Raw genomic sequence first — 52461 nt, forward strand, 5'->3', positions numbered from 1 at the left:
TTCCTGTCCGGACACCTGGGCCCCTAAGTGCCCGGATGCCTGGGCCCCTTCCCCACCCGGACACCTGGGCCCCTAAGTGCCCGGACGCCTGGGCCCCTTCCCATCTGGACCCCTGGATCCCTCCACGCCGGGACACCTGGGTCCCTTCCCACCCGGATGCCTGGGCCCCTTCCCCACCCAGACACTTGGGTTCCTCCACACCCGGACGCCTGGGCCCCTTCCCATCTGGACCCCTGGATCCCTTCCCATCCGGACACCTGGGCCCCTAAGTGCCTGGACGCCTGGGCCCCTTCCCCACCTGGACGCCTGGGCCCCTAAGTGCCCGGACGCCTGGGCCCCTTCCCCACCTGGACACCTGGGCCCCTAAATGCCTGGACATTTGGGTCCTTTCCCACTCGGATGCCTGGGCCCCTTCCCCACCGGACGCCTGGGCCCTTTCCCACCCGGACACCTGAGCCTCTTCCCACTCGGACGCCTGGGCCCTCTCCCACCCGGACGCCTGGGCCCCTCGGTCCCCGGACACCTGTGTCCCTTCCCGCCTGTAGCAGGAGGCACGAAGCCGCCCGGACGCCTGGGCCCCAGCAGCGCTGCGGGTAGCACAAGGCTGCCCGGACGCCTGGGCCCCGTGCCGCGGCGGGGTGGCACGAGGCCGCCCGGACGCCTGGGCCCGTCGCCAGTCCCCCCCCCCCCCCCCCCGCCCCCAGCATTGGCGTTTTGGAGGTCACCGAGCGCCGCGGGGCAGGACGCCCTGGCGAGGGGCCCAGGCGTCCGGGCACCCCCCCCAACAAGGGGGCCCAGGCGTCCGCCCCCCCCCACCGCCCACACACTTCCGCAGGGGGCCCAGGCGTCCGAGAACTGGGGGGGCCCAGGCGTCCGAGGGGCCCCAGGCGTCCGGAGGGACCCAGGCGTCCGGGAGGGGCCCAGGCATCCGGGGGGAGGGGGCCCAGGCGTCCGGACACACCTCCCCCCCACCACCCCCCACTTCGGAGTGGGCCCAGGCGTCCGGGTCTCCCCTGCAGAGCGGGCCCAGGCGTCCGAGCCCACCCCCCACAGCGGAGGGGCCCAGGCGTCCGGGTCCTACCCCTCCTCCCACCCACCCCTCCCCCAACAGAGGGGCCCAGGCGTCCGGGCCCCGCCGCCGCCCCACTCACCAGGCCGCGGGCCCAGGCGTCCGAGCCGCCCCCCCCAACCCAACCCCCCCCCCCCCGCATCGCGGCTCCCCCCCCCGCCCCGCTCAATGGTTCCGCCCGGGCCCCGCCCCCCCGGGGGGGGGGTGACGATGGCCCCGCCCCCGGCGCGAACCACTGTTGGGGGGAGGGGGGCGGGGCCCTGAGCCGCGCGGGGGCTGCCGGGAACGGGGGGCAGGGGGCGGGGCCGGACGCCTGGGCCCCTCCCCACAAATGTTGGGGGAGGAGTTATGGGGGGTGTCCCGGACGCCTGGGCCCCTCGTTGAGGGGGGGGGTTATGGAGTGTCCCGGACGCCTGGGCCCCTCGTTGTGGGGGGGCTATAGGGTCTCCCGGACGCCTGGGACCCCCCAGCTCGCGCGTTGTCCCTGGGTTTGGGGGGTGGCGGGGGGGGGGGGTGGCGCCCGGACGCCTGGGCCCCGGCCCGGACGCCTGGGCCCCCTGGGCTGCTGGGGGCGGCGCAGACGCGGCCCCCGGGGGCTCCCAGCCCCACAGATGGGGGTCCCGGGGGCTCCCAGCCCCCCACACGTGGGTCCCGGGGGCTCCCAGCCCCACGGATGGGGGTCCTGGGGGCTCCCAGCCCCCCACACGTGGGTCCCGGGGGCTCCCAGCCCCACAGATGGGGGTCCCGGGGGCTCCCAGCCCCCCACACGTGGGTCCCGGGGGCTCCCAGCCCCACAGATGGGGGTCCCGGGGGCTCCCAGCCCCCCACACGTGGGTCCCGAGGGCTCCCAGCCCCACAGATGGGGGTCCCGGGGCTCCCAGCCCCCCACACGTGGGTCCTGGGGGCTCCCAGCCCCACAGATGGGGGTCCCGGGGGCTCCCAGCCCCCCACACGTGGGTCCCGAGGGCTCCCAGCCCCACAGATGGGGGTCCCGGGGGCTCCCAGCCCCCCACACGTGGGTCCTGGGGGCTCCCAGCCCCACAGATGGGGGTCCCGGGGGCTCCCAGCCCCCCACACGTGGGTCCCGAGGGCTCCCAGCCCCACAGATGGGGGTCCGGGGGCTCCCAGCCCCCCACACGTGGGTCCCGAGGGCTCCCAGCCCCACAGATGGGGGTCCCGGGGCTCCCAGCCCCCCACACGTGGGTCCTGAGGGACCCAACCGCCCCCACGAGAGCAGCACCACAGCCTCTAGGCCACGCCCCCTCCCCGGCCACGCCCCTCCCTCGTGTCCACGCCCCCTTGCTCATAGGCCACGCCCCCTCCCTCCCAGGCTCCGCCTCCTCCCCCCCTGCCCTTTGCTGCGGGGGGGCTCGGACGCCTGGGACCCTTCGGGGTGGGGGGGGGGTGGAGGTGGGGGGGGGTGCCAACCCGGACGCCTGGGCCCTTCCCTGGCGTGGGGGGGGGGGGGAGTAACAGTTCCCCCCCCGGGTCTGCCCCTCCCCCCCCCTCCTTCCCAGGGGGGGCCCAGGCGTCCGGGCACCCACCCCCTCCCCCCACGCGGGCCCAGCTGGGGGAGGGCCCAGGCGTCCGGGTCACTCCAGGTGGGGGGGGGGGCAACTATATCCCGGCCCCCCTTCCCCCCCCCACCAAGGGGCCCAGGCGTCCGGGCCCCAGATTCCCCCCTTCCCCCTCCCCCCACCAAGGGGCCCAGGCGTCCGGGCGGGGCAGCTCCTCCCCCCCGTTCCCCCCCCCCCGGGGGCAACTGCGGGGGGGGGGTAAAAGCCGGAGCCGCCGGACGGACGGACGGACGCGGACGGACAGACGGACGCGGACGGACACGGACAGACAGACGGACGATGCGCCGCAGCGTCGCCCTCCTGCTCCTGCTGCTGGCCCGTGAGCACCGCGGGGGGGCCCAGGCGTCCGGGCGTCGCCCAGGGGGCCCAGGCGTCCGGGCAGCTCCCGGGGGAGGGGGGGGGCAGGAGTCCGGGTGGTTCCCCAGGGGGCCCAGGCGTCCGGGAGGCTCCTGAGGGACCCAGGTGTCCGGGTGCTTCCCCAGAGGGGCCCAGGCGTCCGGGCGGCTCTCTGGGGGCCCAGGCGTCCGGGTGCTTCCCCAGAGGGGCCCAGGCGTCCGGGCGGCTCTCTGGGGGCCCAGGCGTCCGGGTGCTTCCCCAGAGGGGCCCAGGCGTCCGGGCGGCTCTCTGGGGGCCCAGGTGTCCGGGTGCTTCCCCAGAGGGGCCCAGGCATCCGGGCGGCTCTCTGGGGGCCCAGGCGTCCGGGTGCTTCCCCAGAGGGGCCCAGGCGTCCGGGCGGCTCTCTGGGGGCCCAGGCGTCCGGGTGCTTCCCCAGAGGGGCCCAGGCGTCCGGGCGGCTCTCTGGGGGCCCAGGCGTCCGGGTGCTTCCCCAAAGGGGCCCAGGCGTCCGGGTGCTTCCCCAGAGGGGCCCAGGCATCCGGGTGGCTCTCTGGGGGCCCAGGCATCCGGGTGCTTCCCCGAGGGGCCCAGAAGTCCGGGTGCTTCCCCAGAGGGGCCCAGGCGTCCGGGCGGCTCTCTGGGGGCCCAGGCATCCGGGTGCTTCCTCAGAGGGGCCCAGGCGTCCGGGTGCTTCCCCAGAGGGGCCCAGGAGTCCGGGTGCTTCCCCAGAGGGGCCCAGGCGTCCGGCCGCATCTCCGCGGGGCCCAGGCATCCGGGCGGCTCCCACCTGACCGGTCGTACTGGAAACGCCGACGATGCTGAGACGTTTCCCCTCCCTCCCCCCCCCGCCCGGACGCCTGGGCCCCTCTGGATGCTGCCGGGGCGGAGCTCGGGGGCAGGAAGAGGATTTGGGGGGGGGGGGACACGCCCGGACGCCTGGGCCCCCCCGGCTCTGACCCCCGTTTCCGCCCCACAGACGCTGATCCGGGGGGGGCCGGAGCCACCCGGGAGCCGGCGGCAGGTGAGATTTATGCAAATGAGCCAGCGCATATTCATGAGGGCCGCCCCACCCTCCCATTGGCTGCTCCCCCTCCCGGCCCTGCCCACAGCCCCGCCCACAGCCCAGGCGTCCCTCGGGGGGCCCAGGCGTCCGGGCACCCCCCCCCCAGGGGCCCAGGTATCCGGGCACCTCCCCCCCCCCCACACCCGACATGGGCCCAGGCGTCCGAGCACACCCCCTCCCCCGCCCTGCTCGGGGGCCCAGGCATCCGGGCACCCGCAACCCTCATGGGGCCCAGGCGTCCGGGCACCCACATCCGTCATGGGGCCCAGGCATCCGGGCACCTCCACTCACCCAGGGGGCCCAGGCGTCCGGGCACCCGCACCCCCCACACACCCCCAGGGGCCCAGGCGTCCGGGCACCTCCCCCCGCCCCGGGGGCCCAGGCATCTGGGCACCCACATCCCTCATGGGGCCCAGGCGTCCGAGCACCCGCACCCCACCCCCACCCCCCAGGGGCCCAGGCGTCCGGGCCCCCACTTCCCCCCCCCCCGGGCGCTGATGAAACGTTTCCTGCCCGGTGGCGCAAGACCCTGAGGTGGGGCAGGGTGGGGGGGGGAGGGAAAGGGCCCAGGCGTCCGGGCATCCCCCCACACCCCGAGCTGTGGGCCCAGGCGTCCGGGCGCCCTGCCCTTGCCGACCCATGGGCCCAGGCGTCCGGGCGCCCCCCTCCCCCCCAGCCAAGCCACGGGCCCAGGCGTCCAGGTCCCTCCCCCCCTCGGCCATGGGCCCAGGCGTCCGAGTCCCCCCAAAGCCATGGGCCCAGGCGTCCGGGTGTCGCCCCCCCCCAGTTGACCCATGGGCCCAGGTGTCCAGCTCCCCCCCCCCCCCCCGCCCCAAGCCATGGGCCCAGGCGTCCGGGCGCCCCCCTCCTCCCCCCCAGCCGAGCCGTGGGCCCAGGCGTCCGGCGCCCCCCGCAGGGCCGGCCTGCGGGCTGCAGCGGGAGCGGGGCCGCGTGGTGGGGGGCTCGGCCGCCCGCCCCGGCGAGTGGCCCTGGCAGGTGAGTCTGCAGCACCGCGGCGCCCACGTCTGCGGCGGCACCTTGCTCGCCCCGCGCTGGGTCCTCTCCGCCGCCCACTGCTTCCGCGGGTGAGTCCGAGGGCACCTAGGCCCTCCCTTGGGGCACCTGGACCCTCCCTTGGGGCACCTAGACCTACCTTGGGGCACCTGGACCCTCCCTTGGGGCACCTGGACCTACCTTGGGGCACCTGGACCCACCTTGGGGCACCTAGACCCCACCTTGGGGCACCTAAACTTCATTTTGGGGCATCTAGACCCTCCCTTGGGGCACCTAGATCCTCCCTTGGGGCACCTGGACCTACCTTGGGGCACCTAGACCCTCCCTTGGGGCACCTGGACCCACCTTGGGGCACCTAAACTCCACTTTGGGGCACCTGGATCATCCCTTGGGGCACCTGGATCGTCCCTTGGGGCATCTAGATCCACCTTGGGGCACCTAGAACCCTGTAGGGGCACCCACCACCTCTCGGGGCACCTAGAACCCTGTAGGAGCACCCAACATTCCCTGGGGCACCTAGAACTCCATAGGGCACCTGCCACCCCTTGGGGCACCTAGAACCCCCTTGGGGCACCGACCACCCCTTGGGACACCTGGAACTCCATTGGGCCACCCCCATCCCCTTGGGGCACCTAGAACCCCCTTGAGGCACCTAGAACCCCATTAGGGCACCCAATGCTCCTTGGTGCACCCAACTTGTTTTGGGGCACCTAGAACTCCATTGGGGCACCCACCACCCCTTGGGGCACCTAGAACCCCTTGGGGCACCTAGAAACCCCTTGGGACACCCGCCACCCCTTGGGGCAGCTAGAACCCTCTTAGGGCACCCACCACTCCAAGGGGCACCTAGAACCCTGTAGGGGCACCCAAGACCCCTTGGGGCACCTAGAACCCCTGGGGGCAACTAGAAGCCCTTGGGGCAGCTAGACCCCGGTTAGGGCACCCCTCCACCCCATGGGCCACCTAGAACCCTGTAGGGGCACCCAAGACCCCTTGGGGCACCTAGAACCCCCTTGTGCCCCCCTCCGAACCTCTCGGGGCGCCCCGACCCCCTCCCCCGCTCCCCCCCGCAGGGCCAACGGGAGCCGGGCGACGCCGTCGGAGTGGGTGGCGGTGCTGGGCCGGCTGCGGCTGCGGGAGGCCGGCGGGCAGGAGCGGCCCGTGGAGGCCCTGGTGGTCCACGAGGGCTACCGGGGGGTGGAGGGGGGCCACGACCTGGCGCTGGTGCGCCTGGCCGCCCCCGCCGCCGTGGGGCCCGCCGTGGGGCCCGTCTGCCTGCCCCGGCCCCGCCACCCCTTCGCCTTCGGCACCACGTGCTGGGTCACCGGATGGGGCTACGTCGCGGAGAACGGTGGGTCCCGGACGCCTGGGCCCTGCCGGGGGGGGGTGGGGAGGGGTGGGGAGGGGGCGGTCCTCCTGCATCCCCATGGAGACCCCACCCGCGGAGGTGTGTCCCTGTGGGGCAGCTTCTGGGCTCCCGGGTTCTCCTGGAGGTGGGTCTCCATGGGGCAGCTCCTGGGCACCCAGGTCCCCATGGAGGTGGGTCTCCATGGGGGGGGCGCCTCATGGAGATGGGTGCTTGTGGGGTGGGGCCCTCTCACCTGGGTCCTCCATGGAGCTAGGTCCCACGGGGTGGTTCCTGGCCACCCAGGTCCCCATGGAGGTGGGTCCCAATGGAGGTGGCTCCAGGACCTGTGGGTCCCCATGGAGGTGGGTCCCATGGAGGAGGCTCCAGGTCCTGTGGGTCTCCATGGAGGTGGGTCCCATGGAGGAGGCTCCAGGACCTGTGGGTCCCCATGGAGGTGGGTCCCATGGAGGAGGCTCCAGGACCTGTGGGTCCCCATGGAGGTGGGTCCCCATGGAGGTGGCTCCAGGTCCTGTGGGTCCCCATGGAGGCGGGTCCCATGGAGGTGGCTCCAGGTCCTGTGGGTCCCCATGGAGGTGGGTCCCCATGGAGGAGGCTCCAGGACCTGTGAGTCCCCATGGAGGTGGGTCCCCATGGAGGAGGCTCCAGGACCTGTGGGTCCCCATGGAGGTGGGTCCCATGGAGGTGGCTCCAGGTCCTGTGGGTCCCCATGGAAGTGGGTCTCCATGGGGTGGTTCCTGGCCACCCAAGTCCCCATGGAGGTGGGTCCCCATGGAGGTGGCTCCAGGACCTGTGGGTCCCCATGGAGGTGGGTCCCCATGGAGGAGGCTCCAGGACCTGTGGGTCCCCATGGAGGTGGGTCCCAATGGAGGAGGCTCCAGGACCTGTGGGTCTCCATGGAAGTGGGTCTCCATGGGGCGGTTCCTGGCCACCCAAGTCCCCATGGAGGAGGCTCCAGGACCTGTGGGTCCCCACGGGGGTACCACCCCGGGGGGGGGGGGCGCGGCCGCCACGGGGGTGACGCCCGGACGCCTGGGCCCGCAGTGTCGCTGCCGGAGGGGGCCCCGCTGCAGAAGGCCCCCGTGGACCTGCTGAGCCCGGACACCTGCAACTGCCTCTACGGGACGCTGCGGCGGCGGGAGCTGGCGCGGCCGGCCAGGGCCACCATGGTGTGCGGCGGGGCGCCGGGGGGCGGCCGCGGCGCCTGCCAGGTGCGGGGCGCCGGGGGGCATGGGGGGCATGGGGGGACATGGGGACGTGGAGGCCTGGAGGGTCCCGGCGGGTCACGGTGGGGCGTGGGGGAGATGGGGACGTGGGACGTGGAGGGTCGTGGTGGGTCACGAAAGCTCGGGGTGGGTCATGATGGGTCATGGAGGGTCACGAAGGGTCTTGAAAGGTCATGGCGGGTCATGGAAGGTCGTGATGGGTCATGGAGGATCATGGCGGGTCGTGGTGGGACCTGGGGGAGATGGGGACATGGGACGTGGAGGGTCATGGTGGGTCATGGAGGATCATGATGGGTCATGAAGGATCATGGTGGGTCGTGGTGGGACCTGGGGGAGATGGGGACATGGGACGTGGAGGGTCATGGTGGGTCATGGAGGATCATGATGGGTCATGAAGGATCATGGTGGGTTGTGGTGGGACCTGGGGGAGATGGGGACATGGGACGTGGAGGGTCATGGTGGGTCATGGAGGGTCGTGGAGGCTCAGCGGGTCACGGAGGGTTCTGGTGGGTCTTGGCGGATCACAGTGGGTCACGGTGGGTCACGGTGGGTCATGGAAGCTCTTGGAGGCTCGTGGTGGATCATGGAGGGTTTTGGTGGGTCACGGTCGGTCATGGTGGGTCATGGAAGCTCTTGGTGGGTTCTGGTGGCTCTCGGTGGATCACGGAGGGTTCTGGTGGGTCTTGGTGGGTCATGGAAGCTCGTGGTGGGTCACGGAGGGTTCTGGTGGGTCTTGGTGGATCACGGAGGGTTCTGGTGGGTCTTGGTGGGTCATGGAAGCTCATGGTGGGTCACGGAGGGTTCTGGTGGGTCTTGGTGGGTCATGGAAGCTCATGGTGGGTCACGGAGGGTTCTGGTGGGTCTTGGTGGATCACGGAGGGTTCTGGTGGGTCATGGTGGGTCATGGAAGCTCGTGGTGGGTTCTGGTTGGTCTCGGTGGGTCACGGAGGGTTCTGGTGGGTCATGGAGGGTCGCGGAAGCTCGTGGTGGGTTCTGGTGGGTCTCGGTGGGTCACGGAGGGTTCTGGTTGGTCATGGAGGGTCGTGGAAGCTCGTGGTGGGTCCTGGTGGGTCTCGGAGGGTCACGGAGGGTTCTGGTGGGTCATGGAGGGTCGTGGAAGCTCGTGGTGGGTCCTGGTGGGTCTCGGAGGGTTTTGGCGGGTCGCGGAGGCGCGGGGCGGGCCCTGAGGCGTGCGCCGTGGGGCAGGCGGACTCGGGGGGCCCCATCGTGTGCGCCCAGGGCGGGCGCTGGGTGCAGGCCGGGGTGCTGAGCTTCGCCGTGGGCTGCGGCCGCCCCGGGGCGCCGGTGCTGGCCACGGCGCCGGGCGCCCACGCGGCCTGGCTGCGCCGCCACGTGCCCCACGCCGCCTGGGCCCCCCGGCCGCCGCCGCCGCCCCCCGGCCTCGAGGACGGCAAGTGCCTCGGTGCGTGTCTGTGCCCCCCCCTCTCCCCCCCACACCCCACGGCGCGGTCAGAGGGGCCCAGGCGTCCGGGAGGGGCCAGGTGTCCGGGAGGGACATAGGAGGCCAAGGGGGCCCAGGAGTCCGGGGGGGGCCAGGCATCTGGGAGGGGCCCAGGCGTCCGGGAGGGGCCCAGGCTGCTGGGAGGGGCCCAGGAGCCCGGGGGGGGCCCAGGTGTCCAGGAGGGACCCAAGAGGCCGAAGGGGCCCAGGCGTCCGGGGGGGGCCCAGGAATCTGGGGGGGGGACAGGTGTCCGGGGAGGGCCCAGGCACTCAGGGAGGGGCCCAGGTGTCCGGGAAAGGGGCCCAGGCGTCCGGGGGGGACCCAGGAGTCTGGGAGGGGCCCAGGAGTCCGGGAGGGGACCCAGGCGTCCGGGAGGGGCCCAGGTGTCCGGGGGGGACCCAGGAGTCTGGGAGGGGCCCAGGCGTCCGGGAGGGGGCCCAGGCGTCCAGGCAGGGCCCAGGCGTCCGGGAGGGGGCCCAGGCGTCCGGGAGGGGCCCAGGAGTCCGGGAGGGACCCAGGAGTCCAGGCAGGGCCCAGGCGTCCGGGAGGGGGCCCAGGTGTCCGGGGAGGGGCCCCGGCGTCCGGGGGGCCCCGGCGTCCGGGCGCTGACGGCCGTCGCAGGCTGCGGGATGCAGGGGGGGCCCCGGCTGCGGCCCGGCCCGGCCCGGCCCTGGCCCTGGTACGTGAGTCTGCGCTTCGGGGGCCGCCACGTCTGCGGGGGGGCCCTGGTGGCCGAGGGGCTGGTGCTCAGCGCCGCCCACTGCTTCATCGGGTGAGCCGGGGCCCAGGCGTCCGGGGGGGCCCAGGTGTCCGGGGGGGGGGGCCCAGGCATCCGGGGAGGCCCAGGCGTCCGGGAGGGGCCCAGGCGTCCGGGTGGGTCCCATGCGTCCGGGGTGGGTCCCATGCGTCCGGGAGGGGCCCAGGAGTCCGGGAGGGGCCCAGGCGTCCAGGTGGGTCCCATGTGTCCGGGCAGGGCCCATGCGTCTGGGAGGGGCCCAGGTGTCCGGGTGGGTCCCATGTGTCCGGGGCAGGGCCCAGGCGTCCGGGTGGGTCCCATGCGTCCGGAGCGGGTCCCAGGCGTCCGGGAGGGGCCCAGGCGTCCGGGCGGGGCCCATGTGTCCGGGGCGGGTCCCAGGCGTCCGGGAGGGGCCCAGGCGTCCGGGCGGGTCCCAGGCGTCCGGGGCGGGTCCCAGGCGTCCGGGAGGGGCCCAGGCGTCCGGGCGGGTCCCAGGCGTCCGGGCGGGGCCCAGGCGTCCGGGAGGGGCCCAGGAGTCTGGGCGGGTCCCATGTGTCCGGGGCGGGTCCCAGGCGTCCGGGGCGGGTCCCAGGCGTCCGGGCGGGGCCCAGGCGTCCGGGAGGGGCCCAGGCGTCCGGGAGGGGCCCATGTGTCCGGGGCGGGTCCCAGGCGTCCGGGCGGGGCCCAGGCGTCCGGGAGGGGCCCAGGCGTCCGGGAGGGGCCCATGTGTCCGGGGCGGGTCCCAGGCGTCCGGGGAGGGGCCCAGGCGTCCGGGCGGGTCCCAGGCGTCCGGGAGGGGCCCAGGCGTCCAGGCGGGTCCCAGGCGTCCGGGGCGGGTCCCAGGCGTCCGGGCGGGGCCCAGGCGTCCAGGGCGGGTCCCAGGCGTCCGGGAGGGGCCCAGGCGTCCGGGCGGGTCCCAGGCGTCCGGGGCGGGTCCCAGGCGTCCGGGCGGGTCCCAGGCGTCCGGGAGGGGCCCAGGCGTCCGGGGCGGGTCCCAGGCGTCCGGGCGGGGCCCAGGCGTCCGGGGCGGGTCCCAGGCGTCCGGGCGGGGCCCAGGCGTCCGGGCGGGTCCCAGGCGTCCGGGCGGGGCCCAGGCGTCCGGGGCGGGTCCCAGGCGTCCGGGAGGGGCCCAGGCGTCCGGGGCGGGCGCCCTGACGGCGGGCCGGCGCGGCAGGCGGCAGACGCCCGAGTCCTGGAGCGCGGTGGGGGCCGGGGGCGCCCGGGCGGGCGGCGTCCGCCTCGACCTCCACGGCGCCTACGTGGGGCCGGGCCGCGGCCCCGACCTGGCGCTGCTGCGGCTGGCGCCGGAGCTGCCGCTGGCGCCGGCGCTGCGGCCCCTCTGCCTGCCCTACGCCCAGCACCGCTTCGCCCCCGGCGCCCGCTGCTGGGCCCCCTTCGCCCGCCACGGTGCGCGCGCCCGGCCCCGGCCCCGGTGGCCCCGTCCCGGGTGGCCCCGTCCCTGGTGTCCCGTCCCTGGTGGCCCCGTCCCTGGTGGCTCCATCCCTGGTGGCCCCGTCCCTGGTGGCTCCATCCCTGGTGTTCCCGTCCCTGGTGTCCCCATCCCTGGTGGCTCCATCCCTGGTGTCCCCATCCCTGGTGGCCCCATCCCTGGTGGCCCCGTCCCTGGTGTCCCCATCCCTGGTGGCTCCATCCCTGGTGGCCCCGTCCCTGGTGTCCCCATCCCTGGGGGCTCCATCCCTGGTGGCCCCGTCCCTGGTGGCTCCATCCCTGGTGTTCCCGTCCCTGGTGTCCCCATCCCTGGTGGCTCCGTCCCTGGTGTTCCCGTCCCTGGTGTCCCCATCCCTGGTGGCTCCGTCCCTGGTGGCCCCGTCCCTGGTGGCCCCATCCCTGGTGGCTCCATCCCTGGTGGCCCCGTCCCTGGTGGCTCCGTCCCTGGTGGCCCCGTCCCTGGTGGCCCCATCCCTGGTGGCTCCATCCCTGGTGTCCCCATCCCTGGTGGCCCCATCCCTGGTGGCCCCGTCCCTGGTGTCCCCATCCCTGGTGGCTCCATCCCTGGTGGCCCCGTCCCTGGTGTCCCCATCCCTGGGGGCTCCATCCCTGGTGGCCCCGTCCCTGGTGGCTCCATCCCTGGTGGCCCCGTCCCTGGTGGCTCCATCCCTGGTGTTCCCGTCCCTGGTGTCCCCATCCCTGGTGGCTCCGTCCCTGGTGTTCCCGTCCCTGGTGTCCCCATCCCTGGTGGCTCCGTCCCTGGTGGCCCCGTCCCTGGTGTCCCCATCCCTGGTGGCTCCATCCCTGGTGGCCCCGTCCCTGGTGGCCCCATCCCTGGTGGCTCCATCCCTGGTGGCCCCATCCCTGGTGGCTCCATCCCTGGTGGCCCCGTCCCTGGTGGCCCCATCCCTGGTGGCTCCGTCCCTGGTGGCCCCGTCCCTGGTGGCTCCATCCCTGGTGTTCCCGTCCCTGGTGGCCCCGTCCCTGGTGGCTCCATCCCCGGTGGCTCCGTCCCTGGTGGCCCTGTCCCTGGTGTCCCCGTCCCTGGTGGCCCCATCCCTGGTGGCTCCATCCCTGGTGGCCCCATCCCTGGTGGCCCCGTCCCTGGTGGCCCCATCCCGGGTGGCCCCGTCCCTGGTGGCCCCGTCCCTGGTGGCTCCATCCCTGGTGGCTCCATCCCCGGTGGCTCCGTCCCTGGTGGCCCATCCCCGGTGTCCCCGTCCCCGGTGGCTCCGTCCCTGGTGGCCCCGTCCCTGGTGTCCCCGTCCCTGGTGGCCCCGTCCCTGGTGGCTCCATCCCCGGTGGCCCCGTCCCCGGTGGCCCCGTCCCTGGTGGCTCCATCCCTGGTGGCCCCATCCCTGGTGTCCCCGTCCCTGGTGGCTCCATCCCTGGTGTCCCCGTCCCTGGTGGCCCCATCCCTGGTGGCTCCATCCCTGGTGGCCCCGTCCCTGGTGTCCCCGTCCCTGGTGGCTCCATCCCTGGTGTCCCCATCCCTGGTGTCCCCGTCCCTGGTGTCCCCGTCCCTGGTGGCCCCGGCCCTGGTAGCTCCATCCCCGGTGGCCCCGTCCCTGGTGGCCCCGTCCCTGCTGGCCCCGTCCCTGGTGGCTCCATCCCCGGTGGCCCCATCCCTGGTGTCCCCGTCCCTGGTGGCTCCATCCCCGGTGGCCCCGTCCCTGGTGTCCCCGTCCCTGGTGGCCCCGTCCCTGGTGGCTCCGTCCCTGGTGTCCCCGTCCCTGGTGGCTCCATCCCTGGTGGCTCCGTCCCTGGTGGCCCCATCCCTGGTGGCCCCGTCCCTGGTGGCTCCATCCCCGGTGGCCCCGTCCCTGGTGGCCCCGTCCCTGCTGGCCCCGTCCCTGGTGGCTCCATCCCTGGTGGCCCCATCCCTGGTGTCCCCGTCCCTGGTGGCTCCATCCCTGGTGGCTCCGTCCCTGGTGGCCCCATCCCTGGTGGCCCCGTCCCTGGTGGCTCCATCCCTGGTGGCTCCGTCCCTGGTGTCCCCGTCCCTGGTGGCCCCGTCCCTGGTGGCTCCATCCCCGGTGGCCCCGTCCCCGGTGGCCCCATCCCCGGTGTCCCCGTCCCTGCTGGCCCCGTCCCTGGTGGCTCCATCCCTGGTGGCCCCATCCCTGGTGTCCCCGTCCCTGGTGGCTCCGTCCCTGGTGGCTCCATCCCTGGTGGCTCCATCCCTGGTGGCCCCGTCCCTGGTGGCTCCATCCCCGGTGGCCCCGTCCCCGGTGGCCCCGTCCCTGGTGGCTCCATCCCCGGTGGCCCCGTCCCTGGTGGCTCCATCCCTGGTGGCCCCATCCCTGGTGTCCCCGTCCCTGGTGGCTCCATCCCTGGTGGCCCCGTCCCTGGTGGCTCCATCCCCGGTGGCCCCGTCCCCGGTGGCCCCGTCCCTGGTGGCTCCATCCCCGGTGGCCCCGTCCCTGGTGTCCCCGTCCCCGGTGGCCCCGTCCCCGGTGGCCCCGTCCCTGGTGGCTCCATCCCTGGTGGCCCCGTCCCTGGTGGCTCCATCCCCGGTGGCCCCGTCCCCGGTGGCCCCGTCCCTGGTGTCCCCATCCCTGGTGTCCCCGTCCCTGGTGGCTCCATCCCCGGTGGCCCCGTCCCCGGTGGCCCCGTCCCTGGTGGCTCCATCCCCGGTGGCCCCGTCCCTGGTGGCCCCATCCCTGGTGGCCCCGTCCCTGGTGGCCCCATCCCGGGTGGCCCCGTCCCTGGTGGCCCCGTCCCTGCTGGCCCCGTCCCTGGTGGCTCCATCCCTGGTGGCCCCGTCCCTGGTGGCCCCATCCCTGGTGTCCCCGTCCCTGGTTGGCTCCATCCCTGGTGTCCCCATCCCTGGTGTCCCCATCCCTGGTGGCCCCGTCCCTGGTGGCTCCGTCCCTGGAGGCTCCATCCCTGGTGTCCCCATCCCTGGTGGCCCCATCCCTGGTGTCCCCGTCCCTGGTGGCCCCGTCCCTGGTGGCTCCATCCCTGGTGTCCCCATCCCTGGTATCCCCATCCCTGGTAGCTCCATCCCTGGTGGCTCCATCCCTGGTGGCCCCGTCCCCAGTGTCCCCAGCCGTCCCCACCCCCTGGTTGTCCCCATCCCACCGTGTCCCCCCCCCACGCCAGCCCCACGGCCCCCTGCCGCCCCCCAGGCTCGTCCGTCCCGGGGGACCTGGTCAACGTGGAGGTGACGCTGGAGGGTCCCTGCGGCGGCGGCGGCGGCTCCCGTCGCGACACCCTCTGCGTCACCCTCCCCGAGAACGTCACCGTGGGGCCGGTCAGTGGGGCAGGGCGGCCGGGGGCCCCCGCGTCCCCTCCCCCCCCCCCCCCGCCGGGGTCCCTCTGGTGTCCCGAGGGTCGTTTGGGGGCTCCTTCGGGGCGGTTGGGGGGCACCTTGGCGGGCGCCTGGTGGGGCCTTGGGGCGCCCTGGGGCGGCCTTGGGGGGCCCGGGGGGTCCCCTGGGGCGCTTGGGGGGCTCCTCTGGGGCGGTCTGGGCCCCCCGGGGACACTCTGGGGGGCTCCGGGGGAGGTTGTGGGGGCTCCTGGGGGGCAGTTGAGGGTCCCCGGGTGACCCGATCCCCGGGTGGCCCCACCCCTGGTGACCTCATCCTGGTGACCCCATCTGTGGTGGCTTCATCCCTCATCCTGGTGACCCCATCTGTGGTGGCTTCATCCTTGGTGACCCCGCCCCCGGTGACCCCACCCCCAGTGACCCCATCCGTGGTGACCCCACCCTGCTGTCCCCATCCTTGGTGTCCCCATCTGTGGTGGCTTCATCCTTGGTGGCCCCACCCCTGGTGACCTCATCTTGCTGTCCCCATCCTTGGTGTCTCCATCCTTGGTGACGCCACCCTTGGTGACCCCACCCCCGGTGACCCCATCCGTGGTGACCCCGCCCCTGGTGACCCCATCCTGGTGACTCCACCCCTGGTGTCCTCATCTGTGGTGGCTTCATCCTTGGTGGCCCCGCCCCTGGTGACCTCATCCTGCTGTCCCCATCCTTGGTGTCCCCATCCCTGGTGTCTCCATCCCTGGTGTCTCCATCCTTGGTGACCCCACCCCCAGTGACCCCACCCCCGGTGACCCCATCCTTGGTGACCCCGCCCCTCGTGACCCCATCGTTGGTGTCTCCATCCCTGGTGTCTCCATCCTTGGTGACCCCACCCCCAGTGACCCCATCCGTGGTGACCCCGCCCCTGGTGACCCCATCGTTGGTGTCTCCATCCCTGGTGTCTCCATCCTTGGTGACCCCGCCCCCGGTGACCCCGCCCCCGGTGACCTCATCCTGGTGACCCCATCTGTGGTGGCTTCATCCTTGGTGACCCCACCCCTGCTGTCTCCATCCTTGGTGGCCCCGCCCCCTGGTGGCCCCGCCCCGTGGTGGCCCCACCCCCCTGGTGACCCCACCCCCCGGTGGCCCCGCCCCCGCTGACCCCCCCGCTGACCCCGTCCCCCCCCCCCCCCCCAGGTGGACCCGGGGGGCGCCGCTGGCCTGCGCCGAGGGCGACACCTGGTTCCTGGCGGGGACGGCGGCCGGGGGGGCGGGGCCTGGCGAGGGGGCGGGGCCCGGGGGGCGGGGCCGGAGCCCGGGGGGCGGGGCCTTCACGGCCGCCCCGCCCCACGCCCGCTGGGTGGCCCACGGCGCCCGCGACGCCTTCTTCGCCGAGCCGCCGCCGCCGCCCCACGGCGCCGCCGACGACGCCGACCCCCACGCCTTCGACGCCGCCCTCGACGGCCGCCCCACGGCGGGGCCGCGCCGCCCCACGGAGGGGACGGGCCGACCCACGGAGGGGACCGGGCGCCCCACGGAGGGGCCACGACGCCCCCACGGCGGGGCCGGGCCGACCCACGGAGGGGACCGGGCGCCCCACGGAGGGGACCGGGCGCCCCATGGAGGGGCCGCGCCGACCCACGGAGGGGACCGGGCGCCCCACGGAGGGGCCACGACGCCCCACGGAGGGGCCGGGCCGACCCACGGAGGGGACCGGGCACCCCACGGAGGGGCCACGACGCCCCACGGCGGGGCCGCGCCGCCCCACGGAGGGGACGGGCCGCCCCACGGAGGGGCCGGGCCGACCCACGGAGGGGACCGGGCGCCCCACGGAGGGGCCACGACGCCCCACGGCGGGGCCGGGCCGACCCACGGAGGGGACTGGGCGCCCCACGGAGGGGCCACGACACCCCACGGAGGGGACGGGCCGACCCACGGAGGGGACCGGGCACCCCACGGAGGGGCCACGACGCCCCACGGAGGGGCCGGGCCGCCCCACGGAGGGACCGGGCGCCCCACGGAGGGGCCACGACGCCCCACGGAGGGGACGGGCCGACCCACGGAGGGGACCGGGCGCCCCCACGGCGGGGCCACGACACCCCACGGAGGGGACGGGCCGCCCCACGGAGGGGACCGGGCGCCCCACGGCGGGGCCGCGCCGCCCCACGGAGGGGCCGGGCCGACCCACGGAGGGGACCGGGCACCCCACGGAGGGGCCACGACGCCCCACGGAGGGGCCGGGCCGCCCCACGGAGGGGACCGGGCGCCCCACGGAGGGGCCACGACGCCCCACGGAGGGGACGGGCCGACCCACGGAGGGGACGGGCCGACCCACGGAGGGGCCACGACGCCCCACGGCGGGGCTGCGCCGCCCCACGGAGGGGACGGGCCGACCCACGGAGGGGGTGGGCCGCCCCACGGAGGGGCCGCACCGCCCCACGGGGGACCTGGGCCGCCCCACGGAGGGTCCTGGGAGCCCCACAGGGGACCTGGGCCGCCCCACGGAGGGTCCTGGGGGCCCCACGGGGGGCCCAGGCGTCCTGGCAGAGGGCCTGGGCGTCCCCACCGAGGGCTCCGGTGACGCCTGACCCCGCTCCGGAGCGGGGCGGACCCCAATGTGGGGGGCGGACCCCGATCCAGGGGGCGGGTCCTGATCCGGGGGGCGGAGCCCAATCCGGGGGGGGGCGGGGACTCGGGAGCATCCGGATGCAGCTGGAAATAAAGCAGTGACGGTTCGGCAGAGGGTCCCGGCCCCATAGCGGCGCCCACGGGGGGTCCCCGGCCCCCACCGGGGGGTCCCGGCCCCATAGCGGCGCCCACGGGGGTCCCCACGCCCCCACCGGGGGGGGTCCCGGCCCCATAGCGGCGCCCACGGGGGTCCCCGGCCCCCACCGGGGGGGTCCCGGCCCCATAGCGGCGCCCACGGGGGTCCCCACGCCCCCCACCGGGGGGTCCCGGCCCCATAGCGGCGCCCACGGGGGTCCCCCCGCCCCCACCGGGGGGGTCCCGGCCCCATAGCGGCGCCCACGGGGGTCCCCGGCCCCCCACCGGGGGGTCCCGGCCCCATAGCGGCGCCCACGGGGGTCCCCACGCCCCCACCGGGGGGGTCCCGGCCCCATAGCGGCGCCCACGGGGGTCCCCGGCCCCCACCGGGGGGGTCCCGGCCCCATAGCGGCGCCCACGGGGGTCCCCACGCCCCCACCGGGGGGGGTCCCGGCCCCATAGCGGCGCCCACGGGGGTCCCCACGCCCCCACCGGGGGGGTCCCGGCCCCATAGCGGCGCCCACGGGGGTCCCCGGCCCCCACCGGGGGGGTCCCGGCCCCATAGCGGCGCCCACGGGGGTCCCCACGCCCCCACCGGGGGGTCCCGGCCCCATAGCGGCGCCCACGGGGGTCCCCGGCCCCCACCGGGGGGGTCCCGGCCCCATAGCGGCGCCCACGGGGGTCCCCGGCCCCACCGGGGGGGGGCCCGGCCCCATAGCGGCGCCCACGGGGGTCCCCACGTCCCCACCGGGGGGGTCCCGGCCCCATAGCGGCGCCCACGGGGGTCCCCACGCCCCCCACCGGGGGGGTCCCGGCCCCATAGCGGCGCCCACGGGGGTCCCCACGTCCCCACCGAGGGGGTCCCGGCCCCATAGCGGCGCCCACGGGGGTCCCCACGCCCCCACCGGGGGGGTCCCGGCCCCATAGCGGCGCCCACGGGGGTCCCTGGCCCCCACCGGGGGGGTCCCGGCCCCATAGCGGCACCCACGGGGGTCCCCGGCCCCCACCCGGGGGGGGTCCCGGCCCCACAGCGGCGCCCACGGGGGTCCCCACGCCCCCACCGGGGGTGTCCCGGCCCCCATAGCGCCCCCCCCCGGGGAAGCCCCGCCCCCTCGTGGCCCCGCCCCCTCCCGCAGGCCGCTCTCCGCCCCACCAGACCGGAAGTTCCCCCCCTTCGTCCCGCCTCTTCCGCTTCCCCCCCCCCCCCCGGCCTCCCGGCGCCGCGCTGCCGCCAACCGGAAGCGCCCCGGCCGGAAGCGCCCCGACCGGAAGTGCCCCGCCCGCGCGCTTCCGGCCGGCGCCCCGCCCGCTTCCTCCCCGGTCCTAGCGCCCGCCGCCGCCGCCGCCGCCAGCTCCGGCCCCCCCGCAGGTACCGCCGCGCCCCCCCCGCCCCCCCCGGCTCCCCCGGGTCCTAGCGCCCCCCCCCCCCCCCGCACCGCGCCCGGCCCTTCCCGGCCTGCACCGCGGCCGCCCCGCCCCCGGCGCCCCCCCCACCGCTCCGCCGAGCCTCCCCCCGCCGCCGGGCCACGCCCCCCGCGCCTAGCCACGCCCCCCGCGTCAGGCCACGCCCCCCCGCGTCAGGCCACGCCCCCCCGGTGGCATCGCCCCCCCCCGCGGTGCCTCCCCTCCCCCCGGCCACGCCCCTCTAGCCCCGCCCCCCTGGCCCCTCCCCCTGGCCCCGCCCTTCCGTCGGCCATGGCCATCTTGTGCCCACCCCAGTGCCCGGGTCCCTCCCCCGCCCCCCAAAAACCCCACCCTGGGGGCAATGGGGGTGGGGGGGGGGCTGGGCCGCGGCTGGGGGCCCAGGCGTCCGGGCTTGGGGGGGCGGGGGTGGGGGGTGGGGGGGGTCGCCGGCCTTTGCCCTCCTCCTCCTCCTCCTCCTCATCCCCTCGTTCCCCCCTTCCCCGCCCCACAGCTCTAGGTCGCCGCCCCGGAGGGGAACATGGCCGCCGCCGTGGGGCCGCCGGCCCGGGGCGACGCCGGCGGGGACGAGGATGGGGGTGGCGGCGCGAGGAAGAGGACGGGCGACGCCGAGAGCGAGGAAGGACCGGCGGCGGCGCGAGGAAGAGGACGGGTGACGCCGAGAGCGAGGAAGGACCCGGCGGCGGGAGGAAGAGGATGGGCGATGCCGCGGGCGAGGAAGGACCCGGCGGCGGCGCGAGGAAGAGGACGGGCGACACCGCGGGTGAGGAAGGGACCCGGCGGTGGGAGGAAGAGGACGGGCGACGCCGAGAGCGAGGAAGGACCCGGCGGCGGCGCGAGGAAGAGGACGGGCGACACCCGCGGGCGAGGAAGGACCCGGCGGCGGGAGGAAGAGGACGGGCGACGCCGCGGGCGAGGAAGGACCGGCGGCGGCGCGAGGAAGAGGAAGGGCGACGCCGAGAGCGAGGAGACGCCGGGCAGCAGCACGAGGAAGAGGAAGGGCAACGCTGCGAGCGAGGAAGCACCCGGCAGGGGCGCGAGGAAGAGGACGGGCGACGCCGGCGGCGCGAGGAAGAGGACGGGCGACGCCGAGAGCGAGGAGGCGCCCGGCGGCGGCGGCGGCGCGAGGAAGAGGACGGGCGAGGCCGGCGGCGGGAGGAAGGACGACGCCGAGAGCGAGGAGACGCCGTACGTGCGCGCCGGGCGCCGGTACAAGTGCCGGGCGTGCGCCAAGACGTTCCCGAACGCGCCGCGGGCGCTGCGGCACCACGCCGGCAGCCACGACGGCGGCGCCGGCACCGGCACCGGCACCGGCACCGGCACCGCGCCGGCGGCGTCCCCCGGCGCGCCGTTCGCCTGCGGCGCCTGCCCCAAGGCGTACGGCTCGCGGGCGAAGCTGCGCGTGCACCAGCGGGCGCACACGGGCGAGCGGCCCTTCGCCTGCCCCGAGTGCGCCAAGGCCTTCGCCGACCCGGCCGTGTACCGCAAGCACCGGCGCGGCCACGCGGGGCTCCGGCCCCACCGCTGCGCCGCCTGCCCCCAAGGCCTACGCCGAGCTCAAGGACCTGCGCAACCACCAGCGCGTGCACACGGGCGAGCGGCCCTTCCTGTGCGCCGAGTGCGGCAAGGCCTTCGGCCGCTCCTCCTCGCTCGCCTGCCACCAGCGCATCCACGCCGCCCGCAAGCCCTACGCCTGCGCCCGCTGCCCCAAGGCCTTCACGCAGCTCTCCTCCTTCCAGAGCCACCAGCGCGTGCACACCGGCGAGCGGCCCTTCCTGTGCCCGCAGTGCGGCCGCACCTTCGCCGACCCCTCCAGCTACCGCCGGCACCAGCGCGCCCACCAGGGCCTCAAGCCCCACGGCTGCGGCGAGTGCGGCAAGGCCTTCCGGCAGCCCGCCGACCTGGCCGTGCACCGGCGCGGTGCACACGGGCGAGCGGCCCCACCGCTGCCCGCAGTGCGACAAGGCCTTCGTCGCCTCCTGGGACCTCAAGCGGCACCGGCTCGTGCACTCGGGCGAGCGGCCCCTGGCGCTGCGGCGAGTGCGGCAAGGCCTTCGCCGAGCGCGCCGGCCTCACCAAGCACCGGCGCGTCCACTCGGGCGAGCGGCCCTTCGCCTGCGCCCGCTGCGGCAAGGCCTTCGTCGTCTCCTCCAGCCTCCGCAAGCACGAGCGCACCCACGGCCGCGGGCGCGACGCCGACGGCGCCGCCGCCGCCGCCGCCGCGTCCTGCGCGGGGCCCAACATGGCCGCCCCCGGCGGAGGGCTGGTGGGGCGCGGGCCCCAACATGGCCGCCCCCGGAGCAGCTTTGTGCACGGGGCCCCAACATGGCCGCCCCCGGCGGGAGGGCTGGTGGGGTGCGGGCCCCCAACATGGCCGCCCCCGGAGCAGCTTTGTGCGCGGGCCCCAATATGGCCGCCCCCGGCGCAGGACTGGTGAGCGTGGGCCCCAACATGGCCGCCCTCGGCGGAAACCCTGGCGTGTGGAGGCCCCAACATGGCCGCCGCTGGAGGACCTTTGTGCGGAGGCCCCAAGATGGCCGCCCTGGGTGAAGGGCCGGCAGGTGCGGGCCCCAACATGGCCGCCCCAGGAGCAATCCCATCGTACGGAGGCCCTGGCATGGCCGCGCCCGGAGCAACTTCGTGCGCAGGCCCCAACATGGCCGCCCCGGGAGGAGGGTTGGTGGGCGCGGGCCCCCAACATGGCCGCCCCCGGGGGCACTCCGTCCTGTGTAGCATCCAACATGGCCGCCCCCAGCGGAGAGCTGGCGGCTGCAGGCCCCAATATGGCCGCCCCCGGCGGGACTTTGTGCGCGGGCCCCGACATGGCCGCCCCCAGCGGTGCCCTGTCCTGTGTAGGCCCCAATATGGCCGCCCCCAGTGGTGCCCTGTCCTGTGTAGGCCCCAATATGGCCGCCCCCAGTGGAGCTCCATCTTCTGTAGGCCCCAATATGGCCGCCCCCAGCGGTGCCCTGTCCTGTGTAGGCCCCAATATGGCCGCCCCCAGTGGAGCTCCATCTTCTGTAGGCCCCAACATGGCCGCCCCCAGCGGGGAGCTGGCAGCTGTAGGCCCAATATGGCCGCCCCCAGTGGAGCTCCGCCATGTGCAGGCCCCAACATGGCCGCCCCCAGCGGGGAGCCGGCGGCCGAGGGCCCCAACATGGCGGCGGGGGCGGGCCCCGGCGGGGGCGGGGCCTCCCCGGGGCCCCGCCCCTTCGCCTGCCCCCGCTGCCCCAAGCGCTTCGGGGCCCCCGCGGGGCTGCGCAAGCACCAGCGCCGCCACGGCCCCGCCCCCCCGGGCCCCGAGGCCACGCCCCCCGCCCAGGGGGCGGGGCTCCGCCCTGGCCACGCCCCCCCGCAGGCCCCATAGAGGCTCCGCCTGCCCCGGCGGGACTGGGGGGGGTGGGGGAGGAGGGGGGCGTGGCTCCGGACCCCCCTTCCCCTCAGCTCCGCCCCCTTCCCCTTAGGCTCCGCCCTCTCTCCTTAGGCTCCGCCCTCCCTCCTTAGGCTCCGCCCCCTCCCCTTAGGCGCCGCCCCCCCTCTCCCCGCGGGAGTCGCCACGGCGGCAAATAAAAGGCCAATCGGACGCTCTGTCTCCGCCCCCTCTATGGCCACGCCCACCGCCGTCATCAGGGGGGTGGGGCCCAGGCGTCCAGGAGGGGCCCAGGCGTCCGGGAGGGGCCCAGGCGTCCGGGGGGGCCCAGGCGTCCGGGGAGGGGCCCAGGCGTCCGGGAGGGGCCCAGGCGTCCGGGGAGGGGCCCAGGCGTCCGGGAGGGGCCCAGGCGTCCGGGGGGGGCCCAGGCGTCCAGGAGGGGCCCAGGCGTCCGGGGAGGGGCCCAGGCGTCCGGGGGGGCCCAGGCGTCCGGGAGGGGCCCAGGCGTCCGGGGAGGGGCCCAGGCGTCCCGGGTCTCCGGCTCCCCCCTCCAGACCTCCCGGAGCAGCGAGACGGCGCCGTCGGCTGCCCAGAGCGGCGCCGGGCGGGAGGAAGTGGCACCGGGGGGGGGGGGGGAACCCGCCGCCGGCCCTTGTGACGTCACTTCCTGTAACGGCCAAACACCCCCCCCCCCCCCCCGCGCTCCTCTGCCCGGATCCCCCCCAGGGTCCCGTCAGCGAGGCCCCGCCCCCTCCCGGCGGAAGCCCCGCCCCCGCCGCGCCCGCGGGAGGGCGGGCGCCGATTGGCCGGCGGCGCCGAGGGGGCGGGGCCCCCGCGCGGCCGCTTCCGGGCGGCGGCGGCGGCGGGAGCGGCGGCGGCGGGAGGTGAGCGCGGCCCCCCCGCACCCCCCCGAGTCTCCATGGCAACCGGGAACAACCGCCCCCCCCCCCCCCCCGCTCGGGTCTCCATGGCAACCGGGAACAACCGCCCCCCCCCCGCTCGGTTTCCATGGCAACCGCCCCCCCCCCCCCCCCCCCGCGCGTGCGCTTCTCGGGGGGGGGGGGGAGAAGCGGTCGCCATGGTGACGGCGGTCCCGCCCCGGACGCCTGGGCCCCTCCTCCCGGTCGCCTGGGCCCATCCCGGACGCCTGGGCCCCGCCCGGACTCCTGGGCCCCTCCCGGACTCCTGGGCCCCGTTCCCGGACGCCTGGGCCCCTCCCGGATGCCTGGGCCCCTCCCGGACGCCTGGGTCCCTCCCAAACTGCTGGGCCCCGTTCCCGGACGCCTGGGCCCCTCCCGGACGCCTGGGTCCCTCCCGGACTCCTGGGCCCCGTTCCCGGACGCCTGGGCCCCTCCCGGACGCCTGGGCCCCTCCCAAACTCCTGGGCCCCTCCCGGACTCCTGGGCCCATCCCGGACTCCTGGGCCCCTCCCGGACTCCTGGGCCCCTCCCGGACTCCTGGGCCCCGTTCCCAGACGCCTGGGCCCCTCCCGGACGCCTGGGTCCCTGACGCAGCCGTAGCCTGAGATATGGACCCAAGAGGGGAGCCCGGACGCCTGGGCCCTTTCCCCGGACACCTGGGCCCCGTCGCAGGCTCCCGACTCCCTGCCAGGCACCTGGGTCCCTCGGACGCCTGGGCCCCTCCCCGGACGCCTGGGCCCTTCCTGGACGCCTGAGCCTCTCTCGGACACCTGGATCCCTCTTGGATATCTGAGCCTTCCCTGGACGCCTGGGCCCATCCCGGACGCCTGGGCCCCTCCTGGACGCCTGAACCGTCTCCAGACACCTGAGCCGCCCCGGACGCCTGGGCCCTTCGTGGACGCCTGAGCCCCCCCCACCCCAGACGCCTGGGCCCTTTCTGTACACGTGAAGCCTCCGCAGCCAGCTGAGCGGTCCCGGACGCCTGGGCCCCCCGGACGCCTGGGCCCTTCGTGGACGCCTGAGCCCCCCCCCACCCCCACCCCGGACGCCTGGGCCCTTTCTGTACACGTGAAGCCTCCGCAGCCAGCTGAGCCGCCCCGGACGCCTGGGCCCCCCGGACGCCTGGGCCCCCCGAGGGCGGGCATGGCGGAGGGCGGGGAGCGCCGGGCGGCGCCGGGGGGGGCCGGGGGGCCCCTGGCGCTGCTCAAGGCCCGAGCGCTCGACGTCACCTTCGACGTGGGCGACGAGTACGAGATCATCGAGACCATCGGCACCGGCGCCTACGGCGTCGTCAGCTCCGCCCGCCGCCGCGACACCGGTGAGCCGCCCGGACGCCTGGGCCCCGCGATGCGGGGGGGGGGGGGTGGGGGGAGGTGTCCCGGACGCCTGGGCCCTGCGTTGGGGGGTCTCAGACGCCTGGGCCCCGTGTCAGGGTGGGTCCCGGACTCCTGGGCTCTGTATTGAGGGGGTCCCGGACACCTGGGCCCCGTGTTGAGGGGGTCCCGGACGCCTGGGCCCCGCGATGGAGGAGTCCCGGATGCCTGGACCCCTTGGTGAGGTGGGTCCCGGACGCCTGAGCCCCTTGTTGGGGGGTCACGGACACCTGGGCCCCTTGTTGGGGTGGGTCCCGGATGCCTGGGCTCTGTGTTGGTGGGTCCCGGACGCCTGGGCCCCGTGTTGAGGGGGTGCCGGACACCTGGGCCCCTTGTTGGGGGGTCCTGGACGCCTGGTCCCCATGTTGGGGTGGGTCCCGAACGCCTGGGCCCCATGTTGGGGAGGGTCCCGGACGCCTGGGCCCCGTGTTGAGGGGGTCCCGAACGCCTGGGCCCCGTGTTGGGGGGTCCCGGATGCCTGGGCCCCATGTCGGGGAGGGTCCCGGACGCCTGGGCCCCTCACCGAGTTGGGAGGAGAGACCCGGAGACCCGAGGCCCAGACTGACCGGGAGTCACCGGGGTGGGTGACGAGCCCCGGACGCCTGGGCCCCGCCGCGAGCGGGCGGAGAGCCGCGGGCCGGGTGACGAGCCCCGGACGCCTGGGCCCCTCCCCCGCCCCCCCCCCCCCCGCGGGCGCAGGCCAGCAGGTGGCCATCAAGAAGATCCCGAACGCCTTCGACGTGGTGACCAACGCCAAGCGGACGCTGCGCGAGCTGAAGATCCTCAAGCACTTCAAGCACGACAACATCATCGGCATCAAGGACATCCTGAAGCCCACCGTGCCCTACGGCGAGTTCCGCTCCGTGTGCGTGCCCGGACGCCGGGGCCCCCCGTCGCGCCCGGCGGGAGGGCGGGGAGGGGTCCCCCGGACGCCTGGGTCCCTGGCGGGGTAGAGCAAGGGGGTCCGGACGCCTGGGTCCGTGGTGGATCACGGGGCGGGTTGAGGTTCTCCTGGACGCCTGGGTCCCTGGTGGGATCACGGGGCGGGTTGAGGTTCTCCTGGACGCCTGGGTCTGTGGTGGGATCACGGGGTGAGTTGAGGTTCTCCTGGACACCTGGGTCCGTGGTGGGATCACGGGGCGGGTTGAGGTTCTCCTGGACGCCTGGGTCGTGTGGGATCACGGGGTGGGTTGAGGTTCTCCTGGACGCCTGGGTCCCTGGTGGGATCACGGGGCGGGTTGAGGTTCTCCTGGACGCCTGGGTCCCTGGTGGGATCACGGGGCGGGTTGAGGTTCTCCTGGACACCTGGGTCCCTGGTGGGATCATGGGGCGGGTTGAGGTTCTCCTGGACACCTGGGTCCCTGGTGGGATCACGGGGTGGATCGAGGTTCTCCTGGACGCCTGGGTCCGTGGTGGGATCACGGGGCGGATCGAGGTTCTCCTGGACGCCTGGGTCCGTGGTGGGATCACGGGGCGGGTTGAGGTTCTCCTGGACGCCTGGGTCCGTGGTGGATCACGGGGTGGATCGAGGTTCTCCTGGACACCTGTGTCCGTGGTGGGATCACGGGGTGGGTTGAGGTTCTCCTGGACACCTGGGTCCGTGGTGGGATCACGGGGCGGGTTGAGGTTCTCCTGGACGCCTGGGTCCGTGGTGGGATCACGGGTGGATCGAGGTTCTCCTGGACACCTGGGTCCGTGGTGGGATCACGGGGTGGATCGAGGTCCTCTAGAGACCCGGGTGCCTTGTGGGGTGCAGAAGGGTCTCCCGGACGCTTGGGTGCCCCCGACGGGACCCCGGTCGGGCGACGGGGGCCCCCCCCCCCCTTTTTGTGTGTGTGGGGGGGGGGTGGGGGGGCGGGGCTTGTTGGGGGGTCGCCCGCCGTCCTCCCGCCACGGCCTCGTCCCGGCGGCAGCTACGTGGTGCTGGACCTGATGGAGAGCGACCTGCACCAGATCATCCACTCGCCGCAGCCGCTGACGCTCGAGCACGTCCGCTACTTCCTCTACCAGCTCCTGCGCGGCCTCAAGTACATCCACTCGGCCAACGTGCTCCACCGCGACCTCAAGCCCAGCAACCTGCTGGTCAACGAGAACTGCGAGCTGAAGATCGGCGACTTCGGCATGGCGCGGGGCCTGGGCGCCGACCCGCGCCACGCCAAGGCCTTCCTCACCGAGTACGTGGCCACGCGCTGGTACCGGGCGCCCGAGCTGCTGCTCTCGCTGCACCGCTACACCCGCGCCATCGACATGTGGTCGGTGGGGTGCATCTTCGCCGAGATGCTGGGCCGCCGGCAGCTCTTCCCCGGGCGCAACTACGTGCACCAGCTTGCAGCTCATCATGGCGGTGCTGGGCACGCCGCCGGCGGGCGTCATGGCGGCCATCGGGGCCGAGCGGGTGCGGGCCTACGTGCAGAGCCTGCCGCCGCGGCCCGCCGTGCCCTGGGAGAGCCTCTTCGGCGGCGCCGAGCCGGCCGCCCTGGCGCTGCTGGGCCGCATGCTGCGCTTCGACCCGCGCGAGCGCCTGGGCGTGGCCGAGGCCCTGCGCCACCCCTTCCTGGCCAAGTACCACGACCCCGAGGACGAGCCCGAGTGCGTGCCCGCCTTCGACTTCGCCTTCGACCGCCGCGCCCTCACCAAGGAGGAGATCAAGGCGGCCATCGTGGCCGAGATCGCCGACTTCCACGCCCGCCGCGACGGCATCCGCCGGCACATCGCCTTCGCCCCCGCCGGCGGCGGCCCCGCCGGTGGCCTCGGCGGCCCCGTGGCCAACCTCGATGGCTCTATGACCGACCTCGGTGGCCCCATGGCCAACCTCGGTGGCCCCATGGCCAACCTCGATGCCTCCATGGCCAACCTCGATGGTTCCATGGCCAACCTTGATGGCCCATGGCCAACCTGGGTGGCTCCATGGCCAACCTCGATGGCTCCATGACCAACCTTGGTGGCCCCATGGCCAACCTCAATGGTTCCATGGCCAACCTTGATGGCTCCATGGCCAACCTCGATGGCTCCAGGGTCAACATCGATGACGCCATGGTCAACCTCGATGGGTCTAGGCTCAACCTCAATGGCTCCATGGCCGACCTTGGCGGTTCCAGAGTCAGCCTTGACGGCACCATGGCCAACCTTGATGGCTCCAGGGTCAACGTCGACGGCTCCAGACTCAACCTCGACGGCGGCGCGGTCAACGTTGACGGCGCCATGGTCAGCCTCGACGGTGCCGGCGTGAACGCCGACGGCAGCGCGGTCAACGGCTCCAGGGTGAACCTCGACGGCGCCGCGGTCAACGCCGCCATCGGCGTGAGCACCGCCGGCGCCGCCGTGGCCACCGCCGCCTTGGCCAACGCCAACGTGGGCATGGCCAACGCCGCCATGGCCAACCCCGCCTTAGCCAACGGTGCCTTGGCCAACGCCGCCAGGGGGCTGGCGGGCACCTCCATGGCCAAGGCCGCCATGGCCAACGCCGCCATGGGCATGGGCAAGGCCAACGGCGCCATGGCCAACGCGCCCATGGCCGGCGCCGGCGTCCCCGTGGCCGACGTCCCCATGGCCCCCGCCAACGCCGTGGCCTGGCCCTGCGCCGACGTGGACATGCCCAGCCCCGGCCCCGCTCCCGACTGCCCCATGGACTCGCCGCGCGTCAAGGCCGAGCCGGGGGCCCCGCCGGCCCCCAAGCGCGACGGCGCCATCTCCGACGACACCAAGGCCGCCCTCAAGGCCGCCCTGCTCAAGTCGGCCATGAGGAACAAGAGCAAAGGTGACGCCGGGGCCCTGGGCGGTGGTCGCGGGGGGCTCGGGGTGGTGGCCCTGGGCCTCTTGATGGGCTTCCAGGAGGTCTTCGGGTGGTGGCCCCGGACTCCTGGGCTCCAGGTGGAGGCCGTGGGCATCTCCAGGCTCCATCGCCGGACTGGTGGGCCTCTTGATGGGCTTCAAGGAGGTCTTCAAGTGGTGGCCCCGGACTCCTGGGCCCCAGGCGGTGGTCACAGGTGGCTCGGGGTGGTGGCCCCGGATGCCTGGGCCCCGGGCGGTGGCCATGGGCATCTCCAGGCTCCATCCCTGGACTGGTGGGCCTCTTGATGGGCTTCAAGGAGGTCTTCAAGTGGTGGCCCCGGACTCCTGGGCCCCAGGCGGTGGGTCACAGGTGGCTCGGGGTGGTGGCCCCGGACTCCTGGGCCCCGGGTAGTGGCCATGGGCATCTCCAGGCTCCATCCCCGGACTTGTGGGCCCCTTGATGGGCTTCAAGGAGGTCTTCAGGTGGTGGCCCCAGACGCCTGGGCCCCGGGCGGTGACGCGGGTGTCCCGGGGTGGTGGCCCCGGACGCCTGGGCCCCGGGCGGTGGTCGCGGGTGTCCCGGGGTGGTGGCCCCGGACGCCTGGGCCCCGGGCGGTGACGCGGGCGCGCCCGGCAGAGGCGGCGGGGCCGGCGGCGCCGGAGGCGGCGGAGGGCCGGAAGCCGGTGACGGCGGCGGAGCGGCAGCGGGAGCGGGAGGAGAAGCGAAGCGGCGCCAGGAACGGGCCAAGGAGCGGGAGAAGAAGCAGAAGGAGCGGGAGCGGCGCGAGCCCCGAGGCCGGGGTGAGGGGCTCCGGGGCCTGGCCCTCACCGACGACGACCGCCACCTCCTCGAGCGCTGGACCAAGATGCTGGACGGCGCCCGGCCGCCCGCGGCCACCACCGCGGCCACCACCGCCGCGGCCACCACCATGGGCACCACCATGGCCACCACCGCGGCCACCACCACCATGGGCGCCGCCATGGGCACCGCTATGGACACCAGGGCCACCGCCGCGGCCACCGTCATGGACACCGCCATGGCCACCGCCGCGGCCACCGTCATGGACACCACCATGGCCACCGCCGCGGCCACCACCATGGCCACCATCATGGGCAGCACCGTAGCCACCACCGTGTGCCCCACCATGGCCACCACCATGGCCACCACCATGGCCACCATCATGGGCAGCGCCGTAGCCACCACCGTGTGCCCCACCATGGCCACCACCATGGCCACCACCATGGCCACCACCATGGCCACCATCATGGGCAGCGCCGTAGCCACCACCGTGTGCCCCACCATGGCCACCACCATGGCCACCATCATGGGCAGCGCCGTAGCCACCACCGTGTGCCCCACCATGGACGCCACCGTGGCCACCACCGTGGCCACCATCATGGGCAGCGCCGTAGCCACCACCGCGGCCCGCGCCGCGGCGGCCGCCACCGTGGCCACCGCCTGGGCCCCCGAGCGCTGGCCCGAGCCGCCCCCCGACGTGGCCACCGTCACCCAGCAGCTCTCCAAGTCGCAGGTGAGGCGCCGGGGGGCGGCGGGCGGGTGGGGGGTGCCGGGGGGCGGGCGGGCGGCCCCGGGGGGCGGCCCCGCCGTGACGGCCCCGCCGCTGCCCCCGCAGGTGGAGGACCCGCTGCCCCCCGCCTTCTCCGGGACCCCCAAGGGCAGCGGCGCCGGCTACGGCGTCGGCTTCGACCTCGAGGAGTTTCTCAGCCAGTCGCTCGACATGGTGGCCGACGGCAAGGACAGGTGAGGGAGGGGGCCCAGGCGTCCGGGAGGAGGTGTGGGGGGGGGGAGGGATGAGGGCGTCCCGTCCTGTCCAGGGGGCCCAGGCGTCCGGGTTCTCCCCATTCCCAGGGGCCCAGGCGTCTGGACACTGCCCAAGAGGGGCCCAGGCGTCCGGGTTCTCCCTGCTCCCCAAGGGCCCAGGTGTCCGGGTGTTCTGCGGGGCGGGGCCCAGGCGTCCGGGTTCTCCCCATTCCTCAGGGCCCAGGCGTCCGGGTGGGACCCGGGAGGGGCCCAGGCGTCCGGGTGGCACCCGGGAGGGGCCCAGGCGCGCGGGTGTGGCTCAGGAGGGTCCCAGGCATCCGGGTGGGACCCGGGAGGGGCCCAGGCGTCCGGGTGCTACCCAAGAGGGGCCCAGGTGCGCGGGTGCGGCCGGGGAGGGGCCCAGGCGTCCGGGTGCTGCCCAAGAGGGGCCCAGGCATGCAGGCGCGGCCTGGGAGGGGCCCAGGCATCCGGGCATGGCCCAGGAGGGGCCCAGGCATCCAGGCGCCACCCAGGAGGGGCCCAGGCGTCCGGGTGCTGCCCAAGAGGGGCCCAGGCATCCGGGCATGGCCCAGGAGGGGCCCAGGCGTGCGGGCACCACCCGGGAGGGGCCCAGGCGTCCAGGCGCCACCCGGGAGGGGCCCAGGCGTCCGGGTGGTACCCGGGAGGGGCCCAGGCGTCCGGGTGCTACCCAAGAGGGGCCCAGGTGCGCGGGCGGTACCCGGGAGGAGCCCAGGCGTCCGGGTGGTACCCGGGAGGGGCCCAGGCGTCCGGGTGGCACCCGGGAGGGGCCCAGGTGTCCAGGCGCCACCCAGGAGGGGCCCAGGCATCCGGGCGGTACCCGGGAGGGGCCCAGGTGTCCAGGCGCCGCCCGGGAGGGGCCCAGGCGTCCGGGCGGTACCCGGGAGGGTCCCAGGTGTCCGGGTGGCACCCGGGAGGGGCCCAGGTGTCCAGGCGCCACCCAGGAGGGGCCCAGGTGTCCGGGTGGCACCCGGGAGGGGCCCAGGCGTCCGGGTGGCACCCGGGAGGGGCCCAGGTGTCCAGGCGCCACCCAGGAAGGGCCCAGGCGTCCGGGCGGTACCTGGGAGGGGCCCAGGCATCCGGGCGGTACCCGGGAGGGTCCCAGGTGTCCAGGCGCCACCCAGGAGGGGCCCAGGCGTGCGGGCGCGGCCCGGGAGGGGCCCAGGCGTGCGGGCGGTACCCGGGAGGGGCCCAGGCGTCCGGGCGGTACCTGGGAGGGGCCCAGGCGTGCGGGCGCTGCCTGGGAGGGGCCCAGGCGTGCGGGCGCCGCCCGGGAGGGGCCCAGGCGTCCGGGCTGAGGGGCCGCCGCCCGCCGCCCGCCGCCCGCCGCAGCCAGGCCGACTCGGCGCCGCTCTCGGCCTCGCTGCTGGCCGACTGGCTGGAGGTCCATCGCCTGAGCCCCGCCGCCCTCGAGAGCCTCCAGCGCGACCTCCAGCTCGGCTCCCCCATGCTGCTCGCCGACGACCTGCCCGAGGCCTAGCCGGGGGGGGGGGGGGGCCCCGGCGTCCGGGCCCCGCCCCCTCCTTCCTCCTCCTCCTCCTCCTCCTCCTCTTCCTCCCGCCATTAAACTTTGTAAGGAAACGGAGCTTCCTCCCTCCCTGCCCCCTTCCCGCCCCGTGCTGCTCCTCGCTCTCGTGCTGCCACCAGGGGGGCCCAGGCGTCCGGGTGGGGGGCCCAGGCGTCCAGGCAGAAGGCCCAGGCGTCCGGGTGGGGGGGGCCCAGGCGTCCAGGCAGAGGGCCCAGGCGTCCGGGCAGAGGGCCCAGGCGTCCAAGTTGGGGGCCCAGGCGTCCGGGCGGGGGGCCCAGGCGTCCTGGCAGGGGCCCAGGCATCCTGGTGGGGGACCCAGGCATCCTGGCGGGGGCCCAGGCATCCAGGCAGAGGGCCCAGGCGTCCGGGTGGGAGGCCCAGGCGTCCGGGTTGGGGGCCCAGGCGTCCTGGCAGGGGCCCAGGCATCCTGGTGGGGGACCCAGGCATCCTGGCGGGGGCCCAGGCATCCAGGCAGAGGGCCCAGGCGTCCGGGTGGGAGGCCCAGGCGTCCGGGTTGGGGGCCCAGGCGTCCTGGCAGGGGCCCAGGCATCCAGGCAGAGGGCCCAGGCGTCCGGGTGGGAGGCCCAGGCATCCGGGTTGGGGGCCCAGGCGTCTGGGCAGAGGGCCCAGGCGTCCGGGCAGGAGGCCCAGGCGTCCGGGTTGGGGGCCCAGGCGTCCGGGCAGAGGGCCCAGGCATCCAAGTTGGGGGCCCAGGCGTCCGGGCGGGGGGCCCAGGCGTCCTGGCGGGGGCCCAGGCATCCTGGCAGGGGCCCAGGCGTCCGGGTAGGGGTCTAGTCCGGGCAAGGGGCCCAGGCATCCGGGTTGGGGGCCCAGGTGTCCGGGTTGGGGGCCCAGGCGTCCGGGCAGGCGCACGTGCTGCTCCTTGACACCCCCCTCCCCCACCCTGCGGGGGCAGCTGTGACCTATGGGGGCTGTGGGGCGCTAAGGGGGGGGGGGGGGACACGTGGGGCTACGGGTGGACGTAGGGCGTGGGGAAGCTCTGTGGCTCCATAGGAGCTCTCTGGGCCTATAGGGGACTCGGGGGCTATAGGGGACTGTATGGGCTCTGTGGGGCTCCAGAGGTCCGCGTGGGCTCTGTGGGTCTCTGGGGGCCCATATGGGCTCTGGGGGGCTCTGGGGGGCTGTGTGGGTCTCCAGGGGGCCCTATGGACTCTGGGGGTCTCTGGGGGTCCATACGGACTCTATGGGTCTCCAGGGTTCCGTGTGGGCTGTGTGGGTCTCCAGGGGGCCCTATGGACTCTGGGGGTCTCTGGGGGTCCATACGGACTCTATGGGTCTCCAGGGTTCCGTGTGGGCTGCGTGGGTCTCCTGGGGTCCCTATGGACTCTGGGGGTCTCTGGGGGTCCATACGGACTCTATGGGTCTCCAGGGTTCCGTGTGGGCTGTGTGGGTCTCCTGGGGTCCCTATGGACTGTGGGGGTCTCTGGGGGTCCATACGGACTCTATGGGTCTCCAGGGTTCCGTGTGGGCTGTGTGGGTCTCCTGGGGTCCCTATGGACTGTGGGGGTCTCTGGGGGTCCATACGGACTCTATGGGTCTCCAGGGTTCCGTGTGGGCTGCGTGGGTCTCCTGGGGTCCCTATGGACTCTGGGGGTCTCTGGGGGTCCATACGGACTCTATGGGTCTCCAGGGTTCCGTGTGGGCTGTGTGGGTCTCCTGGGGTTCCTATGGACTGTGGGGGTCTCTGGGGGTCCATACGGACTCTATGGGTCTCCAGGGTTCCGTGTGGGCTGTGTGGGTCTCCTGGGGTCCCTATGGACTGTGGGGGTCTCTGGGGGTCCATACGGACTCTATGGGTCTCCAGGGTTCCGTGTGGGCTGTGTGGGTCTCCAGGGGGCCCTATGGACTGTGGGGGTCTCTGGGGGTCCATACGGACTCTATGGGTCTCCAGGGTTCCGTGTGGGCTGCGTGGGTCTCCTGGGGTCCACATGGACTCCGGGGGTCTCTACGGGCTTTGCGGGCCTACAGGGGGCTGTAGGGAGCTGTGGGGCCCCGCCCGGAGCTCTGGGCGCCCCATGTGGGTCAGGCCGCCCCCCCCCCAACCACCACCACCCCCCACCCATGGGGGGCCCCCGGCCGGCGGGAGGAAGGAGACGGAGGCGGCTGCGTTCGTGCCAGGGGTTTCGTAGCAGAGACATCACAGACCACGGCGGGGAGGGTACAGAGCTGGGGGGCCGGGGCGGGGGGCCGGGGCGGGGGGCCGGGGCGGGGCGGGCGGCCCCCCGGCCCCACGGCCGCCACCACCGCGCGCCACCCGACGGCCCCCCGGCGGCGCCCACCACCACCCCCGCCCACCCAGAGCGGGGCGGGACCTCTGAGGAGGATTCGGGGTCCTCGGCCGGGTGGGGGGCGGTGGGGGGGGGGCCCACGGGGTGGTGGGGGGGGTCGCTGGGGCGGTTGGGTCGGTGGGGGGGCGGTTGGGTCGTTGGGGGCACGGTTGGGTCATCGATGATGTCGTTGGGTCACCGATGATGTTCGGTCATCGATGGTGTCGCTGGGTCATTGGTGGTGTTGGGTCATCAAGGATGTCGTTGGGTCATTGGTGGTGTCGTTGGGCCATCAATGGGGTGATTGGGTCATCGACGATGTCATTGGGTCATCGATGATCTCATTGAGTTATTGATGGCATGATTAGGTCATCGATGGCATGATTGGGTCATTGATGGTGTCATTGGGCCATCGATGACGTGATTGGGTCATCGATGGTGCCGTTGGGTCATCAATGACGTGATTGGGTCACCGATGGTGCCGTTGGGTCATGGACGATGTCATTGGGTCATTGATGGTGTCACTGGGCCATCGATGGGGTGATTGGGTCATCGATGATGTCACTGAGTCATTGATGGTGTGATTGGGTCAGTGATGGTGTCATTGGGTCATCAATGGTGTGATTGGGCCATCGATGATGTCATTGGGCCATCGATGATGTCATTGGGTCATCAATGCTGTGATAGGTCATCGATGGTATCATTGGGCCACTGATGTGATTGGGTCATCGATGATGTCATGGGGCCATCGATGATGTGATTGGATCATCGATGGTGTCACTGGGCCATCGATGGCGTCATTGGGCCACCGATGTGATTGGGTCATCGACGATGTCATCGGGCCATCGATGGGGTGGTCGAGCGGACGATTGGCCGGTCGGTTCGCCGGGGGGCGGGGCGAGCCGCCCGTGATTGGTTGGGCGTGACCAGCCGGTTCGTTGGGTGGGTGGGCGGGTCCCTGGGGTCAGCAGGTGATTGGCTGGGTTGGCGGGGGGCGGAGCCACCGGGTAGGGGGGTGGGTGGGGTGTCGGGCGGGTAGGTGGGCGGGTGGGTAGTTAGCTGCTTTGGTGGCTAGCTGGTTAGTTGAGTGATTGGTTGGTTAGCTGGGCGACGGGTTGGTTAGCGGGGCGGTTGGTCAACTCGGTGATCGGTTAGTTGGGGGACTGGGTGATGGGTTGGTTAGTTGGGTGGCAGCTTGGTTGATTAGCTGGGTGATGGGTTGGTTAGTTGGCTGGCTGCGTGGTCAATGGGCCGGGTGATTGGTTAGCTGGTTGGATGGTAGGTGCATGGGTGGTTAACTGGTTAGGTGGTTGGTTAGTTGGGTGATCAGCTGGTTAGCAGGTTAGATGGAGAGCTGCTTGGATGGGTGGTTGGCTAGCCGGTGGGTAGGTTAGCTGGTGGGTAGGTTAGCCGGTGGGTAGGTTAGCCGGTGGGTAGGTTAGCCAGTGGGTAGGTTAGCTGGTGGGCTGGATGGCTGCCTGGAGGGGCGGTTAGTTGGTTAGGTGGGTGGTTAGCTGGCTGGTTGCTTCGTTAGCTGGTGGCACCTCTGGCCGTTAGCTGGTCAGACGGGTGGTTACCTGGTTTCATGTGTGGTTGTCAGCTGGTTGGACACGTGATTGGTTGGTTAGCTGCTTGGAAGACTAGCTGGTTAGATGCTGGTTAGCTGGTTGGGTGGGCGGCCAACCAATTAGCAGGGTGGCTAACCAAGTGGGTTAGTTGGCGGGGCGGTTGGTTGGTTGATGGGTTAGCTAGTTGGATGGGTGGTTGTGAGCTGGTTAGATGGGCGGCCGGTTAGCTGGTTGGGCGGCCGGGCGGCGGTTAGCTGGTTAGATGGGCGGCCGGTTAGCTGGTTGGGCAGTGGAGTGGTTGGTTAGCTGGTTAGATGGGCGGCCGGGCGGCCAGTTAGCTGGTTAGATGGGTGGCCGGTTAGCTGGTTGGGCGGTGGAGCGGTTGGTTAGCTGGTCAGATGGGCGGCCGGGTGGCCAGTTAGCTGGTTAGATGGGTGGCCGGTTAGCTGGTTGGGCGGTGGAGCGGTTGGTTAGCTGGTTAGATGGGCGGCCAGTTAGCTGGTTAGATGGGTGGCCGGTTAGCTGGTTGGGCGGTGGAGCGGTTGGTTAGCTGGTTAGATGGGCGGCCGGGTGGCCAGTTAGCTGGTTAGATGGGTGGCCGGTTAGCTGGTTGGGCGGTGGAGCGGTTGGTTAGCTGGTTAGATGGGCGGCCAGTTAGCTGGTTAGATGGGTGGCCGGTTAGCTGGTTGGGCGGTGGAGCGGTTGGTTAGCTGGTTAGATGGGCGGCCAGTTAGCTGGTTAGATGGGTGGCCGGTTAGCTGGTTGGGCGGTGGAGCGGTTGGTTAGCTGGTTAGATGGGCGGCCGGGTGGCCAGTTAGCTGGTTAGATGGGTGGCCGGTTAGCTGGTTGGGCGCTCAGATGGGTGGTTAGCGGGTTAGCGGGGTGGGGGGGGCAGGGGGCCCCCTCCAGCCCCACGGCGCCCCAGCTCGAGCCGACCCGGGACCCACAGCCTCCCCCCGCCCCTCCCCCCGCCATGGGGCTGCCCCATGGACCCGGCCCCTTTCTAGGGTCTGTTGGGTCAACCCAACCCAGCTGCCCCATAACCGGGTCAACCCAAGCCAACCTGTGACCCACCTCTAGGGCCGACCCACGCCCAGACCCACCTCTAGGGCCGACCCAGGCCCCGACCCACCTCTAGGGCCGACCCAGGCCCTGACCCACCTCTAGGGCCGACCCACACCCTGACCCACCTCTAGGGTCAACACAAGCCCTGACCCACCTCTAGGGCCGACCCACACCCTGACCCACCTCTAGGGCCGACCCACGCCCAGACCCACCTCTAGGGCCGACCCACACCCCGACCCACCTCTAGGGTCAACTCACGCCCTGACCCACCTCTAGGGCCGACCCACACCCTGACCCACCTCTAGGGTCAACACAAGCCCTGACCCACCTCTAGGGCCGACCCACGCCCTGACCCACCTCTAGGGCCGGCCCAGGCCCTGACCCATCTCTAGGGCCGACCCACGCCCTGACCCACCTCTAGGGCCGACCCACACCCTGACCCACCTCTAGGGTCAACACAAGCCCTGACCCACCTCTAGGGCCGACCCACACCCTGACCCACCTCTAGGGCCAGCCCACGCCCCGACCCACCTCTAGGGCCGACCCACGCCCCGACCCACCTCTAGGGCCGACCCAGGCCCAGACCCACCTCTAGGGCCGACCCACACCCTGACCCACCTCTAGGGCCAGCCCAAGCCCCGACCCGCCTCTAGGGCCGACCCAAGCCCTGACCCACCTCTAGGGCCGACCCAGGCCCTGACCCACCTCTAGGGCCGACCCAGGCCAACCCCCGGGCGCCCTCCAGAGCCCCCCCCCCAAGGCCTGCTCCCATCTCTAGGGCCGACCCAGCCCTGCGGCCCCCCCAGGGTCCACCCAGCCCCGGCCACGACCCTTCTCTAGGGTCAACGCGACCCACAACCTCCTCCAGGCTCAACCCCCGACCCACCTGTCCCCCCCCGGGTCACCCCTCTGGGCCCCCCCCAGCCCCACCCCACCCCCTCTCTAGGCCCCCCACACACCCCAGGCGTCCCCCTGCGACCCATAACCGCCTCCGTGGGGCACCCATGTTTCCCCCCCCAACCCGACCCCAGGGTGGGGGGGGGGCACAAGCGCAGCGCATGGATGGAGGGGAAGCGGGCGGGAGGGGCCCAGGCATCCGGGCAGCAAGATGGCGGCGTGGCCCCATAGATGGGGGGCACGAAGGGGGGGGGGGCACGACCGTTCGCGCGAGCGACCCTCCGGCTCATGTTTTTCTCTATAGATATATATATATTTTTGGGGGGGTATTATTATTTTTTCGGATTTTCCTTAAATTTATTCTTTTTTTTTTTTTTTTTTTTTGCACTGGGGGGGTCCCGGCGCCGGGCGGTTTTGGGTGGGGGGGTCGGGGGGGGGTCGGTGGTTACGGAAGCGGGGTGGGGGGGTGATGGGGGTCCGCGCCGGGGCCCTACAAGCCCAACGTGCCCCCGATGGAGGAGGCCAAGACCACCCCGAGCACCACGCAACAGATGATGATCATGATTTTCTTCTACGTTTCCCCCCCCCAAAAAAAAAAGACAAAAAAGGCAAAAAAAAAGGCAAGAAAGAGACAGAAAAGAGAAAAAAAGGCAAGAAAGAGACAGAAAAGAGAAAAAAAGGCAAGAAAGAGACAGAAAAGAGAAAAAAAGGCAAGAGACAGAAAAGAGAAAAAAAGACAAGAAAGGGAAAAAAGAGGCAAAAAAGGGGGAGAAAAAGGCAAAAAAGGAGACAGAAAAGAGGAAAAAAAGACAAAAAAGGGGAAAAAAGAGACAAAAAAGGAAAAAAAAGACAAAAAAAGCAAAAGAAAGGCAAAAAAGAGACAGAAAAGAGCGGAAAAAAGGCAAAAAGGGACCGAAAAGGGGAAAAAAAGAAGCAAATAAAGGTTAAAAACGATGGGAGAAAAGGCAAAAACAAGGGGAAAAAAAAGAATAAAAACAGCCATCCGGGCAGCAGGGTGGAGGAAGAGGAGAAGAAGAAAAACCAGCGTTAGGCGGCGGGCCGGGCGCGCCGGGCGGCGAGGGGCCCAGGCGTCCGGGCTGCCCGCCGGGACTCACCCTCCGCGCCTTGCTCTGGTACTTGACGGCCTTCTTGGTGTCCGACACGGCCCGTTCCACGTAGTCCACCGAGTGCTCCACGTTGTACTCGATGCGGTCGATCATCTCGCCCTGCGAGCCCGCCCCGGCCGCCGGCGTCACCGCGCGGTTCTAGATCGCCCCCGGGGGGCGGGGGGGGGGGCTCCCGGGGCGGGGGGGGGGGTGGGGGATGGTTCTAGCTCTCGGCCCAGCCGACAGGCTCCCGGTGGTGCAACGGGCTCCGGGGTGGGGAGGGTCGAGGAGTTGTGGGTCGCTTGATGGGTTCTAGGTGATGCAATGGGTGTCTAGGTACCTCCGGGCATTGTGGGTGGTCTGACGGGTTGTGGAGGGAGTCAAGGAGTTGTGGGTTGCTTGATGGGTTCTAGGTGATGCAATGGGTGTCTAGGTACCTCAGGGCGTTGTGAGTGGTCTGACAGGTTGTGGAGGGGTCAAGGAGTTGTGGGTTGCCTGATGGGTTCTAGGTGATGCAATGGGTGTCTAGGTTCCTCAGGGCGTTGTGGTGGTCTGACGGGTTGTGGGGGGAGTCAAGGAGTTGTGGGTCACCTGATGGGTTCTAGGTGATGCAATGGGTGTCTAGGTACCTCCGGGCGTTGTGGGTGGTCTGACGGGTTGTGGAGGGAGTCAAGGAGTTGTGGGTTGCTTGATGGGTTCTAGGTGATGCAATGGGTGTCTAGGTACCTTAGGGCATTGTGAGTGGTCTGACAGGTTGTGGAGGGGTCAAGGAGTTGTGGGTCGCCTGATGGGTTCTAGGTGATGCAATGGGTGTCTAGGTTCCTCAGGGCGTTGTGGGTGGTCTGACGGGTTGTGGGGGGAGTCAAGCAGTTGTGGGTCGCCTGATGGGTTCTAGGTGATGCAATGGGTGTCTAGGTACCTCAGGGCATTGTGGGTGGTCTGACGGGTTGTGGAGGGAGTCAAGGAGTTGTGGGTTGCCTGATGGGTTCTAGGTGATGCAATGGGTGTCTAGGTTCCTCAGGGCATTGTGGGTGGTCTGACAGGTTCTAGGTGATGCAATGGGCTCAAAGCATCTCAGTGCATTGTGGGTCACTTGATGGCTCTAGATGTCTCGATGGGCTCTAGGTGTCTCAACACATTGTGCCTCACTGCATTGGGTGGCCTGATGGATTCCAGGTGGTGCAATGGGTTCTAGGTGTCTCAATGTATTGTGGGTGGTCTGATGAGTTCTAGGTGATGTGATGGGCTCAAGGTATCTCGGTGTGTTGTGGGTTGTGTGATGGCTTCTAGGTGATGTGATGGGTGTCTAGGTATCTCAGTGCGTGTGGGTGGTCCAATAGGTTCTAGGTGTTGCAATGGGCTCGAAGTGTCTCGATGTATTGTGGGTAGTCTGATGGTTTCCAGGTGATACGATGGGTTCTAGGTGTCTCATGTATTGTGGGAGGTCTGATGGGCTCTAGGTGATGCAATGGGCTCTAGGTGATGCAACGGTTGTCTAGGTATCTCAATGCATTGTGGGTGGCCTGATGGATTCCAGGTGGTGCAATGGGTTCTAGGAGTCTCAATGCATTGTGGGTCGCTTGATGGCTTCTAGGTGACGCAACGGGCTCTAGGTGGCTCAACAGTCATCTGATGGGCTTTAGAAGATACAACAGGCTCTAGGTGCCTCAGTGGGCTGTGGGTCATCTGATGGGTTCTAATCGAGCCCAGGTGCAGCAAGTTTCCCAATGGGCTCTAGATGATCCAAAGGGCTCCAGTAGTTTAATGGCTTCTAGATGAACCAGTGATTTCTAGGGGCTTCTAGATGCCTCAGTGGGGTCTGGGCAACCCAGGGTGCTCTGGATGCGGCATCTAGGTGTGCTCAGTGGGTTCTAGGTGAGCCAATAGGCCCTGGCTGCCTCGAGGGGTGCTGGGTGGTTTTCAAGGAGCCCGGCACGCCTTCAACACAGCCCAGACGGTCCAACGGGCTCTAGTCGTCCCCTCCGCCCCGCTGGTCCCCGCCGTACCTGGCTCTCTACCAGCATCGCCATGTCCACAAACATGTCGTGCAGCTCCCGGATGCTCGTTTCCAGCTTGATGATCTCGTTGTGCCGCGTCTCGATCTCGTTCAGGGCCTGTTTCGTCATCTGCGAGTCCATCTTGATCTGGCGGGAGGGGAGAGGGGGGCAGTGGGGGGGCGGCCGCAGGCCGGGCCGTGGAAGGGCAGCCAATGGCCACCAGCCCCCACCCCACACACACACACTCTGCCAACCAGCAGCGCTCCCAGAGGCCCCAAGGGGCTCTTCGGTCCCTCTAGGTTCTAGGTAGTTCCATGGGCTCCAGGTACCTCAATGGGTTTGAGGCGACTTGCTGGTTATCAGGTGACAAAGTGATTTAAAGGAGCTCACTGGTTCTAGGCAACCCAACAGGCACCAGGTACCTCAACAGGCTCCAGGGACCTCGCTGGGTTCTAGGTTCCTCTCCAGGCCTTGGGTGACTTGGGGGTTTCTAGGTGACTTGGGGGTTTCTCATTGGGTTCTAGGTACCTCAATGGGCTCTAGGTGCTGCCCTGGGTTCCAGGTACCTCTCTAGGCCTTGGGTGACTTGGTGGTTTCTAGGTGATGCCATGAGTTGAAGCATCTCACTGGGTTCTAGGTGACTCAGCAGGCTCCAGGTACCTCAACAGGCTCCAGGCACCTCCCTGGGTTCTAGTGCCTCTCCGAGACTTGGTGGCTTCCAGGTGACAGAGTGACTTGGGGGTGTCTCATTGGGTTCTAGGTACCTCAACGGGCTTCAGGTGCCTCCCTGGTTCTAGGTGACTCTCCAAGACTTGGTGGCTTCCAGGTGACGCAGTGACTTGGGGGGGGTTCTAGGTACCGCATGGGGTCCCGGTGGGGGGGGGGGCTCACGTACGTCATCGGTGAAGATGGCCAGCTTCCCGCTCTCCAGCATGTCCTCCAGCTCCTCATTGGTGGTAGTCCGGCCGGCTGCGGAGGCGGCGGGGAGGAGAGGGCTTCGCCTCCGCCCGCCGCCGTGGGGGGGGGGGGTGCGAAGACCCTCCCCAACCCAACCCACCGGGGACCTACTGATCTCCAGCTGCCGCTGGATCCTGTCCTTGCAGCGGTCGCGGTACTTGGACTGGGTGGCGTTGTACTCCGTCATCACCTCCACGAACTTGCGGGACAGCGTCGAGTGCTGGGGCGGGAGAGGGAGGAGGCGGCGTCGGGCGCGGCGGCCCCCCCCCCCCCGAGGAGGAGGAAGGAGGTGGGGCGGGGCGGGGGCGGGGCCGGGCCCGGCGCGGGTACCTGCGTTTTCGGATGCGCAGGTCGGCCGAGGAGCGGTTCAGCCCTTCCTCCTGCTCGATGCTCTGCTCGATGGCTGCCGGCGGCGGCGGGGTGGGGGGCGGACGCGGATGTGGCGTGAGACCCACCACTGCCTCCCACCGGAGCCCCTTCCGCCGTCGTCCCACCGAGATGGCCACCAAGATGGCCGCCTCCGCCGCGCAGACCGCTCCGCCCCACCAAGATGGCCGCCTCGGGTAAGACCACCCCACGAAGAAGGCCGCCTCAGGCAAGATGGCCACCTCCGCCGCGTAGACCACCCCGCCAAGATGGCCGCCCCCACAGCACGGGCCGCCAGCCCAAACCCAATGGTCGCCCCACCAAGATGGCCGCCTCCACTGTGCCCACATGCCTGAGATGGCCACCCCCCCAGCGCGCAGCCCACCTTCTTCACCCCCAAGATGGCCGCCAAGATGATGGCCGCCAAGAGGGCCACAAAGAGGGCCACCAAGATGATGGCCACCAAGATGGCCGCCAAGATGATGGCTGCCAAGGTGATAGTCACCAAGAGGGCCAGCAAGACGATGGCCACCAAGATGGCTGCCAAATGATGACCACCAAGATGATGGCCACCAAGACGACCACCAAGATGGCCACCAAGATGATGACCACCAAGATGGCTGCCAAGATGATGGCCACCAAGAGGGCCACCAAGATGGCTGCCAAGATGATGACCGCCAAGATAATGGCCACCAAGATGACCACCAAGATGCCACCAAGATGATGACCATCAAGATGGCCGCCAAGATGATGGCCACCAAGACGACCACCAAGATGGCCACCAAGATGATGGCCGCCAAGATGGCCACCAAGATGATGACCACCAAGATGGCCGCCAAGATGATGGCTGCCAAGATGATAGCCACCAAGATGGCCACTAAGACGACCACCAAGATGGCCACCAAGATGACGGCTGCCAAGATGATGACCACCAAGATGACGACCAAGATGGCTGCCAAGATGATGGCCGCCAAGATGGCCGCCAAGATGGCCGCCGGGGCCCCGCCCCCCCTCTTACCTTTCAACTTGGAGCGCACCTTGTTGGCCGTCTTCTTGATGTCGGCCGTGAGGTCCTCCAGCTCCTGCTTGGTCTCTGCGGGGGGGGAGGGGGCAGGATGACGTCACGGGCGGGGTGGGGTGGGCGTGGCACGGCGGGGCCCCGCCCCCCGGCCCGCCCCCCGGCCCCGGGCACTCACTCTCGTCGGGGTTGGGGGCGGCCAGGATGGCGCTGTGCTGCTTCTTCACCTGCTCCACGTCCTCCGAGAGCTTCTCGATGCAGCCCCGGATCTCCTCCACCTGGGGGGGGGGGGGACGGGGCGCGGGGGCGGGGGTCACGTGTGGGGCAGGGGTCACATGGGGGGCGGGGGGGGCGGGACGCGTCGGGGGGCGCGGGCGGGTGAGGGACCCGCGTGGGGCATCTGGGGGGGCTTCGTGGGCCCATAGGAGGTCCAACAGGGAGTCATGGGCCCCTATAGGGTCCGATGGAGGTCACAGCCCCATAGAAGTCCAACGGGGAGTCATGGGCCCCTATAGGGTCCGATGGAGGGTCACAGCCCCATAGAAAGTCCAACAGGGAGTCATGGGCCCCTATAGGGTCCGATGGAGGTCACAGCCCCATAGAAGGTCCAACAGGAGTCCTGGGCCCCTATAGGGTCCGATGGAGGTCACAGCCCCATAGAAGGTCCAACAGGGAGTCATGGGCCCCTATAGGGTCCGATGGAGGTCACAGCCCCATAGAAGGTCCAACAGGGAGTCATGGGCCCCTATAGGGTCCGATGGAGGTCACAGCCCCATAGAAGGTCCAACGGGGGGTCCTGGGCCCCTATAGGGTCCGATGGAGGTCACAGCCCCATAGAAGGTCCAACAGGGAGTCATGGGCCCCTATAGGGTCCGATGGAGGTCACAGACCCATAGAAGGTCCAAGGGGGGTCCTGGGCCCCTATAGGGTCCGATGGAGGTCACAGACCCATAGAAGGTCCAAGGGGGGGTCGAGCTCCCCCATAGGCCCCGCCCCCATAGGCCCCGCCCCCACGGCCCCGACCTGCTCGAAGAACTCGTCCATGAAGTGGTCGCGGTCGACGTGGACGACCTCGTCCTCGTCGTCGCTGTCCTTGGCCTGCGGGGGGGGGTGGGGGGGGGGGCGTGAGGGGCCCAGGCGTCCGGGGGGGGGAGGGGCGGGGCCCAGGTGTTTGGGGGAGGGGCAGGGCCCAGGCGTCCGGGGGGGGGCCCAGGCATCTGGGGGGGGGTGGGGGTTCAGGCATCTGGGTGGCCCAGGGGTTTGGAGGGGCCCAGGAGTCCGGGAGGGCCCAGGAGTCCGGGGGGGCCCAGGCGTCCGGGGGGGGGGGCAGGTGTCTAGAAGGGGCCCAGGAGTCCGGGAGGGCCCAGGAGTCCGGGGGGGCCAGGCGTCCGGGGGGGGGGCAGGTGTCTAGAAGGGGCCCAGGAGTCCGGGAGGGCCCAGGAGTCCGGGGGGGGCCCAGGCATCCGGGGGGGGGGCAGGTGTCTAGAAGGGGCCCAGGAGTCCGGGAGGGCCCAGGAGTCCGGGGGGGGCCCAGGCGTCCGGGGGGGGGGGCAGGTGTCTAGAGGGGCCCAGGCGTCCGGGGGGCCCAGGCGTCCGGGGGGGCCCAGGTGTCCAGGCAGGGGCAGGTGTCGGGGAGGGGCCCAGGCGTCCGGGAGGGGCCCAGGCGTCCGGGAGGGGCCCAGGCGTCTTGGGGGGTCCCAGGTGTCTAGAAGGGGCCCAGGCGTCCGGGGAGGGGCCCAGGCGTCCGGGGAGGCTCCTCCCCTTCCCGCCCCCCCCATCCCCAAGCATCCTGCTGCCGCGCGCGGCGCCGCTCTGCCATTGGCTGCCTCCCCCGGCTCATTTGCATACAGCCCCACGTGGGGGCCCTGGCGCTCCAAGGCCATTGGCCGCTTCCCCCGGCCCCGCCCCGCCCCCCCGAGCTCATTTGCCTACGGGGGCGGCTGGGAGCCCTCTGATTGGCCGGCGCCTGTGACTCATCTGCATGGCATGATCCTCCGGCGCCACCGCCCCCTCCCATTGGCCGCCTCGCCCGGCTCATTTGCATAAACTGCCCCGCCCCCCTCCTCCCCGCGCGGCTCATTTGCATAGCCCCGCCCCTGCACCACGGCCCGCCCGCGTCGGATTGGCTGCCGGGGAGCTCCATTTGCATAAAGCGCCCCCCCCGCCCTCCGGCGCCCAATGCCGCCGCCTGATTGGCTGGCAGCTCCCCCCACACACACACACGTCATTTGCATATGCCGACTCTCCCGGAAGCTCATTGGCTACGTGGGCGCCCTCATTTGCATAGCAGGGAGGGATCCCGGCGGTTGATTGGCCGAGCCCGGGGCCGTCAGCCAATCGCGGCCCTGCACTCCGGAGAGGGGGCCCAGGCGTCCGGGGGACCCCCGCGACCCCCACAGCGCCCTATAGCGCCCTATAGCACCCACAGTGCCCTATAGCACCCATAGTGCCCTACAGCACCCTATAGCACCCATAGTGCCCCATAGCACCCATAGTGCCCTACAGCACCCTATAGCACCCATAGTGCCCCATAGCACCCATAGTGCCCTACAGCACCCTATAGCACCCTGTAGCACCCACAGTGCCCTATAGTGCCTTAGAGCACCCTATAGCATCTGTAGTGCCCTATAGCGCCCTATAGCACCCACAGCACCCTATAGCACCCTATAGCACCCTACAGCAGCTATAGCACCCACAGTGCCCCATAGCACCTATAGTTCCCTATAACACCCACAGTGCCCTATAGCTCCCATGCTGCCCTATAGGGCCCATAGTACCCTATAGCACCCACAGTGCCCTATAGCATCTACAGCACCCACCGCGCCCCACAGCACCCGCTGCACCCTATAGCAGCCCATTGCACCCATAGCGCCCGCTGCACCCCATGGCACCCATAGCACCCTATAGCATCCCATAGCACCCGTAGCGCCTGCTGCACCCTATAGCACCCACTGTGCCCATAGCACCCCACGGCACCCCACAGTGCCCCATAGCACCTGCTGTGCCCCACTGCCCCCCATGGCACCCCGTGCACCCCATAGCACCCCGTGCACCCCACTGCACCCCACGGCACCCATTGCAGGGCCCCGCTGCGCCCCACTGCAGCGCCGGCACCCCACAGCGCCCAGGGCAAACCCCACAGCACCCCACAGCACCCGTAACGCCCCACTGCAGGCCCGAAGGGGCCCCACAGCACCCACTGCACCCCCATAGCACCCACTGCACCCCATAGCATCCATTGCACCCCACTGCACCCACTGCACCCCCACAGCACCCGCTGCACCCCATAGCATCCATTGCACCCCACAGCACCCACAGCACCCCACAGCACCCGTAACGCCCACTGCAGGCCCGAAGGGGCCCCACTGCACCCACTGCACCCCATAGCATCCATTGCACCCCACTGCACCCACTGCACCCCACAGCACCCGCTGCACCCCATAGCATCCATTGCACCCCACTGCACTGCACTCACTGCACCCCCCATAGCACCCACTGCACCCTTAGCATCCATTGCACCCCACAGCACCCACAGCACCCCACAGCACCCGTAACGCCCCACTGCAGGCCCGAAGGGGCCCCACTGCACCCACTGCACCCCCCATAGCACCCACTGCACCCCATAGAATCCATTGCACCCCACAGCACCCACTGCACCCCACAGCACCCGTAACGCCCCACTGCAGGCCCGAAGGGGCCCCACTGCACCCACTGCACCCCCCATAGCACCCACTGCACCCCATAGCATCCATTGCACCCCACAGCACCCACAGCACCCCACAGCACCCGTAACGCCCCACTGCAGGCCCGAAGGGGCCCCACTGCACCCACTGCACCCCCCATAGCACCCACTGCACCCCATAGCATCCATTGCACCCCACAGCACCCACTGCACCCCCCATAGCACCCGCTGCACCCCATAGCACCCTATTGCACCCCACTGCACCCCACTGCAGCGCCATGCACCCACAGCACCCCATAGCACCTGCTGCGGACCCCCACAGCACCCATCACACCCCACAGCACCCCACTGCACCCAGTGCACCCCACTGCAGCACCAAGCACCCACTGCACCCCATAGCACCCGCTGCAGACCCCACAGCACCCCACAGCACCCACTGCACCACTGCAGACCCCACTGAACCCAGTGCACCCCATAGCACCCACAGCACCCACTGCACCCATTGCACCACTGCACCCCACTGCAGATCCCACTGCACCCCACTGCATCCAGTGCACCCAGTGCACCCACTGCAGACCCCACTGCACCCCACTGCACCCACTGCACCCCGCTGCACCCAGTGCACCCCACAGCACCCACTGCACCACTGCAGACCCCATTGCAGACCCCACTGCACCCACTGCATCCAGTGCACCCAGTGCACCCACTGCAGACCCCACTGCAGACCCCACTGCACCCCGCTGCACCCACTGCACCCACTGCACCCCACAGCACCCACTGCGGACCCCACTGCACCCCACAGCACCCACTGCACCCACTGCACCCCACAGCACCCACTGCGGACCCCACTGCACCCCGCTGCACCCACTGCACCCACTGCACCCACTGCACCCCACTGCGGACCCCACAGCACCCACTGCACCCACTGCACCCCACAGCACCCACTGCGGACCCCACTGCACCCCACAGCACCCACTGCACCCACTGCACCCCACTGCACCCACTGCACCCACTGCACCCCACTGCACCCACTGCACCCCACTGCGGACCCCACAGCACCCACTGCACCCACTGCAGACCCCACTGCACCCACTGCACCCCACTGCGGACCCCCCTGCACCCCGCTGCACCCAGTGCACCCAGTGCAGACCCCGCCGCACCCGGGGGGGGGGCAGCCCATTTTGGGGCCAAACCCCGCGAATCGGCGCCCCGGGGTGGGGGGTGGGGGGGGGGCTCACGCTGCGCAGCTCCTGGGTCCGGTCCCTCATGGCGGGGGCGGGGCGGGGGCCCCGGCGTCCGGGGGGCCCAGGCGTCCGGGGGCCCAGGCGTCCGGGGCGGCGGCGGCGGCGGCGGCGGCGGCGGCTGCGGGAGGCTCCGGGGGGGCTGCGCAAAGGGGGGGGGGGGAGGGGAGGGGGGAGGGGGGAGGGGGGCGGGGCCGCGCACGCGCAGGCCCCGCCCCCGCGCGCCCCGCGCCGCCCCACGCGCGCCCCTTGCACGCTCTTTGCACGCCCCTCGCACACCCTTGCACGCCCCTTGCACGCCCCTCGCACGCTCTTTGCACGCCCCCTCGCACGCCCCTCACACACCCCTTGCACGCCCCTTGCACGCCCCTCGCACGCTCTTTGCACGCCCCTCGCACGCCCCTCACACACCCCTTGCACGCCCCTTGCACGCCCCTCGCACGCTCTTTGCACGCCCCTCGCACGCCCCTCACACACCCCTTGCACGCCCCTCGCACGCTCTTTGCACGCCCCTCGCACGCCCCTTGCACACCCAAACTGCCCCTCGCACGCCCCTCGCACGCTCCTTGCACGCTCCAACAGCCCCTCACATGACCCGCACGCCCCCTCGCACGCCCCTTGCACGCTCAAACTGCCCCTCGCCCGCCCCTTGCAGGCTTGCAGCCCTTGCACGCCCCTTGCACGCTCCTTGCACACTTTCACCGCCCCTTGCACGCCCCCTGCACGCCCCTTGCACGCCCCTTGCACGCTCCTTGCATGCTTGCAGCCCTCGCACACCCCTTGCACACTCAAACTGCCCCTTGCACGCTCCTCGCATGCCTCTTGCACGCTCAAACTGCCCCTCGTCCGCCCCTTGCAGGCTTGCAGCCCTCTTGCACGCCCTTTACACGCTCCTTGTACACTTGCATCCCCCTTGCACGCCCCTTGCACATGCTCCTCGCACGGTGGGGGGGCAGACCCCGGACGCCTGGGCCCCCTGCGGCGGAGGGGGGGGGGGGTGTGTCATGAGGCGACGCTCTGGACTCTCTTCCCCGCGCCGCTCTATGGTTCCCCCCGCCCCCCCCGCCGCTCCCCCCCGCGGTCCTCCCGCCCGCAGCGCGACTCTATGGTCGGGCGGACCGGGGGGGGCCAGAGGGGCCCGGCGCGGCCGCGCTCGCTGCGGGCGGCGGCAGGTGCCGAGCGGCGCTTCCGGCCGGGGGGGGGCGGGGCGGCCCCGGCGCGGCCATGAGGGACCGGACGCGGGAGCTGCACCAGGTGCGGGGGGCCCAGGCGTCCGGGAGGGGCCCAGGCGTCCGGGAGGGGCCCAGGTGTCCTGGGGGGGCCCAGGTGTCCGAGGGGCCCAGGCGGCCGGGAGGGGCCCAGGCGTCCGGGAGGGGCCCAGGCGTCCGGAGGGGCCCAGGTGTCCTGGGGGGGCCCAGGTGTCCGAGGGGCCCAGGTGTCCGGGAGGGGCCCAGGCGGCCGGGAGGGGCCCAGGCGTCCGGGAGGGGCCAGGTGTCCTGGGGGGGCCCAGGTGTCCGAGGGGCCCAGGTGTCCGGGAGGGGCCCAGGCGTCCGGGGAACCCAGGTGTCCGGGAGGGGCCCAGGTGTCCGGGAGGGGCCCAGGTGTCCTGGGGGGGCCCAGGCGTCCGGGGAACCCAGGCGTCCGAAGGGCCCAGTCATCCGGGGGGGGGCCCAGGTGTCCAAGGGGCCCAGGTCTCCTGGGGGGGCCCAGGTGTCGCGAGGGGCCCAGGCATCCGGGGGGGGCCCAGGTGTCCGGGGGACCCAGGTGTCCGAGGGGCCCAGGCATCCGGGGAGGGCCCAGGTGTCCAAGGGGCCCAGGTGTCCGGGAGGGGCCCAGGTCTCCTGGGGGGGCCCAGGTGTCCGAGGGGCCCAGGCATCCGGGGGGGGCCCAGGTGTCCGGGAGGGACCCAGGTGTCCGAGGGGCCCAGGCATCCGGGGGGGGCCCAGGTGTCCAAGGGGCCCAGGTGTCCGGGAGGGGCCCAGGTGTCCGGAAGGGCCCAGGTGTCCGGGGGGCCCAGGCGCCCGGGAGGGGCCCAGGTGTCCTGGGGGGGCCCAGGTGTCCAGGGGGCCCAGGCGTCCGGGAGGGACCCAGGCGTCCGGGGGACCCAGGCGTCCGGGAGGGGCCAGGCGTCCGGGAGGGGCCCAGGTGTCCGGGGAGGGACCCAGGCGTCCGGGGGGCCCAGGCGTCCGGGAGGGGCCCAGGCGTCCGGGGAGGGGCCCAGGCGTCCGAGGGGCCCAGGCGTCCGGCTCCCCCCCTCCCCGCCCAGGACGAACCCCCCAGCTCCGATGACAGCGAGGTCGAGGCGTCGCCCGAACACGTGACCCTGGTTGGGCTCCGCCCCCGCCCCGCCCCGGCCCCGCCCGGCGCCGACGCCCTGGCCCAGGTGGGAGCCCCGGGGCATGCTGGGACGGGGGCGGGGCCGGGGCGGGGCCTTTACGTGGCCTTAATGTGTGCTTAGCGTGTTGTTGGCGTGTGCAGGCCGCGCTGGCCCTGCCGTGCCCTTAGCGTGTCCTTAGCGTGTCGTTGGCGTGTGCAGGCCGCACTGGCTTTGCCGTGCTCTTGGCATGTCCTTAGCATGTCGTCGGCATGTGCAGGCCGCACTGGCCCTGCCGTGCCCTTAGCGTGCCCTTAGCGTGTCGTTGGCGTGTCATTGGCGCGTGCAGGCCGCGCTGGCCCTGCCGTGCCCTTAGCGTGCCCTTAGCGTGTCGTTGGCGTGTCGCTGGCGTGTGCAGGCCGCGCTGGCCCTGCCGTGCCCTTAGCGTGCCCTTAGCGTGTCGTTGGCGTGCCATTGGCGCGTGCAGGCCGCGCTGGCCCTGCCGTGCCCTTAGCGTGCCCTTAGCGTGTCGTTGGCGTGTCGCTGGCGTGTGCAGGCCGCGCTGCTTCGCGCCTCCCTGCGCTCGCTGGGGCTCAAGGTGGCGGCGCTGGAGCGGCAGCAGGACACGGTGCTGGCGACGCCGCTGCCCGACGACGGTGCGGGGGGGCATAGGGGCCATAGGGGGCACGGGGGGGGTATAGGGGCCATAGGGGACACGGGGGGGGCATAGGGGGACATGGGGGTACAGGGGACGTGGGGGGGCCAGAGGGGACACGGGGGGGGGCATAGGGGCCATAGGGGGCACGGGGGGGGTATAGGGGCCATAGGGGACACGGGGGGGGGCATAGGGGACAGGGGGTACAGGGGACGTGGGGGGGCCAGAGGGGACACGGGGGGGGCATAGGGACATAGGGGGCACAGGGTGGGGGTATAGGGGCCATAGGGGACACGGGGGGGGCATAGGGGACATGGGGGTACAGGGGACGTGGGGGGGCCAGAGGGGACACGGGGGGGCATAGGGGACATAGGGGGCACGGGGGGGGGGTATAGGGGCCATAGGGGACACGGGGGGGGCATAGGGGACATGGGGGTACAGGGGACGTGGGGGGGCCAGAGGGGACACGGGGGGGGGCATAGGGGACATAGGGGCACGGGGGGGGGTATAGGGGACATAGGGGGCACGGGGGGGGTATAGGGGCCATAGGGGGCATGGGGGGGGCATAGGGGACATGGGGGTACAGGGGACGTGGGGGGGCCAGAGGGGACACGGGGGGGGGGCATAGGGGACATAGGGGGCACGGGGGGGGGTATAGGGGCCATAGGGGACACGGGGGGGGCATAGGGGACATGGGGGTACAGGGACGTGGGGGGGCCAGAGGGGACACGGGGGGGGGCATAGGGGACATAGGGGGCACAGGGTGGGGGTATAGGGGCCATAGGGGACACGGGGGGGGCATAGGGGACATGGGGGTACAGGGGACGTGGGGGGGCCAGAGGGGACACGGGGGGGGGCATAGGGGACATAGGGGGCACGGGGGGGGGGTATAGGGGCCATAGGGGACACGGGGGGGGCATAGGGGACATGGGGGTACAGGGGACGTGGGGGGGCCAGAGGGGACACGGGGGGGGGCATAGGGGACATAGGGGGCACGGGGGGGGGTATAGGGGACATAGGGGGCACGGGGGGGCATAGGGGCCATAGGGGACACGGGGGGGGCATAGGGGACATGGGGGTACAGGGGACGTGGGGGGGCCAGAGGGGACACGGGGGCTGTGGGGGACGTGGGGGCCATGGGGGCTATAGGGGCTATAGGAGGCCATAGGGGCTATGGGGGACACAAGGGCTATGGGGGGTCATGGGGGCTATGGGGGACACGGGGGCTATAGGGGCTATAGAGCACTATAGGGGCTACGGGGGCTATGGGGGATATAGGGGACCATAGGGGCTATGGGGAACACGAGGGCTATGGGGGGCCATGGGGGCTATGGGGGCCATGGGGGCTATAGGGGGCCATAGAGGCTATGGGGGACACAAGGGCTATGGGGGGCCATGGGGGCTATGGGGGCCATGGGGGCTATAGGGGGCCATAGAGGCTATGGGGGACACAAGGGCTATGGGGGCCGTGGGGGCTATGGGGGGACACAGGGGCTATAGGGGCTATAGAGCGCTATAGGGCTATGGGGGCCATAGGGGGCCATAGTGGCTATGGGGGACACGAGAGCTATGGGGGGCCATGGGGGCCATGGGGGCTATAGGGGGCCATAGGGGCTATGGGGGACATGGGGCCTGTGGGGGCCACGGGGGCTATGGGGGACATTGACTCTATAAGGGACATTGGGGCTATAGTGGCTATAGGGGACACGAGAGCTGTAGCAGTTACGGGGCCATAGGGGCTTGGGGGGGGGTCCCAGTGGGGGCTGTAGGGGCCAGGGGGGTTCATAGGGGACTGGAGGGGTCTATAGGGC

At 72.2% G+C, this 52461-nt stretch overlaps 6 protein-coding genes across 6 annotated transcripts; 4 read left to right on the forward strand and 2 right to left on the reverse strand.

The window, feature by feature from the left end:
* Window positions 1-2609: 2609 nt before the first annotated feature.
* LOC134154225 (serine protease 33-like) lies at window positions 2610-18186 on the forward strand. Its single transcript, XM_062600942.1, has 11 exons — window positions 2610-2965; window positions 3959-4003; window positions 4962-5130; window positions 6133-6410; window positions 7470-7636; window positions 8858-9074; window positions 9735-9885; window positions 11024-11256; window positions 14430-14554; window positions 15746-15828; window positions 18135-18186. The coding sequence occupies exons 1-11, from the start codon at window positions 2926-2928 to the stop codon at window positions 18184-18186; spliced, it is 1560 nt and encodes a 519-aa protein (XP_062456926.1). The 5' UTR covers window positions 2610-2925.
* LOC134154222 (basic proline-rich protein-like) lies at window positions 12095-13989 on the reverse strand (the record flags this gene model as incomplete). Its single annotated transcript, XM_062600939.1, has 2 exons — window positions 12890-13989; window positions 12095-12821 (listed from the first exon to the last, which is right to left on the reverse strand). Coding segments are annotated over exons 1-2 (1827 nt in total), but the record flags the coding sequence as incomplete, so codon positions are not given.
* A 441-nt stretch (window positions 18187-18627) lies between the features above and the next one.
* LOC134154227 (zinc finger protein 668-like) lies at window positions 18628-21170 on the forward strand. The gene is made up of 2 exons (XM_062600943.1): window positions 18628-18680; window positions 19227-21170. Exon 2 carries the CDS (start codon window positions 19254-19256, stop codon window positions 21168-21170), a length of 1917 nt encoding a protein of 638 aa, XP_062456927.1. The 5' UTR covers window positions 18628-18680; window positions 19227-19253.
* A 57-nt stretch (window positions 21171-21227) lies between these two features.
* On the forward strand, window positions 21228-22100 carry LOC134154228 (proline-rich protein 2-like). The gene is made up of 3 exons (XM_062600944.1): window positions 21228-21294; window positions 21467-21697; window positions 21841-22100. The coding sequence occupies exons 1-3, from the start codon at window positions 21228-21230 to the stop codon at window positions 22098-22100; spliced, it is 558 nt and encodes a 185-aa protein (XP_062456928.1).
* Window positions 22101-23406: 1306 nt separating this feature from the next.
* MAPK7 (mitogen-activated protein kinase 7) lies at window positions 23407-31549 on the forward strand. Its single transcript, XM_062600941.1, is given in 10 exon segments — window positions 23407-24341; window positions 25096-25261; window positions 26310-26721; window positions 26723-27212; window positions 27702-27735; window positions 27996-28153; window positions 28805-28891; window positions 28894-29699; window positions 29802-29929; window positions 31301-31549. Coding segments are annotated over 10 exon segments (2604 nt in total). The 5' UTR covers window positions 23407-24166; the 3' UTR covers window positions 31449-31549.
* A 6255-nt stretch (window positions 31550-37804) lies between these two features.
* STX1B (syntaxin 1B) lies at window positions 37805-43853 on the reverse strand. Its single transcript, XM_062600940.1, has 9 exons — window positions 43782-43853; window positions 42937-43036; window positions 42759-42833; window positions 41711-41777; window positions 41486-41601; window positions 41313-41386; window positions 40427-40564; window positions 38430-38540; window positions 37805-37885 (listed from the first exon to the last, which is right to left on the reverse strand). Exons 1-9 carry the CDS (start codon window positions 43800-43802, stop codon window positions 37805-37807), a joined length of 783 nt encoding a protein of 260 aa, XP_062456924.1. The 5' UTR covers window positions 43803-43853.
* Window positions 43854-52461: the final 8608 nt, after the last annotated feature.

Source organism: Rhea pennata, unplaced genomic scaffold (genome assembly GCF_028389875.1).
Source record: "Rhea pennata isolate bPtePen1 unplaced genomic scaffold, bPtePen1.pri scaffold_165, whole genome shotgun sequence".
NCBI lineage: Eukaryota > Metazoa > Chordata > Aves > Rheiformes > Rheidae > Rhea > Rhea pennata.

Bases quoted from the DNA above. Each gene is read 5' to 3' on its own strand.
- LOC134154228 (XM_062600944.1), top strand. From the start codon at position 21,228: ATGGCCGCCGCTGGAGGACCTTTGTGCGGAGGCCCCAAGATGGCCGCC. The intron at 21,295-21,466 runs GTGCGGGCCCCA...CGTCCTGTGTAG, and splicing joins CCTGGGTGAAGGGCCGGCAG to CATCCAACATGGCCGCCCCC. The intron at 21,698-21,840 runs GTGCCCTGTCCT...CGCCATGTGCAG, and splicing joins CAATATGGCCGCCCCCAGCG to GCCCCAACATGGCCGCCCCC.
- LOC134154227 (XM_062600943.1), top strand. From the start codon at position 19,254: ATGGCCGCCGCCGTGGGGCCGCCGGCCCGGGGCGACGCCGGCGGGGAC.
- LOC134154225 (XM_062600942.1), top strand. From the start codon at position 2,926: ATGCGCCGCAGCGTCGCCCTCCTGCTCCTGCTGCTGGCCC. The intron at 6,411-7,469 runs GTGGGTCCCGGA...CTGGGCCCGCAG, and splicing joins GGGCTACGTCGCGGAGAACG to TGTCGCTGCCGGAGGGGGCC. The intron at 11,257-14,429 runs GTGCGCGCGCCC...GCCGCCCCCCAG, and splicing joins GGCCCCCTTCGCCCGCCACG to GCTCGTCCGTCCCGGGGGAC.
- STX1B (XM_062600940.1), bottom strand. From the start codon at position 43,802: ATGGACGAGTTCTTCGAGCAG. The intron at 42,834-42,936 runs GTGAGTGCCCGG...CCCCCCCCGCAG, and splicing joins CGCCCCCAACCCCGACGAGA to AGACCAAGCAGGAGCTGGAG. The intron at 41,387-41,485 runs GTAGGTCCCCGG...CCGCCTCCGCAG, and splicing joins CCAGCGGCAGCTGGAGATCA to CCGGCCGGACTACCACCAAT.